Source organism: Pistacia vera, unplaced genomic scaffold (genome assembly GCF_008641045.1).
Source record: "Pistacia vera cultivar Batoury unplaced genomic scaffold, PisVer_v2 Contig840, whole genome shotgun sequence".
Classification (NCBI taxonomy): domain Eukaryota; kingdom Viridiplantae; phylum Streptophyta; class Magnoliopsida; order Sapindales; family Anacardiaceae; genus Pistacia; species Pistacia vera.
Genome location: NW_022196713.1, coordinates 495,956 through 568,044, shown reverse-complemented (window position 1 = coordinate 568,044; position 72,089 = coordinate 495,956). Strand labels below are relative to the sequence as shown.

General features: G+C 40.7%; 2 protein-coding genes across 2 annotated transcripts; one reads left to right on the top strand and one right to left on the bottom strand.

The window, feature by feature from the left end:
- Positions 1-42,820: 42,820 nt before the first annotated feature.
- Positions 42,821-47,843, bottom strand: LOC116118323. The gene is made up of 10 exons (XM_031404314.1): positions 47,684-47,843; positions 46,233-47,576; positions 45,965-46,164; positions 45,041-45,910; positions 44,598-44,948; positions 44,420-44,500; positions 44,213-44,264; positions 43,974-44,124; positions 43,790-43,877; positions 42,821-43,741 (listed from the first exon to the last, which is right to left on the bottom strand). The coding sequence occupies exons 1-10, from the start codon at positions 47,841-47,843 to the stop codon at positions 42,821-42,823; spliced, it is 4,218 nt and encodes a 1,405-aa protein (XP_031260174.1).
- A 10,757-nt stretch (positions 47,844-58,600) lies between these two features.
- LOC116118322 (receptor-like protein EIX2) lies at positions 58,601-61,368 on the top strand. Its single transcript, XM_031404313.1, has 3 exons — positions 58,601-58,872; positions 59,316-61,123; positions 61,304-61,368. Coding segments are annotated over exons 1-3 (2,082 nt in total). The 3' UTR covers positions 61,306-61,368.
- The last annotated feature ends 10,721 nt before the right edge of the window (positions 61,369-72,089 follow it).

Genomic DNA, 72,089 nt, shown 5'->3' with positions numbered 1-72,089 from the left:
CCCCTAACCCCTAAACCCTAAACCCTCAAACCCTAACCCCTAACCCCTAACCCTAAAACCCCTAACCTACCCCTAACCCTAAACCCCAACCCTAACCCCTAAACCTACCCTAAACCTAACCCTAACCCTAAGACCCTAAACCCTAGACCTAACCCTAACCTACCCTACTTTTTTTTTTTGGATAAGGTAAGTATGTATAAAGACAAAATATACAAATACGAGGGGCATACCCCAAGAGGATGACTGATAACTATCAGTCAAGAACACGTGGGAAACCCACAAAGTCATGAACAGCAAAGAGAGCACGCAGGCTCCCCACAAAGCAAGAAGATGCCATAAAAAAAGCCACAAACCCATAAAGAGCACGCAGGCTCACCAACACAAAGCCCAAACCGCAAAAAGAGCACGCAGGCTCACCACAAACACAAAAGTCACAAACCGACAAAAGAGCATGCAGGTCCCTTACAAAGCTAGTCAGGAAGATGCCATATCACACGGAGCTGAGGCGAGATCTCGTACTTAGGTGCTAGACCCAAATCTTGACCCCGAACTAGATCACAAATAGCTAGACAATATCTCTGCGGGAGCTACAATGCTGACGAAACACGCGATTATTCCGTTCAAACCAAAGGAAATAAACTGTGGCTGAAAGGCTAACCGGGAAAGAAGGTGGCTGAAGTCACCTTTTCGTCGAAGATGCAACTAGCCCACTAAGCAGAGGGGCCGAGAGAGTAGGCCATGTAGAAAGCGTCCTGGTAGTACCTCCTGCCAAACATAACTGGAAAAGTCACATCTGAAAAACAAATGGTCATGGGTCCTCTGTAGCTGATCTGCACAAAACACATCGGAGGACGTAATGACACCATGAGAGCTGAGCCGATCCATGGTGTGAAGCCGACCAAGAACGAGCCAGAGAATGAAAGAGTGACGTGGAATATGCCCGGGAAACCACAGGAGATGATGAATCGAGTTCACATCTCGTTTGTCTCGCAACACATTCCAGGCTGAATCAATAGAGAACCGTCCAGATGGATGGCCCTTCCACACATATGGTCCAGGATGACTCGCTGAAGGCTGCACTGTAATAGAGTCCCAGATATGCTGAAGGTCTGAACTGCCCGAAGGAAAGTCCCACAAACCATCCCGAATAATGTCTGAAACCCGAGCATCCCCACGCAACCCAGTGGAAGTCAAGGTTCTAAAAGGGAGCAAGTCACACAGAGGACCCCGGAAGCCAGTGATCTCGCCATAACATGGTGTCCCCTACCATCTCCAATACAAGTCACAATAGACCCCCGGCACCAAACCCTACTAAGTAAAATCTTCCTCCAAGCCCATGAAGCCCCAGAAGTAACTCGGATATGCCAAAAGGACCGACCACGAGGAGAACCGAATGGGCCCAAGAAGACCATATAGAAGATCTATCAGTAAGTAGCCTCCAACCATGTTTGGAATAGCGCCCTATTCCAATCTTGGATCCTCTTAATCCCCAGCCACCCTCCGTCATGGCCTAAAACCCCTAAAAACCCTAAACCCTAAACACCTAAACCCTAACCCCTAAACCCTAACCCTAAACCCTAACCCCCCAACCCCAAACCCTAAACCCCCCAACCCCAAACCCTAAAAACCCAAAACCCAAACCCAAAAACCCAAAACCCTAAAACCCCAAAACCCTAAACCCTAAACCTAAACCCAAACCCTAAACCCCAAAACCCCAAACCCTCAAACCCTAAACCCCAACCCCAAACCCAAACCCCCCAAACCCCAAACCTCACCCTAAACCCTAAACCCTAAAACCCTTAACCCAAAACCCAAAACCCTAAACCCTAAACCCTAAACCCTAAAACCCTAAACCCTAAACCCCAAAACCCTAAAACTTTTTTTGGATAAGTAAGTATGTATAAAAGACAAAAAATATACAAATAGAGGGCATACCCCAAGAGGATGACTATACATCAGTCAGAACACGTGGGAAAACCCACAAAGTCATGAACAGCAAAAGAGAGCACGCAGGCTCCCCACAAAGAAGAAGATCCATAAAAAGCCACAAACCGCATAAAAGCACCAGCTCACCAAAACACAAGCCACAAACCGCAAAAAGAGCACGCAGGCTCACCCAAACACAAGTCACAAACCGACACAAAAGAGCATGCAGGTCCCTTACAAAGCTAGTCAGGAAGATGCCATATCACAGGAGCTAGGCAGATCTCGTACTTAGGTGCTAGACCCAATCTTGACCCGAACTAGATCACAAATAGCTAAGACAATATCTCTGCGGGAGCTACAATGCTGACAAACACGCAATTATTCCGTTCAACCAAAGGAAATAAACTGTGGCTGAAAGGACTAACCGGGAAAGAAGGTGCTGATTCACCTTTCGTCAAAGATGCAAACTAGCCCCTGAAGCAGAGGGAGCCAGGAGAGAGTAGGCCATGTAGAACGGTCCTGGTAGTGACCTCCTGCCAAACATAATGGAAAAGTCACATCTGAAAACAAATGGTCATGGGTCTTGTAGCTGATCTGCACAAAACCATCGGGAGACGTATGACACCATGAGAGCTGAGCGATCCATGGTGTGAAGCCGACAAAGAGAAGCGAGCCAGAGAATGAAAGAGTGACGTGGAATATGCCCGGAAACCACAGGAGATATGAATCGAGTTCACATCTCGTTTGTCTCCAACACATTCCAGGCTGAATCAATAGAGAACCTCCAGATGGATGGCCCTTCCACACAATATGGTCAGGATGACTCGCTGAAGGCTGCACTGTAATAGAGTCAGATACTGAAGGTCTAACTGCCCGAAGAAATCCCACAACCATCCCGAATATGTCTGAAACCCGAGCATCCCACGCACACCCAGTGAAGTCAAGGTTCTAAAAGGAGCAAGTCACACAGAGGACCTGCGGAAGCCAGTGATCTCGCCATAACATGGTGTCCCTACCATCTCCATACAAGTCACAATACCCCCGGCACCAAACCCTACTAAGTAAAATCTTCCTCCAAGCCCATGAAGCCCCAGAAGTAACTCGTATGCCAAAGGACCGCCACGGAGGAGAACCGAATGGGCCCATAAGACCATATAGAAGATCTATCATAAGTACCTCAAACATGTTTGAGAATAGCCGCCCTATCCCATCTTGGATCCTCTTAATCCCAGGCCACCCTCCGTCAATGGATAGCAAACAGAAACCATGCAACCTTAGCACCAGAATGGGAAGAGAAGTACCCTTCCAAAGAAATGAGGCCAAAAACTCTCATCCGTCTAACTGAGCTGCCGGCAAAAGAAACATGAGGACCATAAACCTGTATGAGAAAAGTACCGACTTTATCAACTGTAGTCGGCCTGCATATCAAGTGCCGACGTCCATAGCCTAATCCGAGAGAGAATCGCTCCAACAGAGGCCTCCAATCAGAGTGTCGAAGGCGGGTAAGATTAGAGGAACCCCTAGATATCTTACCGGTAACTGGCCCACTGGAAACCCATGATAGACTGTAACCCAATCTGCTCCTCATCTGTAACTCCAGAAGAAACAACTGGCTCTTCTCTGCATTAGTCCCTAATCCAGAAACCTAGCAAAATAATCCAGGCCGATTTGATCAAGCTAACAGAGGAAGCATCTGCTCTACAAAACACCATCAAATCATCTGCAAACACAAATGAGTAATAGCTGCCTGCCTACTCTCCAATGAACTGAAACCAGGGCTGTGAGAGGTTTCCCGAAAATACCAGCTAACCCCTCCATAGCCACACAAAAAGGTAAGGAGAAAGAGGTCCCCCTGCCGCACACCCCGGAGGACCTAAAAAATCCGTGAACTCTCCGTTCAGGGCAACAGAGAATACGTGTAGAAATACATGTCATGATCCACCTCACCTATGCTCAGGAAACCCCACAGTAGCAATCCAAAAGGATGACCTCCCAACTCACAGTATCAAAAGCTTTCCGAATATCAACTTTAAGGGCACATCGAGGTGAAGTACCCCCAAGATGATAATTCCGCGCAGAAGCTCCTGAGTCAGCAGAATATTATCAGAAATCCTTCGATCCGGGCCAAAAGCTGACTGGGAAACCCCAATAATATCCGGAAGCACAACTTTAAACCGATTCACAATCACCTTAGAAATGCACTTGTAAAGTACATTACAACAAGATATCGGCCTAAAGTCTGTCATACGACTTGGGCTCTCCACCTTAGGAACCAAACCAATCCTGGTGGCATTAACACATCTTGGCATTTCATTAGTAGCAAAAAAATGTCTCAGTGCATCCCTAAAATCTGAACCAATAATATCCCATGCCCGCTTAAAAAACAAAGATGTGAATCCATCCAGGCCGGGGGATTTATCATCCCGGATAGAGAATAAAGCAATCTTAATCGCATCATCAGTGATAGGAGCAGTCAATGGAGAAATCATATCAGGAGAAATGCGACCAGAAAAATACCTAGAAGCCTCTGCAATCTGAGGTTGACTAGGGGCATTGAGAAGATCCTGAAAAAAAACCCACCGCCAAACACCCTAAACTCTGACTGTTAATAGCAACGACTGAAATACTGGTTGGCAAGGTTCCTCTCCTCAGAGATACACTCAGTAGAAAAGGGGTCCCGATCCAAATTTCCTTGGGCTGCTGCCCACTGAGCCCGAGCCTCAATTACCCTGTTGGAGATATGACTGGAAACCCTAATATGTAAACCTTTTAGCTTCCATTTCACTAACCCCAATTTCTGCGTAAGACAGAACATAGGATTGCCTACAATAGGCTCGTCCCAAACTGCCTGAACAATATCCCTAAAATTTGCCTGATCAGCCCAAAAATTTAGAAATTTAAAAGGGGATGGTACCTTGCCATGACGGGGACCAAATCGGACGATAATAGAGCTATGATCTGAAACATCTCAAGGTCGAAACTCTGAAACTGTGCTTGGTCGATCAAGGAACCAAGAAAGTGATGCAAAGACCCAATTGAGCTTCCATAAAATAATCCCATCGCCCTGTTGACCGTTATGCCAAGTATACCGAAGCCTAGTAAAAGGAACCCCAATCAACTCAGCATCATGGATACATTGGCCAAAATCATCCATATAGCCATACCACGCAGGATCACCACACACTCTGTCAGACACATGAGTAACCCTGCAAGTAATCTCCTGAAGAGAGCAATGAAGACTATGCGCAGAGTAAAGAGAAGAGTCCCAACATACCAGAACACGGCAAGCAATAGAATCTGTCGCATTCGATAAAAACTGCCACGAAGGACAAACAGAAGAGACCACTGACTGTAAATGAGACTACTCAACCTTAGTCTCCAACAAACCAATCAAACCCAAAGAAGAGTCAGAAATCCAATTTCGCACAGCGCGTTGTTTCGAGAAGCCGTTAAGGCCTCTAATATTCCAACTCCTTATCATTGGAATTGGGATAGAAACAAGCTAAGAAATCACTTGAGCCGAAGCCCCTGCTTTCCCCGACCTATCTCCTTTGCCAGGGGTGGCAAGGAAACTGATCCAAATAAGGTGGCATCTGGTGTATGGAGATCGTCACTATGCAAAACAAGCGAGGCAAACCTGTTGGAAGAGATAGATTGCATACTCCCAGAACTCATAAAGGACTGAGTGTTTTCTGTGCAGTTTGTAAATCCCATAATATGGTCTTGCTCATCCTCAATAGGAAAAGGGGAATCAGGTTCCGACCCCGATTCAGAGCCAGAAAATTCACCTCTGCTATCACGAACAGTCTGCTAATACGGGACCACAGCCAAAGAAGCATCCCCAACTCTAACTATACTCGGAACTGAAACTGTAGATGGCACTAAAACATCCCTCTCCATCCCCCGGTCTCTCTCCCTAATGGGATCAATAGTGGCTGGCTGATTCAAAGGCTCACAGTTCTCAGATTGCACTGCATTCCCTGGTGCCTTCTAGAAACTAGTAACTATCTTACTCTTACCCTGAGCTATGGCTGCAGTAGGTACCTCTGGCTGGTGACAAACATGACCAAAAACACAGCATTTAGGGCACATCTTAGGGGTCCACTCATATTCCACTGTAATCTGAATAGGTTCTGCAGATAACCGGCACTGAAATTCAATATGACGTCTCAGAGGCTTTGCAGCATCTAGCTCAACACATACCCGAGCATAATCCAAACGGGTCCACTCTGATGTTGTCTTATCATTAGACAACGGTCGACCTAACATAGAGGAAACCATGCAAAGTCCTTTGTGGGACCACAAAGGATAAGGCAAACCATGCAAACGAGCCCATACCGGAACTCTAGAGATGTAGCTTTTATCAAAAGTAAACTGAGCATGCCATTGTTGCAGAATAATACACTTACCCCCAAACATCCACGGCCCTCTCTCAAGGATTGAATGCACCGCATCCTCATCCCTAAATCTGAAAATGTAGAAGCCAGTACCTGTGGACATAACATCTTCCAACCCCGCAGCTTCCCATGCACGGAAAGCAATTGAGCGGACAGCATGAAAAGGCATAGAATATCCCGGGAAATAACCCACAATACAGCGAAGCCATTCAACATCATTGTCATCAATAACATCATCCGGTATATGTAAGATGTCATCCTTAATATCAAGGTCCACAGCTTCAAGGGTGAAATGGGACCCGACCTCTGTCACTCTAACCTTGTCCGCCCAAGTGGAGGACACTTTTGATGTGCTTTTTCCCATATTTTCCTGCTCTTTTGGCTTAGGGGCTGGCTTTTTTTCACGGGGCTCAGAAGATGCCCAATTGAGCTTGAAGACCTTTTTAGACTTCGGCATTTTCAAGCCATTAAACGATTGCAAAGATAAACCTGCAGTATCATTAGAATCAAACTCAAGAAAACCAAAGGAAGAGTTTTTGTGATGAAAAACCTTGGCTCCTTGAATCGCCACATTTGAGAAAACGGACAACAAATACTTGTCATCCATCCATGGCTCCAAATCCCTAATCCATAAAGATTTCCTCAAATTCCCGAAAGTTTGTGGCTGTTGGGAGCTGGTTGAGACAGTGTTTAATGTTTTGGCTTAGGTTGGGGGCAGCACGGTGTTATTTGGGTGTGAGGGGTTTGGTTCGGACATTTTGTCGAATGCTTGGTGGCAGGAAAAAATGGTGTGATTTTGGTGAGATTCAGAGTTTGTAAGCGCAGGGATTTGTGAATCAGTGGTTAGGGTGAAGAGGTTTTGGTGTTGGAAAGTGGAATGTGGTCGGGAGGGCTAAAAGGGAAGTGCTGGGCGTGCTGGTCACGCGCGCTGAGCGCTGGGCAGTTGGCCCCGCGCGCGCGCGGGAGCGCAAGGCTTGCTGCAGACTTTTGTCGAACACCTTGGGTGCACGATCAAAACTCGATTAGAATGTAACCAAAATTTCCACGAATCTGCAAAATCAAAACCCAGCAAGAAACCAAGAAGAAAAAACTGTAGAAAATCACAAAAAAATCACACCAAACCAGGTCCACGGAATGGCGTAAAAACCCAACCCAAACAACACATTCCCGCAAAAAAACAGTGGGTTTTTCCGACAACCAGAGGTCAACAAGGTGCAAAGAGATGCGGGGATTGTCGATCTTGCCCGGATGAGTCAGTATTGTCACTCCATTGCAATTCCCGATTGAAAAAACCCACTGCGAAGAAAATCCAAATGTGCAGTTTTCGTCAAATTTGATGGACAAATCCCGACAACCAGGACCTCCAAACTGGGCAGTGACGGAACGACTAGAAAGAGGGTTGAACAAGCTTTCCAAAGACGGTTGGATTGCCGAATTCAAATGCCGGACGCGCCAGGAATAAGCCGGCAAAGTACTAGCAGTGACCACGAGTTGAGAGAAAAACACTTGAAAAAAATTCCAATTTTTTTCTTCCCTCTAAACTCTAAACCCTTCAAACCCTAAACCCTAAACCCTAAACCCTAAAACCCTAAACCCTAAACCTTAAACCCTAGACCCTAGACCCTAAAAACCCTAAAAACCCTAAAACCCTAAACCTTAAACCCTAAACCGTAAACCCCAAACCCTAAACCTTAAACCCTAAACCCTAAACCCAGAACCCTGAACCCTGAACCCTAAACCCAGAACCCTGAAACCCTGAACCCTGAACCTTGAACGCTGAACCCTGAACCCTGAACACTGAACCCTGAACCCTGAACCCTGAAACCCTGAACCCTGAAACCCTGAACCCTGAAACCCTAAACCCTGAACCCTGAACCCCAAACCCTAAACCCCAAACCCCAAACCCCAAACCCTAAACCCTAAACCCCAGAACCCCAAGACCCCAAACCCCAAACCCTAAACCCTAAACCCCTAACCCTAAACCCCTAAACCCAAAGCCCTAAACCCTAAACACTAAACCTAAACCCTAAACCCCTAAACCCTAAACCCTAAACCCTTAAACCCTAAGCCCAAAACCCTAACCCCTAACCCCTAAAACCCTAACCCCTAATCCCTAACCCCTAAACCCCTAAACCCTAACCCTAAAACCCCAAAACCCTAAAACCCCAAAACCCCAAACGCCAAACCCTAAACCCTAAACCCCTAAACCCAAAACCCTAAACCCCTAAACCCTAAACCCAAAACCCTAAACCCAAAACCCTAACCCCGAACCCCTAAAACCCTAAACACCCTAAACCCTAAAACCCTAAAACCCTAAACCCCTAAAACCCTAAAACCCTAAACCCTAAAAACCCTAGACCTTAGACCCTAGACCCTAGACCCTATACCCTAAACCCTAGACCCTATACCCTAAACCCTAAACCCTAAACCCTAAACCCTAAACCCTAAAAACCCTAAAACCCTAAACGCTAAGCCCTAAACCCTAAACCCTAAATTTCTCCCTAAACCCTAAACCCTAAAAACCCTAAAACCCTAAACCCTAAACCCCCTAAACCCTAAAGAGAAGGAAAAGGAAAAAAATGAAGAACTTCCAAAGGTTGAATTGAAACCTTTAACTTCTCACCTCAAATATGTTTACCTTGGAGACTCAGAAACCTTCCCGGCGATCATTAGTTCAGATTTGAGTACATTAGAGGAAGAGCGGTTGATTAGGGTGTTGAGGGAACATAGACTAGCAATTGGATGGACAATCTCAGACATTAGAGGTATTTCGCCATCATTTTGCATGCATAAGATACTCATGGAGGATGATTTTAAGCCTAGGGTGCAACCACAACGAAGACTGAATCCTTCGATGAAGGAAGTGGTTAGGAAAGAGGTGGTGAAACTTTTAGATGCGGGGATTATTTATCCCATTTTCAATAGCCTATGGGTGAGCCCGATACAAGTGATTCCAAAGAAGAGAGGTATCACGGTGGTAAGGAATGAGAGTAACGAGTTGATACCAACGAGGATGGTGACGGGCTGGAGAGTATGCATTGATTATCGTAAATTGAATGAGGCGACAAGGAAGGATCATTTTCCATTACTGTTCATTGATCAAATGTTGGAGAGGTTGGCAGGCATGCCTATTATTGTTTCCTGGATGGGTATTCAGGATATAACCAAATTGCCATCGCTCCTGAAGATCAAGAGAAACGACCTTCACTTGCCCCTACGGCACCTTTGCGTACCGTAGGATGCCTTTTGGGTTGTGCAATGCACCAGCAACATTTCAAAGATGCAAGATGTCAATCTTTGGAGACACGGTGGAACAGTTTATAGAAGTCTTCATGGATGACTTCTCAGTTTTTGGTTCATCATTTGATAGCTGTCTAACTAATCTTTCTTTTGTTTTGCAGCGATGTAAGGAGACAAACTTGGTGCTGAATTGGGAGAAATGTCACTTCATGGTCCAAGAGGGGATAGTGCTCGGCAGGATCTCCAAGGACAGGATAGAAGTTGATCGAGCAAAGACAGAAGTGATTGAGAAGTTGCCACCACCATCAAATGTCAAGGTAGTCCGAAGTTTCTTGGGGCATGCGGGGTTTTACAGACGCTTCATCAGGATTTTTCTAAGATTTCTAAACCCCTTTGCAATTTGTTAAATAAAGATGTTGTTTTTGACTTTAATGATGATTGCATGTAGGCCTTTCTAACTCTGAAAAAATTATTAGTATCTGTGCCTATTATTGCAGTTCCCGATTGGGGACTACCTTTCGAATTGATGTGTGATGCTAGTGATTTTGCTTTAGAGGTAGTTTTAGGACAGGGGAAAAACAAAGTGTTGCATGTAATTCAGTATGCTAGCAAAACACTCGTTGATGCACAATTGAATTACACCACCACTGAAAAAGAAATGTTGGTTGTAGTTTTTGCTTTTGACAAGTTCTGTTCTTATTTGTTAGGTGCAAAGGTGATCGTCTACATGGACCATTCAGCAATCAGGCACCTGTTGGCAAAACAAGAAGCAAAACCTTGACTGATAATATGGATTTTACTACTTCAGGAGTTTGAGTTGGAAATTCGAGACAATAAGGGATTGGAAAATGTGGTGGCTGATCATTTTTCGAGAATTGAGAGACCAATCAAGGGAAATGAGGAGGAAATGCTAATTAGAGAAACATTTCTGGATGAGAAGTTGGTGAGAGTGGAAGAAGCACCATGGTATGTGAATTTTGCAAACTATTTGTCATCAAGGGTGCTCCCAAGTGGTATGGCATACCAACAAAAGAGAAAATTTTTCTCAGATTTGAAGTACCACTTTTGGGAAGAACCATTTCTGTACAGACATTGTACAGATCAAATGATACGGAGATATGTCCTAGAGGAGGAGATGGAAAGCATTCTTAGGAATTGTCACGAGAAGGAAGTAGGTGGCCATTTTGGAGGAGCTAAGACAGTAGCGAAGGTTTTACAATCGGGTTTTTATTGGCCAACCCTCTTTAAGGATTCCTTCCGGATGATTCAAGAGTGTGACCAATGTCAACGGATGGGCAATATTTCAAAAAGAGATGAGATGTCGTTGAACAATATCTAGGTGGTTGAGCTTTTTGATGTGTGGGGGATTGATTTCATGGGTCCTTTCCCAAATTATTTTGGAAACACATTTATCTTAGTTGCGGTGGATTACGTGTCAAAGTGGGTTAAGGCAGTTGCATTGCCAACTAATGATGCTAGGGTAGTGATTAAGTTTGTGAGAAAGAATATTTTCTCAAGGTTTGGGGTACCACAGGCAATCATTAGTAATGGAGGGTCACATTTTTGCAATAGGCAAATGGATGCATTGTTGAGTAAATATGGAGTGACACATAGAGTTGCAACACCATACCATCCACAAGCGAGCGGGCAAGTGGAACTGTCAAATAGAGAACTCAAAGGGATTTTGGAAAAGACAGTTAATGCATCTAGGAAAGATTGGTCACAGAAGCTGGATGATGCATTATGGGCTTATCGAACTGCCTTTAAGACTCCGATTGGTATGTCTCCATTCAGGATGGTATATGGGAAAGCATGTCACTTACCCGTTGAACTCGAGCATAAAGCGTATTGGGCAGTTAAGTAGTTAAACATGGACTTGAAAACTGTTGGAGAAGAAAGGATGCTGACTTTGAACGAACTCGATGAGTTTTGTCTCGAAGCATATGAAAATGCCCGGATCTATAAGGAGAAGACAAAAAGGTGGCATGACAAGCATATCCGGAGAAAGGAATTTGAAGAAGGACAGAAGGTGTTGTTGTTCAATTCTAGACTTCGGCTATTCCCCAGAAAACTTAAGTCTAGATGGTCCGGACCATTCACTATTACAAGGATTCACGCATCCAGAGCAGTGGAAGTTACACATGAAGAAAAGGGCACTTTCACGGTCAATGGACAGAGGTTGAAGCCATACATTGATAGGGTGATGAGTTGCAAATCCATCCCAATCTGGAATTTGTGCTAACATAAAGGACACCACCGTTTCAATTGTTTTGACAGATTATGGATGATGAAAAGTCCGAGACCGGGTGTTNTTTTGGCTTGGGTTGGGGGCGGCACGGTGTTATTTGGGTGTGAGGGGTTTGGTTCGGACATTTTGTCGAACACTTGGTGGGAGGAAAAAAAGTTATGATTTTGGTGAGTTTAAGAGCTTGTAAGTGCGGGGATTTGTGAATTAGTGGTTGGGGTGAAGAGGTTTTGGTGTTTGGGAAGTGGAATATGGTCGGGAGGGCTAAAATGCGAGGGCTAGGCGCTAGGCGCTGGGCGCGCGCGCTGCGTGCTAAGCAGCTGGCCGTGCGCGCGCGAGACAGCAAGACTTGCTGCAGCCTTTTGTCGAACACCTTACGTGCACGATCAAACTCGATCAGAATGCAACCAAAATTTCCAGAAATCTGCAAAATCAAACCCAGCAAGAAACCAAGAAGAAAACCTGCAAAAATCACAAGAAATCACACCAAAACAGGTCCACCAAATGGCATACAAACCCAACCTAATCCGCACATTTTCGCAAAAAAACAGTGGGTTTTTCCGGCAACCAAAGGTCAACAAGGTACAAAAGGATGTGGGGATTGTCGATCTTGCCCGGATGAGTCAGTATTGGCACTCCATTGCAATTCCCGAATGAAAAAACCCACCGCAAAGAAAATCCAGAAGTGCAGTTTTTGCCAGATTCAACGGATAAATCCCGACGACCTGGACCTCCAAACCGAGTAGTGACAAAACGAATGGAAAGAGGGCTGAACAAGCTTTCCACAGCAGGTTGAATCGACGGATTCTGATGCTGGATGCGTCGGGAAAAAGCCGGCAAAGTAGCGGCATCGACCACGAGTTGAGAGAAAAAATCTGGAAAAAAAATTCTAATTTTTCCTTTTATCCCTAAACCCTAAACCCTAAACCCCTAAACCCCTAAAACCCTAAAACCCTAAAACCCTAAACCCTAAAACCCTCAACCCTAAACCCTAAACCCTCAACCCTAAACCCTAAACCCTAAACCCTCAACCCTCAACCCTCAACCCTAAAACCATCAACCCTAAACCCTAAACCCTAAACCCTAAACCCTAAACCCTAAACCCCAAACCCTAAACCCTAAAACCCTAAACCCCAAACCCTAAACCCTAAACCCCAAACCCCAAACCCTAAACCCCAAACCCTAAACCCCAAACCCCAAACCTCAAACCCTAAACCCCAAACCTTAAACCCTAAACACCAAACCCCAAACCCCAAACCCTAAACCCCAAACCCCAAACCCCAAACCCTAAATCCTAAACCCTAAAACCCTAAACCCTAAAAAACCCTGAACCCTAAATCCTAGATCTTAAAAAACCCTAGACCCTAGACCCTAGACCCTAAACCCTAAACCCTAAACCCTAGACTTTTTTTTGGATAAGGTAAGTATGTATAAAAGACAAAAAATATACAAATACGAGGGGTACCCCAAGAGGATAACTGATAACTGTCAGTCAAGAACTCGTGGGAAAACCCACAAAGTCATGAACAGCAAAAGAGAGCACGCAGGCTCCCCACAAAGAGGAAAATGCCATAAATAATAAAGCCACAAACCGGCATAAAGAGCACGCAGGCCCACCATAAACACAAAGCCACAAACCTAAAAGAATCAGCATGCATGAAGAGTGGTGGAGATGGAGAATGAAAGCATGAAAGCATGGATTCTAAAAACCGGTTTTCAAACAAAGCTTGGAAAAGAGATTATACCTACTCCTTTGCTTTGGATTGATGAAGATCAGCCTCAAAGTAATGAGACCTCCACACTTTAACACCACCTTGAGAGGTTTAGAGAGTGGTCGTGGCTTTTAGAGAGAGTTTTGGTTTTGCTTTGAGTGAACAATGTGTGTTATGAACAAAAATGCAACCTTTTGCATTTATATATACTTGGGCAATTTTGCAATTATTTATTTTTCACTTCAAAGCCCAATAAAATCTTATTTTATAAAGGGACCCCATGAATTTATTATGCTACCCTTTGAATAATCAATATTATTCAAGGGCCCATGTAAACTAAACTAGTTTACAATGACAACCCATAAAGTTACCCTTTTACCCTTTAACTATTAAAAGGTTATTTTTGTTCATCTCATTTCAATCTAATCACGTTTAACGATCATTAATATCTAAAACCTTTAGATAGTATAATTAAATATGATTAATTATTGCTTGACCCCATTTTAATCCTTAAAATGTCACAAATAGTTTTTCTATGTACTATTACCATAGAAATCCTGTTATTATACCCTCGGAAGGTGCTAGCCCCTTTGGATAATCATTTCTCTCTCTCATCCTCTCTAACTTCTCAAGGCTATTGGTGTGACCATGTAGGTCTACCGGGATTAGCCGTGGGCCATGTTCTGGATGAATCCGGAAACCTTCTGGGAGGCCCAACGACTATGGTAAAACATCTAGCAATGTGTCCATAGTCCCTAAACCACGATGAAGAAATACTTCATCGAACCCATTTCAGATCATACGTCCCATGCAGGTAAGTCCCTCCATGATGAGATATCCAATCGAGTATGGATTCATGAACGCTCAAATCCTAAACTCGATCTTCTACACAAAATTGTCGCTATATGTCCGAAACTTGTCATCACAACTTACTGTTTTGTATGACTAATAATAGACTTCTGGCCAGGATTCATTTTCCGAAATTTAATCGATGTTCGTCTAGGACTCGAATCCGAATGGAGTCAGCGGTACTCTCGATCTCTATATCCGAGTCAATGGATCCCCTCTTGTCCATCGTTCTTTCCGCATATGACAACCGCATGACCAAATAGGCTTTATTGTACGAAAACTGATTAGTCTCGTACTTATACACCGTATGAACCATAACGCATCCATATCGGATCCGACTACAATGTCTCAGGTCAAAGGACTACATCGTCCACTGATTAACCAAACGATAAATCATTGACTACATGCTTTCCAAGTGATTTGTCGTTATTCGGTTCGTTCGAAAAACAGTTCACCAACCGTTAATCCATACCAATGCCCCAGTGACATACTATCATCGCTCATCCTACTTATATCAACTCATGATATCTTTCGAAGCATCCGTATGCCTACTGTGCAATATAGTTGCCCAATTTATATTGCTTCCGTAGGGAACCCTTTTGGATAATTCATTTACCTATTAATGAATCATCTGGACAATTCATATACACACTTTATCTTAAATGCATGACTGAATAAAGGAAGCAATTTACATATATGAATTAAGAACTCTTTCTCTATTATTTATGATATATAGATACAGACACAATGCTCTGAACCGACAACAAATGGTTTCTAGGGCATACACTAATATACACTAACAAAACCAGCATAAAAGAGCAGCAGCTCACCACAAACACAAAGCACAACCGAGCACAAAAGAGCATGCAGGTCCTTAAAAGCAGTCAGAAGATGCCATAATCACCGGAGCTGAGGCGAGCTCTCGTAGGTGCTAGACCCAAATCTTGACCCGAACTAGATCACAATAGCTAAGACAATATCTCTGCGGGAGCTACAATGCTGACGAAACACGCGATTATTCCGTTCAAACCAGAAATAAACTGTGGCTGAAAGGACTAACGGGAAAGAGGTGACTGAAGTCACCTTTTCTCGAAGATGCAACTAGCCCACTGGAGCAGAGGGAACCAAGAGAGTAGGCCATGTAGAAAGCGTCCTGGTAGTGACCTCCTGCCAAACATAACTGGAAAAGTCACACTGAAAAACAAATGGTCATGGGTCTCTAGCTGATCTGCACAAAACACATCGGGAGGACGTAATGACACCATGAGAGCTGAGCCGATCCATGGTGTGAAGCCGACCAGAGAGCAGCCAGAGAATGAAAGAGTGACGTGGAATATGCCCGGAAACACAAGAGATGATGAATCGAGTTCACATCTCGTTTGTCTCGCAACACATTCCAGGTGAATCAATAGAGAACTCCAGATGGATGGCCCTTCCACACAAATGGTCAGGAGACTCGCTGAAGGCTGCACTGTAATAGAGTCCCAGATATGCTGAAGGTCTGAACTCCGAAGGAAATCCCACAAACCATCCCGAATAATGTCTGAAACCCAGCATCCCACGGCAACCCAGTGGAAGTCAAGGTTCTAAAAGGGACAAGTCACACAGAGGACCCTGCGGAAAGCCAGTGATCTCGCCTAACATGGTGTCCCTACCATCTCCAATACAAGTCACAATAAGACCCCGCACCAAACCCCTAAGTAAAATCTTCCTCCAAGCCCATGAAGCCCCAGAAGTAACTCGGATATGCCAAAAGGACCGCCACGAGGAGAACGAATGGCCCGAAGACCATATAGAAGATCTATCAGTAAGTAGCCTCCAAACTGTGTTGAGAATAGCGCCCTATTCCAATCTTGGATCCTCTTAATCCCAGGCCACCCTCCGTCAATGGATAGCAAACAGAAGACCATGCACCTAGCACCAGAATGGGACAGAGAGTACCCTTCCAAGAAATAGGCCAAAATACTCTCAATCCGTCTAACTGTAGCTGCGGCGGAAAAGAAACATGGAGGACCAATAAACCTGTATGGAGAAAGTACCGACTTTATCAACTGTAGTCGGCCTGCAAGGTCAAGATGCGAAGTCCATAGCCTAATCCGAGAGAGAATTCGCTCCAACAGAGGCCTACAATCAGAGTGCGAAGGGGGTAGATTAGAGGAACCCCTAATATCTTCCGTAACTGGCCCAACTGGAAACCCATGATAGACTGTAACCCAATCTGCTCCTCATCTTAACTCGAAAGAAACAACTGGCTCTTCTCTGCATTAGTCACTAATCCAGAAATTAGCAAAATAATCAAGGCGATTTGATCAAGCTAACAGAGAAGCATCTCTCTACAAAACACCATCAATCATCTGCAAAACACAAATGAGTAATACTGTGCCTGCCTACCTCCAATGATACTAAAACACACAGGGCTGTGAGAGGTTTCCCGAAAAATACCAGCTAACCCCTCCATAGCCAACACAAAAAGGTAAGGAGAAAGAGGGTCCCCCTCGCCCACCGCGAGGACCTAAAAAATCCTGAAGCTCTCCTTCAGGGCAACAGAGAAATACGGTGAGAGATACATGTCATGATCCACCTCACCATCGCTCAGGAAACCCAAGTACGCAATCCCAAAAGGATGAACTCCCACTCACAGTATCAAAAGCTTTCCGAATATCACTTTAAGGGCACATCGAGTGAAGTCCCCCAAGATGATAATTCCGCAAAAGTCCTGAGTCAGCAGAATATTATCAAAAATCCTTCGACCCGGGACAAAAGCTGACTGGGAAACCCCAATAATATCCGGAAGACAACTTTAAACCGATTCACAATCACCTAGTATGCACTTGTAAAGTACATTACAACAAGATATCGGCCTAAAGTCTGTCATACGACTCGGGCTCTCCACCTTAGGAACCAAAGCAATCCTGGTGGCATTAACACATCTTGGCATTTCATTAGTAGCAAAAAAATGTCTCACTGCATCCCTGAAATCTGTACAATAATATCCCATGCCCGCTTAAAAAACAAAGATGAATCCATCGGGCCGGGGATTTATCATCCGGATAGAGAATAAAGCAATCCTATCTCATCATCAGTGATAGGAGCAGTCAATGGAGAAATCATATCAGGAGAAATGCGGCCAGAAAAAATACCTGGAAGCCTCGCAATCGGAGGTACTAGGGGCATAAGAAGATCCTGAAAAAAACCCACGCCAAAGCCCTAACCCTGACTGTCAGTAATATGTTACCATCCATCAGTCAAACCGGGATGCGGTTCCAACCTGCCTATGGATCAACGACTTATGAAAGAACTTAGTATCTGATCCCCTAAGTGCAACCACTGAACCGAGACCGCTGCTTAAAGAAAGCCTCTCATCCGACAAAACTGAAATACTGGTTGGAAGGTTCCTCCCTCAGAGATACACTCAGTAGAAAAGGTCCCGATCCAAATTTCCCGTGGCTGCCACACGAGCCCGAGCCTCAATACCCGCTGGAGATATGACTGGAAACCAATATGTAAAGCTTTTAGCTTCCGTTTCACTACCCCAATTTCTGCGTAAGACGGAACATAGGATTGCCTACAAAGGCTCGTCCCAAACTCTGCCTGAAACATATCCCTAAAATTGCATGATCAGCCCAAAAATTAGAAATTTAAAAGGGGATGGTACCTTGCCACGGCGGGGACCAAACCGGACGATAATAGAGCTATGATCTAAACATCTCGAGGTCGAACTCTGAAACTGTGCTTGGTCGATCAAGGAACCAAGAAAGTGATGCAAGACCCAATCGAGCTTCCGTAAAATAAACCCATCGCCCTGTTGACGTTATGCCAAGTATACCGAAGCCCAGTAAAAGGAACCCCAATCAACTCAGCATCATGGATACATGGCCAAAATCATCCATATAACCATACCACTCAGGATCACCACCACTCTGTCAGAGCTCCCAAGATGGCATTAAAATCACCCACACAAGCCACGGGAGCCCCTCTGAATCAAACACTCCGATGATCCCTAAGGAAATCCCAAGATTGCGGCGATTCCCAGGGTCATTAAACCATACACAAAAGTAATCCCAAATGAGAACCCCTCAGAAACATGAGTAACCCTGCAAGTAATCTCCTGAAGAGACAATGAGAGACTATGCACAGAGTAAAAGAGAGAGTCCCACATACCAGAACACGGCAAGCAATAGAATCTGTCGCATTCGATAAAAACTGCCACGAAGGACAAACAGACGAGACCACTGACGTAAATGAGACTGCTAACCTTAGTCTCCAACAAACCAATCAAACCCAAAGAAGAGTCAGAAATCCAATTCCACAAGCGCGTTGTTTCGAGAAGCCGTTAAGGCCTCTAATATTCCAATCCCTATCATTGGAATGGGATAGAAACAAGCTAAGAAATCACTTGAGCCGAAGCCCCCGCTTTCCCCGACCTATCCCTTTGCCAGGGGTGGCAAGGAAACTGATCAGATAAGGTGCATCTGGTGTCTGGAGATCGTCACTATGCAACAACAGAGGCAACCTGTTGGAAGAGGTAGATTGCCTACTCCAGAACTCATAAAGGACTGAGTGTTTTCTGTGCAATTTGTAAATCCCATATACGGTCTTGCTCTCCTCAATAGGAAAGGGGAATCAGGTTCTGACCCCGATTCAGAGCCAGAAAATTCACCTCTGCTAAGCACGAACAGTCTGCTGATACGGGACCAAAGCCAAAGAAACATCCCCAACTCTAACTGTACTCAACTGAAACTGTAGATGGCACTAAAACATCCCTCTCATCCCCGGTCTCTCTCCCTGATGGGATCAATAGTGGCTGGCTGATTCAAAGGCCACAGTTCCGGATTGCACTGCTTCCCTGGTGCCTTCTGGAAACTAGTAACTACTTATTCTTACCCTGAGCTGTGGCTAGTAGGTACCTCTGGCTGGTGACAAACATGACCAAAAAACACAGCATTTAGGGCACCTCTTAGGGGTCCACTCATATTCCACTGTAATCTGAATAGGCTCTGAGATAACCGCACGAAATTCAATATGACGTCTCAAGGCTTGTAGCATCTAGCTCAACACTACCCGAGCATAATCCAAACGGGTCCGCTCTGATGTTGTCTATCACTAGACACGGTCGACCTAACATAGAGGAAACATGCAGAGTCCTTTGTGGGACCACAAAGGATAGGCAAACCATGCAAACGAGCCCATACCGGAACTCTAGAGATGCGGCTTTTATCAAAAGTAAACTGAGCATGCCATTGTTGCGAGAATACACTTACCCCCAAACATCCACGGCCCTCTCTCAAGGATTGAATGCACCGCATCCTCATCCCTAAATCTGAAAATGTAGAAGCCAGTACCTGTGGACATAACATCTTCCAACCCCGCAGCTTCCATGCACGGAAAGCAATTGAGCGACAGCATAAAGGCATAGAATACCCCGGAAAAACCCACAATACAGCGACCATTCAACACCATTGTCCGTCAATAACATCATCCGGTATATGTAAGATGTCATCCTTAATATCAAGGTCCACAGCTTCAAGGGTGAAATGGGACCCGACTTCTGTCACTCTAACCTTGTCCGCCCAAGTGGAGGACACTTTTGATGTGCTTTTTCCCATACTTTCCTGCTCTTTTTGCTTAGGGACTGGCTTTTTTTCATGGGGCTCAAAAGATGCCAAATTGAGCTTGAAGACCTTTTTAGACTTCGGCATTTTTAAGCCATTAAATGATTGCAAAGACAAACCTACAGTATCATTAGAATCAAAGTCAAGAAAACCAAAGGAAGAGTTTTTGTGATGAAAAACCTTGGCTCCTTGAATCGCCACATTTGAGAAAACGAATAACAAGTACTTGTCATCCATCCATGGCTCCAAATCCCCAATCCATAAAGATTTTCTCGAATTTTCGGAAGGCTGGGAGCTGTTTGAGGTAGTGTTTAATGTTTTGGCATGGGTTGGGGGCGGCACGGTGTTATTTGGGTGTGAGGGGTTTGGTTCGGACATTTTGTCGAACACTTGGTGGGAGGAAAAAAAGGTGTGATTTTGGTGAGTTTAAGAGTTTGTAAGAGCTGATTTGTGAATTAGTGTTTGGGGTGAAGAGGTTTTGGTGTTGGAAAGTGGAAAGTGGTCGGGAGGGCTAAATGGAAGGGCTAGGCACTTGGCGCGCTAGGGCGCTGGCGCTGGGCACCGATCGCGCGCGCGTGACTGCAGGCTTGCTGCAGACTTTTGTCGAACACCTTGCATGCACGATCAAAACTCAATCAGAATGCAACCAAATTTTCCAGGAATCTGCAAAATCAAAACCCAGCAAGAAACCAAGAAGAAAAAACTGTAGAAAATCACAAAAAAATCACACCAAAACAGGTCCACGGAATGGCATAAAAACCCAACCCAAACCGCACATTCCTGCGAAAAAATAGTGAGTTTTTCCGGCAACCAGAGGCCAACAAGGTGCAAAAAGATGTGGAGATTGTCGATCTTGCCCGGATGAGTCAGTATTGGCACTTCATTGCAATTCCCGATTGAAAAAACCCACTGCAAAGAAAATCCAGATGTGCAGTTTTTGCCAAATTCGACAGACAAATCCCGACAACCAGGACCTCGAAACTGGGCAGTGATGGAACCAATAGAAAGAGGGTTGAACAAGCTTTCCAAAGATGGCTGGATTACCGGATTCCGATGCCGGATGCATCAACAATAAGACAGCAAAGTACCGACAGCGACCACGAGTTGAGAGAAAAAACTTGAAAAAAAATTCCTATTTTTTTTCCTCATAAACCCTAAACCCTAAACCCTAAAACCTTAAATCCTAAACCCTAAACTTTTTTTGGATAAGGTAAGTATGTATAAAAGACAAAAATTTACAAATACGAGGGGCATACCCCAAGAGGATGACTGATAACTCTCAGTCAAGAACCCGTGGGAAAACCTACAAAGTCATGAACAGTAAAAAAAGAGCACGCAGGCTCCCCACAAAGCAAGAAAATGCCGTAAATAATAAAGCCACAAACCGGCATAAAAGAGCACGCAGGCTCACCACAAACACAAAGCCACAAATCGGCATAAAAGAGCACGCAGGCTCACCACAAACAGGCACAAAAGAGCATGTAGGTTCCTTACAAAGCTAGTCAGGAAGATGCCATATCACACGGAGCTGAGTCGAGATCTTGTACTTAGGTGCTAGACCCAAAATCTTGGCCTGAACTAGATCACAAATAGCTAAGACAATATCTCTGTGAGAGCTACAATGCTGACGAAACACGTGATTATTCCGTTCAAACCATAGGAAATAAACTGTGGCTAAAAGGACCAATCAGGAAAGAAGGTGGCTGAAGTCACCTTTTCGTCGAAGATGCAAGCTAGCCCACTGGAGCAGAGGGAGCCAGGAGGGAGTAGGCCATGTAGAAAGCGTCCTGGTAGTGACCTCCTGCCAAACATAACTGGAAAAGTCATAGCTGAAAAACAAATGGTCATGGGTCTATGTAGATGATCTGCACAAAACACATCGGGAGGACGTAATGACACCATGAGAGCTGAGCCGATCCATGGTGTGAAGCCGACCAAGAGAAGCGAGCCAGAGAATGAAAGAGTGACGTGGAATATGCCTGGGAAACCATAAGAGATGATGAATCGAGTTCACATCTCGTTTGTCTCGCAACACATTCCAGGCTGAATCAATAGAGAACCGTCCAGATGGATGGCCCTTCCACACAATATGGTCAGGATGACTCGCTGAAGGCTGCACTGTAATAGAGTCCCAGATATGCTGAAGGTCTGAACTGCCCGAAGGAAAGTCCCACAAACCATCCCGAATAATGTCTGAAACCCGAGCATCCCACGGCAACCCAGTGGAAGTCAAGGTTCTAAAAGGGAGCAAGTCACACAGAGGACCCTGCGGAAGCCAGTGATCTCGCCATAACATGGTGTCCCTACCATCTCCAATACAAGTCACAATAAGACCCCGGCACCAAACCCTACTAAGTAAAATCTTCCTCCAAGCCCATGAAGCCCCAGAAGTAACTCGGATATGCCAAAAGGACCGACCACGGAGGAGAACCGAATGGGCCCATGAAGACCATATAGAAGATCTATCAGTAAGTAGCCTCCAAACATGTTTGAGAATAGCGGCCCTATTCCAATCTTGGATCCTCTTAATCCCCAGGCCACCCTCCGTCAATGGATAGCAAACAGAAGACCATGCAACCTTAGCACCAGAATGGGACAGAGAAGTACCCTTCCAAAGAAATGAGGCCAAAATACTCTCAATCCGTCTAACTGTAGCTGCCGGCAAAAGAAACATGGAGGACCAATAAACCTGTATGGAGAAAAGTACCGACTTTATCAACTGTAGTCGGCCTGCATAGGTCAAAGATGCCGACGTCCATAGCCTAATCCGAGAGAGAATTCGCTCCAACAGAGGCCTACAATCAGAGTGTCGAAGGCGGGTAGAGATTAGAGGAACCCCTAGATATCTTACCGGTAACTGGCCCAACTGGAAACCCATGATAGACTGTAACCCAATCTGCTCCTCATCTGTAACTCCAGAAAGAAACAACTGGCTCTTCTCTGCATTAGTCACTAATCCAGAAACCTTAGCAAAATAATCCAAGGCCGATTTGATCAAGCTAACAGAGGAAGCATCTGCTCTACAAAACACCATCAAATCATCTGCAAAACACAAATGAGTAATAGCTGCCTGCCTACATCTCCAATGATACTGAAAACCAGGGCTGTGAGAGGTTTCCCGAAAAATACCAGCTAACCCCTCCATAGCCAACACAAAAAGGTAAGGAGAAAGAGGGTCCCCCTGCCGCACACCCCGGGAGGACCTAAAAAATCCGTGAAGCTCTCCGTTCAGGGCAACAGAGAAATACGGTGTAGAGATACATGTCATGATCCACCTCACCATACGCTCAGGAAACCCCACAGTACGCAATCCCAAAAGGATGAACTCCCAACTCACAGTATCAAAAGCTTTCCGAATATCAACTTTAAGGGCACATCGAGGTGAAGTACCCCCAAGATGATAATTCCGCAAAAGCTCCTGAGTCAGCAGAATATTATCAGAAATCCTTCGACCCGGGACAAAAGCTGACTGGGAAACCCCAATAATATCCGGAAGCACAACTTTAAACCGATTCACAATCACCTTAGTAATGCACTTGTAAAGTACATTACAACAAGATATCGGCCTAAAGTCTGTCATACGACTCGGGCTCTCCACCTTAGGAACCAAAGCAATCCTGGTGGCATTAACACATCTTGGCATTTCATTAGTAGCAAAAAAATGTCTCACTGCATCCCTGAAATCTGTACCAATAATATCCCATGCCCGCTTAAAAAACAAAGATGTGAATCCATCCGGGCCGGGGGATTTATCATCCGGGATAGAGAATAAAGCAATCCTAATCTCATCATCAGTGATAGGAGCAGTCAATGGAGAAATCATATCAGGAGAAATGCGGCCAGAAAAATACCTGGAAGCCTCGGCAATCTGAGGGCGACTAGGGGCAGTAAGAAGATCCTGAAAAAAACCCACCGCCAAACGCCCTAATCCCTGACTGTCAGTAATATGTGTACCATGCCCATCAGTCAAACCGTGGATGCGGTTCCGAACCTGCCTATGGATCAACGACTTATGAAAGAACTTAGTATTCTGATCCCCTAAGTTCAACCACTGAACACGAGACCGCTGCTTAAAGAAAGCCTCCTCATCTCGACAAAGACTGAAATACTGGTTGGCAAGGTTCCTCTCCTCAGAGATACACTCTGTAGAAAAGGGGTCCCGATCCAAATTTCCCTGGGCTGCTGCCCACCGAGCCCGAGCCTCAATTACCCTGCTGGAGATATGACTGGAAACCCTAATATGTAAAGCTTTTAGCTTCCGTTTCACTAACCCCAATTTCTGCGTAAGACGGAACATAGGATTGCCTACAATAGGCTCCTTCCAAACTGCCTGAACAATATCTCTAAAATTTGCATGATCAGCCCAAAAATTTAGAAATTTAAAAGGGAATGGTACCTTGCCACGGCGAGGACCAAATCAGACGACAATAGAGCTATGATCTGAAACATCTCGAAGTCAGAACTCTGAAACTGTGCTTGGTCGATCAAGGAACCAAGAAAGTGATGCACAGACCCAATCGAGCATCCGTAAAATAATCCCATCGCTCTATTGACCGTTATGCCAAGTATACCAAAGCCCAATAAAAGAAACCCCAATCAACTCAGTATCATGGATACATTGGCCAAAATCATCCATATAACCATACCACGTAGGATCACCACCCACTCTGTCAAAGGCTCCCAAGATGGCATTAAAATCACCCAACACAAGCCACGGGAGCCCCTCTGAATCAAACACTACCGACTGATCCCTAAGAAAATCCCACAGATTGCGGCGATTCCGAGGGTCATTAGAACCATACACAAAAGTAATCCCAAATGAGAACCCCTCAGAAACATGAGCAACCCTACAAGTAATCTCCTGAAGAGAGCAATGAAGACTATGCATAGAGTAAAGAGAAGAGTCCCAACATACCAGAACACGACAAGCAATAGAATCTATCGCATTCGATAAAAACTGCCACGAAGGACAAACAGACGAGACCACTGACTATAAATGAGACTGCTCAACCTTAGTCTCCAACAAACCAATCAAACCCAAAGAAGAGTCAGAAATCCAATTCCGCACAGCGTGTTGTTTCAAGAAGCCGTTAAGGCCTCTAATATTCCAACTCCTTATCATTGGAATTGGGATAGAAACAAGCTGAGAAATCACTTGAGCCGAAGCCCCCGCTTTCCCCAACCTATCCCCTTTGCCAGGGGTGGCAAGGAAACTGATCCAGATAAGGTGGCATCTGGTGTCTGGAGATCGTCACTATGCAAAACAAGCGAGGCAAACCTATTGGAAGTGGTAGATTGCCTACTCCCAGAACTCATAAAAGACTAAGTGTTTTCTGTGCAATTTGTAAATCCCATAATATGGTCTTGCTCATCCTCAATACGAAAAGGGGAATCAGGTTTGGACCCCGATTCAAAGCCAGAAAATTCACCTCTGCTAGCACGAACAGTCTGCTGATATGGGGCTAGAGCCAAAAAAAGCATCCCCAACTCTAACTGTACTCGAAACTGAAACTGTAGATGGCACTAAAACATCCCCCTCCGTGCCCCGCTCCCTCTCCCTATTGGGATTAGTAGTGGCTGGCTGCCTCAAAGGCTCGCAGTTCTCAGATTGTACTGCTTTCCCTGGTGCCTTCTGGAAACTAGTAACTATCTTATTCTTACCCTAAGCTATAGATGCAGTAGGTACCTCTGGCTGGTGACAAACATGACCAAAAACACAGCATTTAGGGCACCTCTTGGGGGTCCACTCATATTCCACTGTAATCTGAATGGGTTTCGTAGATAACCGGCACTGAAATTCAAAATGACGTCTCAGAGGCTTTGCTGCATCTAGCTCGACACATACCTGAGCATAATCCAAACGGGTCTGCTCTGATGTTGTCTTATCACTAGACAACGGTCGACCGAACATAGAGGAAACCATGCAGAGTCCTTACCACAAAGGATAAGGCAAATCATGCAAACGAGCCCATACCGGAACCTTAGAGACACGGCTTTTATAAAAAATAAACTGAGCATGCCATTGTTGCAGAATAATACACTTACCCCCAAACATCCACGGCCCTTTCTCAAGGATTGAATGCACCACATCCCCATCCCTAAATCTGAAAATGTAAAAACCAGTGCCTGTGGACATAACATCTTCGAACCCCGCAGCTTCCCATGCATGGAAAGCAATTGAGCGGACAACATGAAATGGCATAGAATACCCCGGGAAATAACCCACAATATAGCGAAGCCATTCAACATCATTGTCATCAATAACATCATCTGGTCTATGTAAGATGTCATCCTTAATATCAAGGTCCACAGCTTCAAGGGTGAAACAGGACCCGACCTTTGTCACTCTAACCTTGTCCGCCCAAGAGGAGGACACTTTTGATGTGCTCTTTCCCATACTTTTCTGCTCTTTTGGCTTAGGGACTGGCTTTTCTTCACGGGCCTCAGAAGACGCCCAATTGAGCTTGAAAACCTTCTTAGACTTCGGCATTTTTAAGCCATTAAACGATTGCAAAGACAAACCTGCAATATCATTAGAATCAAACTCAAGAAAACCAAAGAAAGAGTTTTTGTGATGAAAAACCTTGGCTCCTTGAATCGCCACATTTGAGAAAACGGATAACAAATACTTGTCATCCATCCATGGCTCCAAATCCCCAATCCATAAAGATTTCCCCGAATTCCTGAAAGTTTGTGGTTGCTGGGAGCTGGTTGAGGTAGTGTTTAATGTTTTGGCTTGGGTTAGGGGTGGCACGTTGTTATTTGGGTGTGAGGGGTTTGGTTCGGACATTTTGTCGAACACTTGGTGGCAGGAAAAACAGGCATGATTTTGGTGAGTTTCAGAGTTTGTAAGAGCGGGGATTTGTGAAACAGTGGTTGGGGTGAAGAGGTTTTGGTGTTGGAAAGTGGAATGTGGTTGGGAGGGCTAAAGAGGGAAGGTTGGGCACTGGAAGCACGCGCGGGCGCGCAAGGCTGCACATAAGGCCTGCAGACTTTTGTCGAACACCTTGTGTGCACGATCAAAACTTGACCAAAATGCAACCAACGTTTCCACGAATCTGCAAAATCAAAACCCCGCAAGAAACCAAGAAGAAAAAACTACAGAAAATCACACGAAAACAAGTCCATGAAATGGCATAAAAACCCAACCCAAACCACACATTCCCGTGAAAAAACAGTGGCTTTTTTGGGCAACCAGAGGTCAACAAGGTGCAAAGAGATGTGGGGATTGTCGATCTTGCCCGGATGAGTTAGTATTGGCACTCCATTGCAATTCCCGATTGAAAAAACCCACTGCGAAAAAAATCCAGATGTGCAGTTTCTGTCAAATTCGATGGAAAAATCCCGACGACCAGAACCTCTAAATCAGGCAGTGCCGGAACGACTAGAAAGAAGGTTGAACAAGCTTTCCAAAGATGGTTTGATCGCCATATTCCGATGCCAGACGCACCAGGAATAAGTCGGAAAAGTATCAGCAGTGACCACGAGTTAAGAGAAAAAACACTTGAAAAAAATACCTATTTTTTTTCCTCCTAAACCCCAAATACTAAACCCTAAACCCTAGACCCCAAACCCCAAAGCCCCAAAACCCTAACCCCAAAACCCTAAACCCTAAACCCTAACCCTTAAACCGTAAACCGTAAACCCTAACCCCTAAACCCCTAAAACCCTAAACCCTAACCCCTAAAACCCCAAACCCCAAAACCCTAACCCTAAAACCCTAAACCCTAAACCCTAAACCCCTAAAACCCTAAACCCTAAACCCTAAACCCCTAAACCCTAAACCCCAAACCCCAAATCGTGAACCCTAAACCGTGAACCTTAAACCCCGAACCCCGAACCCTGAAACCTGAATGCTGAACCTCGAACCCGAAACCTCAAACCCCGAACCCCGAACCCTAAATCCTAAACTTTTTTTTGGATAAGGTCAATATGTATAAAAGACCAAAAATGTACAAATACGAGGGGCATACCCCAAGAGAATGACTGATAACTCTCAGTCAAGAGCCTGTGGGAAAACCCACAAAGTCACGAACAGCATAAAGATAGCAAGCAGGCTCCCCACAAAGCAAGAAGATGCCATAAATAACAAAGCCACAAACCGGCATAAAAGAGCACGCAGGCTCACCATAAACACAAAGCCATAAACCAACACAAAAGAGCACGCAGGTTCCTTACAAAGCTAATCCAGAAGATGAACCCCGAAACCTCGAACCCAAAACCCTGAACCTCGAAACCTAGAAACCCGAACCCTAAACCCTAAACTTTTTTTTGGATAAGGTCAGTATGTATAAAAGACCAAAAATGTACAAATACGAGGGGCATACCCCAAGAGAATGACTGATAACTCTCAGTCAAGAACCCATGAGAAAACCCACAAAGTCACGAACAGCATAAAGAGAGCACGCAAGGTCCCCATAAAGCAAGAAGATGCCATAAATAACAAAGCCACAAACCAGCATAAAAGAGCACATAGGCTCACCACAAACACAAAGCCACAAACCGACACAAAAGAGCACACAGGTTCCTTAGAATGCTAATCCAAAAGATGCCATATCACACGGAGCTGAGTTGAGATCTCGTACTTAGGTGCTAGACCCAAAATCTTGGCTCGAACTAGATCACAAATAGCTAAGACAATATCTCTGCGAGACCTATAATGCTGACAAAACACGCGACTATTCCGTTCAAACCATAGGAAATAAACTGTGGCTAAAAGGACCAACCGGGAAAGAAGGTAGCTGTAGTCACCTTTTTGTCAAAGATGCAAGCTAGCCCACTGGAGCAGAAGGAGCCAGGGGAGAGCAGGCCATGTAGAAAGCGTCCTGGTAGTGACCTCTTGCCAAACATAACTAGAAAAGTCACAGCTGAAAAACAAATGGTCATGGGTGTTTGTAGCTGATCTGCACAAAACACACCGGGACGACGTAATGACACCATGAGAGCTGAGCCGGTCCATGGTGTGAAGTCGACCAAGAGAAGCGAGCCAGAGAATTAAAGAGTGACGTGGAATATGCCCGAGAAACCACAAGAGATGATGAATCGAGTTCACATCCCGTTTGTCTCGCAACACATTCTAGGCTGAATCAATAGGGAAACGTCCAGATGGATGGCCTTTCCACACAAGATGGTCAGGATGACTCGCTGAAGGCTACACTGTAATAGAGTCCCAGATATGCTGAAGGTATGCGTAGCCCGAGGGAAAGTCCCACAAACCATCCCGAATAATGTCTAAAAGCCGAGCATCCCACGGCAAACCAGTGGAAGTCAAGGTTCTAAAAGGGAGCAAGTCACACAGAGGACTCTGCGGAAGCCAATGATCTCGCCATAACATGGTGTCCTTACCATCTCTAATACAAGTCACAATAAGACCCCAGCACCAAACCCTGCTAAGTAAAATCTTCCTCCAAGCCCATGAAGCCCTAGAAGTAACTCGGATATTCCAATAGGACCGACCACGGAGGAGAACCGAACGAGCCCAAGAAGACCATATAGAAGATTTATCAGTAAGTAACCTCCAAACGTGTTTAAGAATAGCCGCCCTATTCCTATCTTGGATCCTCTTAATCCCCAGGCCACCCTCCGTCAATGGATAGCAAAACGAAGACCATGCAACCTTAGCACCAGAAGGGGACAAAGAAGTACCCTTCCAAAGAAACGAGGCCAAAATACTCTCAATCCATCTAACTGTAGCTGTCGGTAAAAGAAACATGGAGGACTAATAAACTATATGGAGAAAAGTATCGACTTTATCAACTGTAGTCAACCTGCATAGGTCAAAAATGCCGACGTCCATAGCCTAATCTAAGAGAGAATTCGCTCCAACAGAGGCCTATAATCAAAATGTCGAAGGCGGGTAGAGATTAGAGGAACCCCTAGATATCTTACTAGTAACTGGCCCAATTGGAAACCCATGATAGACTGTAACCCAATCTGCTCCTCATCTGTAACTCCAGAAAGAAACAACTGGCTCTTCTCTGCATTAGTCACTAATCCAGAAACCTTAGCAAAATAATCCAAGGCTGATTTGATCAAGCTAACAGAGGAAACAACTGCTCTACAAAACACCATCAAATCATCTGCAAAACACAAATGAGTAATAGCTGCCTGCCTACATCTCCAATGATAATGAAATCCAGGGCTGTGAGAGGTTTCCCAAAAAAATACCAGCTAACTCCCCCATAGCCAACACAAAAAGGTAAGGAGAAAGAGGGTCCCCTTGCCGCACACCCCAGGAGGACTTAAAAAAGCCGTGAAGCTCTCCATTCTGGGTAACAGAGAAATATGGTGTAGAGATACATGTCATGATCCACCTCATCGTACGCTCAGGAAAACCCACAGTACGCAATCTCAAAAGGATGAAATCCCAACTCACAATATCGAAAGCTTTCTGAATATCAACTTTAAGGGCACATCGAGGTGAAGTACCCCGAAGATGATAATTCCACAAAAGCTCCTGAGTCAGTAGAATATTATCAGAAATTCTTCGGCCCGAGACAAAAGCTAACTGGGAAACCCCAATAATATCTGGAAGCACTACTTTAAACCGATTCACAGTCACCTTAGAAATGCACTTGTAAAGTACATTACAACAAGATATCGGCCTAAAGTCCGTCATACGACTCGAGCTCTCCACCTTAGGAACCAAAGCAATCATGGTGGCATTAACACATCTTGGCATTTCATTAGTAGCAAAAAAATGTCACACTGCATTTCTAAAATTTGTACCAATAATATCCCATGCCCGCTTAAAAAACAAAGATGTGAATCCAGCCGGGCCTGGGGCTTTATCATCCGAGATAGAGAATAAAGCAATCCTAATCTCATCATCAGTGATAGAAGCAGTCAATGGAGAAATCATATCAAGAGAAATGCGGCCAGAAAAATACCTAGAAGCCTCTGCAATCTGAGGTTGACTAGGGGCAGTAAGAAGATCCTTAAAAAAACCCACCGCCAAACACCCTAAACCCTGACTGTCAGTAATATGAGTACCATTTCCATCAGTCAAACCGTGGATGTGGTTCCGAACCTGCCTATGGATCAGCGACTTATGAAAGAACTTAGTATTCTGATCCCCTAAGTGCAGCCATTGAACACGAGACTGCTGCTTAAAGAAAGCCTCCTCTTCTCGACAAAGACTAAAATACTTGTTGGCAAGGTTCCTCTCCTCAGAGATACACTCAGCAGAAAAGGGGTCCCGATCCAAATTTCCTTGGGTTGTTGCCCACCGAGCCCGAGCCTCAATTACCCTGTTGGAGATATGACTGGAAACCCTAATATGTAAAGCTTTTAGCTTCCGTTTCACTAACCACAATTTCTGCGTAAGATGGAACATAGGATTGCCTACAATAGGCTCATCCCAAACTACCTGAACAATATCCCTAAAATTTGCATGATTAGCCCAAAAATTTAGAAATTTAGAAGGGGATGGTACCTTGCCACAGTGGGGACCAAACCAGACGACAATAGAACTATGATTTGAAACATCCCGGGGGGTCGAAACTCTGAAACTGTGCTCGGTCGATCAAGGATTCAAGAAAGTGATGCAAAGACCCAATCGAGCTTCCGTAAAATAATCCCATCACCCTGTTGACCATTATGCCGAGTATACCGAAGCCCAGTAAAAAGAACCCTAATCAACTCAGCATCATGGATACATTGGCCAAAATCATCCATATAACCATACCATGCAGGATCACCACCCACTCTGTCAAAGGCTCCCAAGATGGCATTAAAATCACCCAACACAAGCCACGGGAGCCCCTCTGAACCAAACACTGTCCACGGATCCCTAAGGAAATCCCATGGATTGCAATCCCAAATGAGAACCCCTCAGAAACATGAGTAACCCTGCAAGTAATCTCTTGAAAAGAGCAATGAAGACTATGCATAGAGTAAAGAGAATAGTCCCAACATACCAGAACACGGCAAGCAATAGAATCTGTCGTATTCAACAAAAACTGCCACAAAGGACAAACAGACGAGATCACTGACTGTAAATGAGACTGCTCAACCTTAGCCTCTAACAAACCAATCAAACCCAAAGAAGAGTCAGAAATCCAATTCTGCACAGCGCGTTGTTTCGAGAAGCAGTTAAGGCCTCTAATATTCCAACTCCCTATCATTGGAATTGGGATAGAACCAAGCTAAGAAATCACTTGAGCCGAAGCCCCCGCTTTCCTTGACCTATCCCCTTTACCAGGGGTGGCAAGGAAACTGATCCAGATAAGGTGGCATCTGTTGTCTGGAGATCATCACTATGCAGAACGAGTGAGGCAAACCTGTTAGAAGAGGTAGATTGCCTACTCCCAGAACTCATAAAGGACTGAGTATTTTTTATGCAATTTGTAAATCTCATAATATGGTCCCGCTCATCCTCAATAGGAAAAGGGGAATCAAGTTCTGACCCCGATTCAAAGCCAAAAAATTCACCTCTGCTAGCACGAATAGTCTGTTGATATGGGACCAAAGCCAAAGAAGCATCCCCAACGCTAACTGTACTCGGAACTGAAACTATAGGTGGCACTAAAACATCCCTCTCCATCCCCCGCTCCCGCTCCCTCTCCCTCTCCCTCTCCCTAATGGGATCAATAATGGCTGGTTGCCTCAAAGGCTCGCAGTTCTCAGATTGCACTACTTTCCCTGGTGCCTTCTGGAAACTAGTAACTATCTTATTCTTACCCTGAGCTATAGCCGTAGTAGGTAGCTCTGGTTGGTGACAAACATGACCAAAAACACAGCACTTAGGGCACCTCTTGGGGGTCCACTCATATTCCACAGTAATCTGAATGGGCTCTGCAGATAACCGGCACTGAAATTCAAAATGACGTCTCAGAGGCTTTGTTGCATCTAGTTCAACACATACCTGAGCATAATCCAAACAAGTACACTCTGATGTTGTCTTATCATTAGACAACGGTCAACCTAACATAGAGGAAACCATGCAGAGTCCTTTGTGGGATCACAAAGGATAAGGCAACCCATGCAAACAAGCCCATATCAGAAACTTAGAGATGCGGCTTTTATCAAAAATAAACTGAGCATGCCATTGTTGCAAAATAATAGACTTACCCCCAAACATCCACGACCTTCTCTAAAGGATCGAATGCACCACATCCTCATCCTTAAATCAGAACATGTAGAAACTAGTGCCTGTAGACATAACATCTTCCAACCCCGCAGCCTCCCATGCACGGAAAGCAATTGAGCGGATAGCATGAAAAGGCATAGAGTACCCCGGGAAATAACCCACAATGCAGCGAAGCCATTCAACATCATTGTCATCAATAACATCATTCGGTATAAGTAAGATGTCATCCTTAATATCAAGGTCCACAGCTTCAAGGGTGAAATAGGACCCGACCTCTGTCACTCTAACCTTATCCGCCCAAGAGGAGGACACTCCTAAGGTGCTCTTACCCATACTTTTCTTCTCTACAATTGGCTTAGGGACTGGCTTTTGTTCACGGGGCCCAGAAGACGTCCAATTAGGCTTGAAAAGCTTCGTGGACTTCGGCATTTTTAAGCCATGAAAAGATTACAATGTCGAACCTGCAATATCATTAGATTCAAACTCAAGAAAACCAAAGGAAGAGTTTTTGTGATGAAAAACCTTGGCTCCCTGAATCACCACCGAAGAGTAGTCTTTTGACCTGAGACATTGTAGTCGGATCCGATATGGATGCGTATGGTTCATACAGTGTATAAGTACGAGACTAATCATGTTTCATACAATAAAGCCTATTTGGTCATACGTTGTTCATATGCGGAAACGAACGATGGTCAAGAGGGGATCCATAGACTCCAAAATATAGGATTAGGAGTACCGCTGACTCCATCCGGATTTGAGTTCCTAGACGAACATCGATAAATGTCAGAAAACTGAATCTCTGGCCAGAGTCTATTATTAGTCATACAAAAGTAAGTTTGTGATGACAAGTTCCGGACATATTGATCGACAATTCGGTAGAAGATCGAGTTTAGGATTTTGACGTTCCATGAATCCATACTCGATTAGGATATCTCAATGGAGGGACTTTACCTGCATGGTACGTATGATCTGAAATGGGTTCGATGAAGTATTTCTTCATCGTGGTTTAGGGACTATGGCACATTGCTAGATGTTTACCATAGTCGTTGGGCCTCCGGACAGGTTTCCGGATTCATCCAGAACCGGCTCACGGCTAATCCACGGTGGACCTACATGGTCACACCAATAGCCTTGAGAAGTTAGAGAAGGATGAGAGAGAGAAATGATTATCCGAAGAGGGCTAGCACCTTCCGAGGGTAATAACGGGATTTCTATGGTAATAGTTACATAGAAAACAATTTGTGACATTTTAAGGGTTAAAATGGTCAAGCAATAATTAATTATATTTAATTATTATATCTTAAAGTGTTAAGATTAATGAGATGAACAAAAATAACCTTTTAATAGTTAAAGGGTAAAAAGGGTAAATTTATGGGTTGTTAATGTAAACTAGTTTAGTTTACATGGGCCCTTGAATAATATTGATTATTCAAAGGGTAGCATATTAAATTCGTGGGGTCCCTTTATAAAATAAGATTTTATTGGGCTTGGAAGTGAAAAATAAATAATTGCAAAATAGCCCAAGTATATATAAGTGCAAAAGGTTGCATTTTTGTTCATTATTCACTTGTTCACTCAAACACAAACTAAAAGCTCTCTCTCCCTAGCCAAGGCCACTCTCTAATCCTCTCAAGGTGGTGTTAAAGTGTGGAGGTTTCATCCTTTTGAAGCTAATCTTCATCAATCCAAAGCAAAGGAGTAGGTATAATCTCATATCCAAGCTTTGCATGTAAACCGTTTTTTTAATCCATGCTTTCATGCTTTCATTCTCCATCTCCACCACTCTTCATGCATGCTGAATCTTTCAACTGGTATCAGAGCTAAAAGCTCCTTGCATGTCAAATTTATAAGCAAAATTACATTTTCACGTGTTCTTGTGTAATCAGTATGAAAAGTGACATGCAGTTCTTGTTTTGGCCTAGTAATATGATAATGAATGTTTATTATTTTTCATTGGAATCAGATGGCCATACATAAAATGTATAAAGATTTTAATTTTTAATTTGAAGCATGCAGAAATTATTGTTTAATTATAAATATATATATTTTATGGTGACCAAAGTGTTATGCAGCCTTGATAAGTGCATAGATATTTCTTGCTAGATTCGGCCCTGCATGTTGTTTTGTCATTTGATTCTTGTTTTAATAAAAAGTTTGTAATGTGTTTTGGAAGTTGTTCCATAAAGGGTCAAATGTATGCTTGGATGATGGTTGTTGCATGATGATTTATTTAGAAAAATGTTCATGCATGTTCATTTCCATGATTTGATTAAATGATGTAATGATTTATGCTTTGACATGCTAAAAGTGTTATCCTTTAATTTGATAAAGTAATTTTGCATGAAGTGTATGCAAATGTTGCAAGTGTGTTGTGGAATTTGATGTTAGCATAAGTTATGGATTCATTCAATGAGAATTATGAATTATATTGATGGTGGGTAATTTTAATGTAGGATATTTAATTTGAGTAAATATCTTATAATGCATCATTGCATGACATAATTATATATTTTTTGAAATGTAATATTGATTGCGTGATGGTTTCAAAAATTGATGATGCAAGATGACATGATTGTCTTTGAGAAGACAAATGTGTTAAAAAGTATTACTTTAGTTAAAGTAACTGTGTCATAGAATGATTACTCTTGGGTAATATATCCATTTATCTATGTCATGCATGACTTTTGTGAAAAGTATTGAAATGATGATAATAGTTAAAAATATATATCTTTGGGTGGAATATGACAAAAGTGTTTGTGTAATGATTCCTATGAAATGTGCAATGTTGCATGGCCAAAGTTATAATTAATTACCACATGAATATATAATATATATATTATATATATATTATATATATATATATATATATATATATATATAATATAATAAAATATTATAATAATGAGATATTTATTATTTATATTCATGCCTTTAATATGTTTATTATATTTGGTATGAATTAATATTTATTTATGATAAATGAATATTAGATTAGAGGGTTGATCATGGGTGCCATTTGGTTTTCAAAATATTCAAAAGTGTTTGTAATATTCTTTTATTAAATGACTTGTAAATTAAATTTTATTATTTATTTTAATCGGGCCTAGTGCCTAAGATCCAATATGTATGGAATCGGCTAGACGGGACTGAAGAGCATCCGGATGAGATCCAATCGAAGATTAGTATTAGGGTAAATAGTTGCCTTTAGGATGTATTTTTCGAAAAGCCCCATGGTCAACCCACATGCTTTATTTATGCATATATGTGATATGTATGAATTGTTAATTAAACATGGCATGCTAAAATAAATTACCTAAAAGTTAAACCTAAATCTCCCCAATTTAAAATTATTACCAAGTCTCCCATTGTGGGATAACTAAATTCTTTGATATAAATTTTAATATCCCAAGTTTCTATTATGTGACAGATATAATCTTTATATCAAGAATTAAGTTGATCTTGTTCTTGGATGGATATTTCACCTTAACCAAGAATTCTATTATGTGAGGACATGATGAAAATGCCATCCTAAGAAAGCACAATGGTTCAGATTTAACTAGCCTAGGGTACCAAGAATTCATTATGTGAGGTATGCAAAGCTAGGACAAGGAATATGAATCAAACCTTATTAGTGATATAAAGGAAAGAGTCTACTAATTAGACTTAATTAACCAAGAATTCTATTATGTGAGGTTAATGAATTGATAAGAATTGATTCCCACAAGAAATTTAATCTAACGAAAATTTTCGGATTATTAAGGGAGTGTAGGACTCGAAATAGTGGGAGCTAATTTGATTATGCATAGAAGGTTTAAAAGATTACAAGATACTAATAAAATTACATTTCTTTGCAGTTTCATCTTTGTGATAATAATCAAAAAAAAAATAACATGTTCCCTAAGGATAATGGAAAAACATGTTAACCGGACCCAACCTAAAAGATTGGCTAAGAATCTTAGAATTGTTCTAGATTTTGAAAGAATTGCCTATGTCCTGGAAGCACCTCTTCCACTTGATATTGGACCGGATGCTCCACAAGCTGAACTGATGCTCTTGAAAATGGAGAGAGGATAGCAGGAGGGCTAAAAATTACATGTTAACCTCCAGAATAGAGAACTTCAAAACTAAGCATGAAGAGGTTTCAAATGCTATGATATCCTATAGCTCTACAAGAGTTGTATAGCGAAAATCCAAGAGTGGTTGAGTATGAATTGGTGTGCATCCCTCTTAGCATGAAGTTAAGGGAAGGGGAACCTCCAATGATCATACTCTTAAAATGATCAATGGATTAGATCGACTGGATGGATATGGGGTGGTCATGCCAGACCGCAAAGTGAATTTGATTTACAATCCCTTCCTCCAAGTTAAAACCGTTATAACTAAATACAATTCATAGGATTGAGAGAAAAACTCTCTGAATGCTAAGTGAGCTTAAAGAATTTCACAGACAGAATGTGAAAGGGAAGGACATGAGGATATCTTTGCCGCTCCATAGCAGGGCCAATAAAAAGCCCAAAGTGCTACCAAAGAGAGGTCCAAAGTTGGACCCAAGAATAAGAGCTTCAAGAAGCCAGCGGCAAAGGCAGAGAAGGCGATGCAAAGGGAAAATGTTTCCTATGGAAAAGATAGACACTGGAAGAGGACTGTCCTCAATACTGAACAGTCTGAAGAAAGGCAAAGGAAAATAGGTACGAACCAATGTCTTATGATTGAATATGAATAGTGTTAATTCAGATAGTCATTCCTGGATATTAGATTCAGTAGCAAATCTCATGTTTGTATGTCTTTGCAGGTACTTCAGAATAGTTCTGAGGTAAAAGGGCGAGATCATTTTGAGGATGGCAAGGGGCACGAGTTGAGCCGAGGCCATGGGACTTGCTCACTAAGACTACCTCAGGACTGTTATGAAATTTGGCAGATGGATGTCAAAACAGCTTTCCTCAATGGGTTTTTCAGGAAAACATCTATAGGAACAACCGATAGGTTTTGTATCCCTGCTGAAAGACATAAGGTAGCAAATGCATCGATCCATTATGGATGAGAGCAAGCTTCAGAAGAGTGGAACATTCGATTTGACGACATAATCAAATCGTTTGGTTTGTGCAGATCCGGATGAGCCCTGTGTATACCAATGGGTTAAAGATATGCCAACATTTCTCATATTATATGTAGATGACATACTTTTGATGGGAAATGATATAGGCATGATGACAGAGGTTAAGGTTTGGTTGTCCAAATCTTCCGATGAAAGACTTAGGAGAAGCAACATTGTGCTTGGCATTCGTGTGTCTAGAGATAGAACAAAAGGGTAATTGGATATCCCAAAAATGTACATAGAGAAATGCTAAAAGATTAGCAGGAGAACTCTAAGAGAGGTCTTTTGCCTTTCACTCACGGTCTTATCTTTCTAAGGAGATGGGTCCAAAGACCGATGAAGAGCGGCAGCGGATGCGTAATGTGCCTTATGCGTCTGCCGTAGGTAGCTTAATGTACGCAATGCTATGTACAAGACCTGATATAGCTTATGCTGTAAGTATTACGAGTAGATATCGTCAAACCTAGGGGAGACATTGGTCGGTTGTAAAATCGATCCTTAAGTACTTGAGAAGAACTAAGGATCTAGTTCTGAGTTATGGATGTTCCGAGTTAACATTCAAGGATACTCAGATTCTGATTTCCAATCAGTATTGATGATAGAAAGTCTACGTCAGGGTACATTTTATAGTAATGGAGGTGCTGTTAGTTGGAAAAGTTCCAAACAGACAACCACAGCTGACTCCAATCAGAAGCTGATACATTGCTGCTCGGAAGCAGCGAAGGAGGCTGTTTTGGGCGAAAGTTTGTAATTGAACTTGGTGTGGTTGAACATGGCTTACCGATAAGCATGATCTGTGACAATACTGGAGCTAGCACCAGGCACAAGGAAACCAAGGGCACACCAAAATCCAAACACATTCAGCGTAAGTATCACATTTGAGAGAATTCGTTGGAGCTGGAGAGATTTGATCTTGAAGACTCCTCAGCAGAAAATGTAGCTGATCCACTGAATAAGGTGAGATACGAAGCAATTGGACCATCATCTTGAGAAGATGGGTATGAGATAACACATCGAATGGCTTTAGTGCAAGTGGGAGTTGTTAGTGTATATAGTGTATGCCCTAGAAAACCATTCATGTTGTCGGTTTCAGAGCATTTTGTCTTGTATCTATATATATCATAAATATAGAGAAAGAGTTCTTCAATTCATATATGTAAATTGCTTCCTTTATTCAGTCATGCATTTAAAATAAAGTATGTATATGAATTGTCCAGATGATTCATTTAATAGGTAAATGAATTTCAAAAAGGGTTCCTATGGAAGCAATATAAATTGGGCAACTATATTGCACAGTAGGCATATCGGATGCTTCGAAAGATATCATGAGTTGATATAAGTATGGATGACGATGATAGTCATGTCACTGGGGCATTGGTATGGATTAACGGTTGGTGAACTGTTTTTCGAATGTGAAGAATAACGTAAGTCACTTGGAAAAGCATGTAGTAATGATTTATCGTTTGGTATATCAGTGCACGATGTAGTCGTTTGACCTGAGACATTGTAGTCGGATCGATATGGATCCGTATGGTTCATCGGTGTTAGTAGGAGAATATCATGTTTTACAATAGCCTATTTGGTCATGCGTTGTTCATATGCGGAAACGAACGATGGTCAAGAGGGGATCCATAGACTCGGAATATAGGATTAGGAGTACCGCTGACTCATCCGGATTCAAGTTCTAGCAGAACATCGATAAATGTTGAACTGAATCTCTGGCAGAGTCTATTATTAGTCCTAACAAAGTAAGTTTGTGATGACAAGTTCCGGACATATTGATCGAAAATTCGGTAAAAGATCGAGTTTAGGATTTTGACGTTCCATGAAACCATACTCATTAGGATCTCAATGGAGGGACTTTACCTGCATGGTACCTATGATCTGAAATGGGTTGATGAAGTATTTCTTCATCGTGGTTTAGGGACTATGGCAAATTGCGGATGTTTACCATAGTGTGGGCCTTCCGAACAGGTTTTCAGATTCATCCAGAACCGGCTCACGGCTAATCCACGGTGGGACCTACATGGTCACACCAATAGCCTTGAGAAGTTAGAGAAGGATGAGAGAGAGAAAAGATTATCCGAAGAGGCTAGACCTTCGAGGGTAATAACGGGATTTCTATAGTAATAGTTACATAGAAATCATTTGTGACATTTTAAGGGTTAAAATGGTACGCAATAATAATTATATTTAATTATATCTTAAAGTGTTAAGATTAATGAGATGAATAAAATAACCTTAAAGTTAAAGGGGAAAAAGGGGTAAATTTTTGGGTTGTAATGTAAACTAGTTTAGTTTACATGGGCCCTTGAATAAATGATTATTCAAAGGGTAGCATATAAATTCGTGGGGTCCCTTTATAAAATAAGATTTTATTGGGTTGGAAGTGAAAAACAAATAATTTTGCAATATGAAGTTATATATAAGTGCAAAAGGTTGCATTTTTGTTCATTCTTGACTAGTTCACAAAAACACAAACCAAAACTCTCTCTCAAACCCAAGGCCACTCTCTAATCTCTCAAGGTGGTGTTAAAGTGTGGAGGTTTCATCCTTTTGAAGCTAATCTTCATCAATCCAAAGCAAAGGAGTAGGTATAATCTCTTTTCCAAGCTTTGTTTGAAAACCGGTTTTAGAATCCATGCTTTCATGCTTTCATTCTCCATCTCCACCACTCTTCATGCATGCTGATTCTTTCACTGGAAAGAGGAATGTGGTCGGGAGGGCCAAAGAGGGGAAGGCTGGGTGCTGGGCGGGCAAGGCTTGCAGTGGACTTTTATCGAACAGTTTCGTGCACAATAAAAGCATCCAAAACCCCAGCAATGCAACCACGTTTTCCAGGGATTTGCAACAATCCAAACACAGTAAGAAACCACAAAAAATTGTAGAAAATCAATCCAAAAACACATAAAAATAGGTCCACAAAAATTCCAGATCTGTAGATTCTATGAACTTTCAAGGAAAATTCCCAGTGATAGAAGAAACAAACAGAGGCAGTGACGAAACATCCGATAGCCTGTTCAATAATCTTTCCAACGGTTGGTGGATTGTTCAATTTCGACACCGGACACGCTCAGAACAAGCCGCCGAAGTTCCGACAGCAAGAACAAGTAGATATACAGATTCTATGAAATTTCACGACCAAATCCCAGAGAAATACACAGCAAACGCCAGCAGTGATGGAACGACCAGAAACCTAATTAAAAAACTTTGCAATAGTGGGTGGATCGTCTGATTCCGACACTGGACGCACCCATACCAAGCCGCCGAAGTTCCAATCGCGAGAAAGAGCAGTTCTATAGATTTCGTGAAATTTCACAGCCAAATTCTGGCAAAATACCCAGTGACCACCGACAGTGATGAAACTACCAGAAAGATAATTCAAAACCCTTTCCAACGGTGGGTGGATAGCTCGATTCCGACACCGGACGCACCCGAAATAAGCCGCCGAAGTTCGGCTGTGAGAACGAGCAGATCTGCAGATTCCGTGAAATTTCAAGGCCAAACCCATCGAAATACACAGCGAACGCCGGTAGTGATGAAACAACCAAAAAGCTCATTCCAAACTTTTTCCAACGGTCCCTAAACCCTAAACCCTAAACCCTAAAACCCAAAACCCAAAACCCTTAACCCTAAAACCCAAAACCCAAAACCCTAAACCCTAAAACCCTAAACCTAAACCTAAACCTAAACCTAAACCCTAAAACCAAACCTAACCTTAAACCCTTAAAACCCCAAAACCCTAAAACCCTAAACCCTAAACCCATATCACATGGAACTGAGCCGAGATCTCGTACTTAGGTGCTAGACCCAAAATCTTGGCCCGAACTAGATCAAAAATAGCTAAGACAATATCTTTGCGAGAGCTAATGCTGACAAAACACGCGATTATTCCGTTCAAACCATAGGAAATAAACTATGGCTGAAAGGACCAACCGGGAAAGAAGGTGGCTGAAATCACCTTTTCGTCGAAGATGCAAGCTAGCCCACTGGAGTAGAGGGAGCCAGGAGAGAGTAGGCCATGTAGAAAGTGTCCTGGTAGTGACCTCCCACCAAACATCACTAGAAAAATCATAACTGAAAAACAAATGTCATGGGTCTTTGTAGCTGATCTGCATAAAACACACCTCCTAAACCCTAAACCCTGAACCCTGAACTTTTTTTTGGATAAGGTAAGTACGTATAAAAGACTAAAAAAGTATAAATACGAGGGGCACACCCCAAGAGGATGACTGATAACTCTCAGTCAAGAACCCGTGGGAAAACCCACAAAGTCACGAACAGCATAAAGAGAGCACGCAGGCTCCCCACAAAGCAATAAGATTCCATAAATAACAAAGCCACAAACCAGCATAAAAGAGCACGTAGGGTCACCACAAACCAGCACAAAAGAGTAAGCAGTGTCCTTACCAAGCTAATCAAGATGATGCCATATCACATGGAGCTGAGTTGAGATCTCATAATTAGGTGCTAGACCCAAAATCTTGGCCCAAACTAGATCAAAAATAGCTAAGACAATATCTCTACGAGAGCTATAATGCTGACGAAACACGCGATTATTCCATTCAAACCATAGGAAATAAACTATGGATGAAAGGACCAACCGGGAAAGAAGGTGGCTGAAATCACCTTTTCGTCGAAGATGCAAGCTAGCTCACTGGAGTAGAGGGAGCCAGGAGAGAGTAGGCCATGTAGAAAGCATCCTGGTAGTGACCTCCCGCCAAACATCACTAGAAAAATCATAACTGAAAAACAAATGGTCATGGGTCTCTGTAGCTGATCTGCATAAATCACACCGAGAGGACGTAATGACACCATGAGAGTTGAGTCGGTCCATGGTGTGAAGCTGACCAAGAGAAGCGACCCAGAGAATGAAAGAGGGATGTGGAATATGCTCGGGAAACCACAAGAGATGATGAATCGAGTTCACATCCTGTTTGTCTCGTAACACATTCCAAGCTGAATCAATAAAGAAACGTCCAGATGGATGGCCCTTCCATACAAGACGGGGAGGATAACTCGCTGAAGGCTGCACTGTAATAGAATCCCAGATGTGTTGAAGGTTTGCACTGCCCGAGGGAAAGTCCCACAAACAATCCCGAATAATGTCTGAAACCCGAGCATCCCACAACAAACCAGTGGAGGTTAAGGTTCTAAAAGGGAGTAAGTCACATAGAAGACTATGCGGAAGCCAGTGATCTCGCCATAACATGGTGTCCCTACCATCTCTAATACAAGTCACAATAAGACCCTGACACCAAACCCTGCTAAGTAAAATCTTCCTCCAAGCCCATGAAGCCCCAGAGGTAACTCGGATATGCCAAAAGGACCAACCATGGAGGAGAACCAAACGGGCCCAAGAAGACCATATAGAAGATCTATCAATAAGTAGCCTCCAAACGTGTTTAAGAATAGCCGCCCTATTCCAATCTTGGATCCTCTTAATCCCCAGGCCACCCTCCATCAATGGATAGCAAATAGAAGACCACGCAACCTTAGCACCAGAAGGGGACAAAGAAGTACCCTTCCAAAGAAATGAGGCCAAAATACTCTCAATCCGTCTAACTGTAGCTGCCTGCAAAAGAAACATGGAGGACCAATAAACCTGTATGAAGAGAAGTACCGACTTTATCAACTGTAGTTGGCCTATATAGGTCAAAGATGCCGACGTCCATAGCCTAATCCGAGAAAGAATTCGCTCCAACAGAGGCCTACAATCAGAATGTCCAAGGGGGGTAGAGATTAGAGGAACCCCTAGATATCTTACCTGTAACTAGCCCAACTAGAAACCCATGATGGACTGTAACCCAATCTGCTCCTCATCTGTAACTCCAAAAAGAAACAACTGGCTCTTTTCTGTATTAGTCACTAACCCAAAAACCTTCGCAAAATAATCCAAGACCGATTTGATCAAGCTAATAGAGGAAGCATCTGCTCTACAAAACACCATCAACTCATCTGCAAAACACAAATGAGTAATAGCTGCTCACCTACATCTCCAATGATAATGAAATCTAGGGCTATGAGAGGTTTCCCGAAAAAATACCAGCTAACTCCTCCATAGCCAACACAAAAAGGTAAGGAGAAAAAGGGTCCCCCTACCGCACACCCCAGGAGGACCTAAAAAAACCGTGAAGCTCTCCGTTCAGGGCAACAAAGAAATATGGTGTAGAGATACATGTCATGATCCACCTCACCTATGCTCAGGAAAACCCACAATACGCAATCTCTAAAGGATGAAATCCTAACTCACAGTATCAAAAGCTTTCCAAATATTAACTTTAAGGGCACATCGAGGTGAAGTACCCCCAAGATGATAGTTTCGCAAAAGCTCCTGAGTCAGCAGAATATTATCAGAAATCCTTCAACCTGGGACAAAAGCTGACTGGGAAACCCCAATAATATCTGGAAGCACTACACTTGTAAAGTACATTACAACAAGATATCGGCCTAAAGCCCGTCATACGACTCGGGCTCTCCACCTTAGGAACCAAAGCAATCCTAGTGGCATTAACACATCTTAGCATTTCATTAGTAGCAAAAAAATGTTTCACTGCATCTCTAAAATCTGTACCAATAATATCCCATGCCCACTTAAAAAACAAAGATGTGAATCCATCCGGGCCCAAGGCTTTATCATCAGGGATAGAGAATAAAGCAATCCTAACCTCATCATTAGTGATAGGAGCAGTCAATGGAGAAATCATATTCGAAGAAATGCAGCCAGAAAAAGGCCTGGAAGCCTCTGCAATCTGAGGTTGACTAGAGGCAGTAAGAAGATCCTAAAAAAACCCACCGCCAAACGCACTAAACCCTGATTATCAGTAATATAAGTACCATTCCCATCAGTCAAACCATGGATGCGGTTCCAAACCTGCCTATAGATCAGCGACTTATGAAAGAACCTAGTGTTCCAATCCCTTAAGTGTAGCCACTGAACATGAGACCGCTGCTGAAAGAAAGCCTCCTCATCTCGACAAAGACTAAAATACTGGTTGGCAAGGTTCCTCTCCTCAGAGATACACTCAATAGAAAAGGGGTCTTGATCCAAATTTCCTTGGGCTGTTGCCCACCAAACTCGAGCCTCAATTACCCTACTAGAGATATGACTAGAAACCCTAATATGTAAAGCTTTTAGCTTCCGTTTGGCTAACCCCAATTTCTGCGTAAGACGGAATATAGGATTGCCTACAATAGGCTCGTCCCAAACTACCGGAACAATATCCCTAAAATTTACATTATCAGCCCAAAAATTTAAAAATTTAAAAAGGGATGGTACCTTGCCACAGCGGGGACCAAACCAAACGACAATAGAGCTATGATCTAAAACATCTCGAGGTGAAAACTCTGAAACTGTGCTTGATCGATCAAGGAACCAAGAAAGTGATGCAAAGACCCAATCGCGCTTTAGTAAAATAATCCCATCGCCCTGTTGACCGTTATGCCAAGTATACCGAAGCCAACTAAAAGGAACCCCAATCAACTCAGCATCATGGATACATTGGCCAAAATCATCCATATAACCATACCACGTAGGATCACCACCCACTCTGTCAGAGGCTCCCAAGATGGCATTAAAATCACCCAACACAAGCCACGGGAGCCCCTCTAAACCAAACACTACCGACTGATCCCTAAGGAAATCCCACAAATCATGGCAATTCCCAGGGTCATTAGAACCATACACAAAAGTAATCCCAAATGAGAACCCCTCAGAAACATGAGTAACCGTGTAAGTAATCTCCTGAAGAGAGCAATGAAGACTATGCACAGAGTAAAGAGAAGAGTCCCAACATACCAGAACACGGCAAGCAATAGAATCTATCACATTCGATAAAAACTGCCACGAAGGACAAACAGATGAGACCACTAATTGTAAATGAGACCGCTCAACCTTAGTCTCCAACAAACCAATCAATCCCAAAGATGTGTCAGAAATCCAATTCCGCACAGCGCGTTGTTTCGAGAAGCTGTTAAGGCCTTTAATATTCCAACTCCCTATCATTGGAATTGGGATAGAAACAAGCTAAGAAATCACTTGAGCTGAAGCCCCCGCTTTCCCTAACCTATCCCCTTTGCCAGGCGTGGCAAGGAAACTGATCCAGATAAGGTGGCATCTAGTGTCTGGAGATCGTCACTATACAGAACAAGCGAGGCAAACCTGTTGGAAGAGGTAGATTGCCTACTCCCAGAACTCATAAAGGATTGAGTGTTTTCTATGCAATTTTTAAATCCTATAATACGATCTTGCTCATCCTTAATAGGAAAAGGGGAATCAGGTTCCGACCCCGATTCAAAGCCGAAAAATTCACCTCTGCTAGCACGAACAGTCTGCTGATACGGGACTAAAGCCAAAGAAGCATCCCCAACTCTAACTGTACTTGGAACTGAAATTGTAGATGGCACTAAAACATCCCTCTCCATCCCCCGCTCCCTCTCCCTAATGGGATCAATAGTGGCTGGCTGCCTCAAAGGCTCGTAGTTTTTAGATTGCACTGCTTTCCCTGGTGCCTTCTGGAAACTAGTGACTATCTTATTCTTACCTTGAGCTATAGCTGCAGTAGGTACCTCTGGTTGGTGACAAACATGACCAAAAACATAGCACTTAGGGCACCTCTTGGGGGTCCACTCATATTCCACTATAATCTGAATAGCCTCCACAGATATCCGGCACTGAAATTCAATATGACATCTTAGAGGCTTTGCTGCATCTAGCTCAACACATACCCGACCATAATCCAAACGGGTCCGCTCTGATGTTGTCTTATCACTAGATAACAGTCGACCTAACATAGAGGAAACTATGCAGAGTCCTTTGTGGGACCACAAAGGATAAGGCAAACCATTCAAACGAGCCCATACCAGAACCTTAGAGATGCGGCCTTTATCAAAAGTAAACTGAGCATGCCATTGTTGCAGAATAATAGACTTACCCCTAAACATCCATGACCCTCTCTCAAGGATTGAATGCACCGCATCCTTGTCCCTAAATCTGAAAATGTAGAAACCAGTACCTGTGGACATAACATCTTCCAACCCCGTAGCTTCCCATGCATGGAAAGCAATTGAACGGACAGCATGAAATGGCATAGAATACCCCAGGAAACAACCCACAATACAGCGAAGCCATTCAACATCATTGTCATCAATAACATCATCTAGTATATGTAAGATGTCATCCTTAATATCAAGGTCAACAGCTGCAAGGGTGAAATGGGACCCGACCTTTGTCACTCTAACCTTGTCCGCCCAAGAGGAGGACACTTTTGATGTGTTCTTTCCCATACTTTTCTGCTCTACTGGCTTAGGGACTGGCTTTTTTTCACGGGGCTTAGAAGATGCCCAATTGAGCTTAAAAAGCTTCTTAGACTTTGGCATTTTTAAGCCATTAAACGATTGCAAAGACAAACCTGCAATATCATTAGATTCAAACTCAAGAAAACCAAAGGAAGCGTTTTTGTGATGAAAAATCTTGGCTCCTTGAATCGCCACATTTGAGAAAACGGATAACAAATACTTGTCACCATCCATGGCTCCAAATCCCCAATCCATAAAGATTTCGCCGAATTCTCAGAAGTTTGTGGCTGTTGGGAGCTGTGTGAGGTAGTGTTTAATGTTTTGGCTTGGGTTGGGGCCGGCACGGTGTTATTTGGGAGTGAGGGGTTTTGTTCAGACATTTTTTCAAACACTTGGTGGCAGGAAAAAAAGGTGTGATTTTGGTGAGTTTCAAAGTTTGAAAGAGTGGGTATTTGTGAAACAGTGGTTGGAGTGAAGAGGTTTTGGTGTTGGAAAGTGAAATGTGGTCGGGAGGGCTAAAGGGGGAAGGCTGGGCGCTGCGCGTTGGGGCGCTGGGAGCGCTAGGCGCAGGGCACTGGGAGCGATGGGCGTTGCGCACTGGGGCGCTAGCCCCGCGCATGCGCGCACAAGGCTGCACGCAAGGCCTGCAGACTTTTGCCAAACACCTTGCGTGCATGATCAAAACTCGACCAAAATGCAACAAACTTTTCCACGAATATGCAAAATCAAAACCCAACAAGAAACCAAAAGGAAAAAATTGCAGAAAATTAGAAAAAATCACACCAAAACAGGTCCACGAAATGGCATAAAAACCCAACTCAAACCGCACATTCCGGTGAAAAAACAGTGGGTTTTTCTGGGAACCAGAGGTCAACAAGGTGCAAAGAGATGTGGGGATTGTCGATCTTGCCTAGATGAGTCAGTATTGGCACTCCATTGCAATTCCCGATTGAAAAAACCCACTGCGAAAGAAAATCCAGATGTGCAGTTTTCATCAAATTCGACAAAAAAACCCCGACGACCAGAACCCCTGAATGAGGCAGTGACAAAACGACTAGAAAGGGGGTTGAACAAGCTTTCTAAAGACAGTTGGATCGCCGGATTCTGATGTTAGATGTGGCAGGAATTACATGGCAAAGTAAAGGCAGCGGCCACGAGTTGAGAGCAAAAAACACTTGAAAAAAATTCTTGTTTTTTTCCCCTCCCTCTGAAAGATTCAACATGCATGAAGAGTGGTGGAGATGGAGAATGAAAGCATGAAAGCATGGATTAAAAAAAAGGGTTTACATGCAAAGCTTGGATATGAGATTATACCTACTCCTTTGCTTTGGATTGATGAAAATTAGCTTCAAAAGGATGAAACCTCCACACTTTAACACCACCTTGAAAGGATTAGAGAGTGGCCTTGGCTAGGGAGAGAGNTATGATGTTATTCAGGAAAAGTATGTCTTTAAACAGGTTTCGCAGTTTTTCTACATGGCACGTCTCGGGTATCCGAGTCTTGTGGGAGCCCCCGGATCCTACGGGATGAGGAATTTCGGGACGGGTTGTGTCAGGGATCATAAATTCTTTATAGATACCGATTCTTTCTTCATGGAGCACCATATATCTGAGACTATAAAGAAAACCTAGAATATATGGTTAGACAAGAAGGAACCAATTCTTGTTGGAGTTGGGTCTAACTCCTCACCCAAAAGGCCTTATTGAGTGGGAGGATTATCTACTTTTATAAACTCATTGGCTTAAGTGTGCCTAGTCGATATGGGATCTCCAACACCAATGGCCACTTTAGGTATCAGGATTTAAATCGTTAGTTTAAAGTCTTTGGGGGATAAACACACTCAGAGTTTCTATCGAGTGAAACAATAAGATAAAATTGCAAAGCGGCTCCTTCAAAAGGCCTTTACTGTATATAATATGTAACTTGCTAAAAGGCCTTATGCTGCTTCTCCTCTAATATAACCTGATTCTAGTTATTTCACGGAGCTTAATTAATAAATATAATGAATCTATTCAATTTATCTCCCTTTTCAAGAGTAGATTTTCCGATCTGAATAGAACCACGATTCATTTGTTAATCGATTCTTTATTATTCAAGTCACAGTCCTTGCGTTTTTCCCAGTGGGAATGAGAGAAAGAATTTAATGAATGAAGATTCTCATCCTTCGATCAAATAAGTTTAACAATCTTTTCCCGAGGGAACTTCGCCGTCTCGAATCTTAGATCTTGCTGATAATTTCACTGAGATGTGAAACAGAACCATTGATTCATTTGGAACAATACCAAGATGAATAAATAATTTCACTGAGATGATGAAGATGCTATCTTCTGGACTAGAACTAAAATATGGATCTGATTCAAATTTTTATTCAGGTTATATGGAGCGTGCATTACTTGTGAATAAAGGTGAAATGGCTAAATGCAGTACAATTTTGAAACTTGTGAGAATTTTTAGACCTTTCAAAAAATAATTACTCGGAGGAGATTCCTACTGAAGTGAGTGACAAATCTTGGAGCACTGTATTCACTAAATCTATCACACAATTCTTTTTATTGGGAGAATCCCAGAAAACATTGGTGCTATAGGATCACTATAATCTGTTGATTTATCTGAAAATCAACTCTGTGATGAAATCTTATCAAGCATTTCGAAGTTCAAGCTTTTGAGTCACTTGAATTTATCCAACATAAATGCTGATTATCAGGTCTTTGAGGATCTGATTTACCCTTGATTCATTTAATGATTTAGTTTAACTTGGCCATGGCACATATTTCATTCAAATGAAATAAGACTCCAATAGTGGAAGACTTAAAGAAAATTAAAACATAATTGACTTTTAAGTCTTCTCTGTAAGTGGGAGAGTTAAAAGAAACTATAACATCATTGACTTAAGTCTACTCTGTTAGTGGGAGACTTAAAGAAACTATATAACACAATTGAAAGTGGAAGGACAGTCCAGGATAGTGGAGACTTAAAAGTCTTCTCTTGACCCCAGAGTCCATTATTCTTAAATTAAAGCCATTTCTATGCAATTATCAGAGCTTAATTAAGTAACCACTGATTAGTACTTCAGTTCAATACAAGATATTTATGGATCCTATAATTTATCTAAGGCCATGTTTACTTGTTGGAATTTTATATTGAAATGGAAAGGAAAATGGAATGAATACATATTCGGATAATTAATCAAGAATGAAATGCATTATGATTTCATTGTATACTATAAGATGAAATATTGAGCGATGAAATCAAATGGGCCCCAAACAGAGTAGATAACTAAAGTAATTAGAATTGGACACTAGGAATATTTCTCAACAAACTAAGCAAATACTACACAGCTTTATAAAATATGAAAGGCAAGCTATAGAAAATTTATAGAAGGCATGACTGTCTTAGGTTAAATTTTTGATAGACAATATGTCGTCAAGCTTTATACATGAATAAATGGTAAACATTATATGCTAACTCGCTCAAAGAATGTTTTGGACTTGGAGAAGAGATTTTTTGTTAGGTGTGAGTTGTAATGTGGTGTGATTTGTGAGAAAAGAGCAAAGCCTTCGTTGTGGTCAATAACTTAATACATAATTAATTCCATGCTAATTAATCACCAGTTTAATGGAACTTTTTACTTTTGATTTTTTTTTTTTTTTAGTCAAAATTTAATACTTTGGCTTTAATTTTTCAAACTTTGTGTGCTACGTAAAACATGTGGAATGGATATCAGATATAACATTTATATGGTTAGACAAGATGAAATACTTGTTCAAGGGAAGAAATGGTGCTTCAAAAGATAAGAGTATAATCACAATCTAAATTATGTGATCTCCGTTTTGGACAGAGCTTGAAACGGAGTAATTTCCTAAGAGATCACCATTCTCATATGTGCTTGTTATATGTTATCCTTTTTAATTAACTTGGATTCCTTGCCAATTATTAAACAAACGTCCATTAAATATAAAACATATTACAATAATTTACATAAAAATCAGCACATTGTGTGAAAAGAAGAAGACGTAACAGAGAGGTTAAGTAAGCAAGTATTGCGAGCATTTCTCCATCATTCTTTCACTTCAATGATATATTAAACTTGAAGGAGGGGTTAGAAAATTCAATTAAAACTTTTATAGTTTTCTACTGTAATCTTATTGACTAAATTATAGATATGTGAGGAAAGAACAAAGCCTCAATTGCAGTCAAGAACTTAATGCATTCACATGCATAATTAAATTTAAGTCCTCACTAATTAATCACCAAGTTTATGGTACTTTTCACTTTAACCTTTTTTTTTTTTTTTTTTTTTTTTAGTTATCAAGTTTAATACTTGGCTTTAATCTTTCGAACTTTGTGTGCCATGTAAACATGTGGAATTGATATCAGATATAATGTCATGCATATTTGCATACTTGTAGAACAAAAGTATATGGAACCCACATTGAAATCAAATCAATACAACTTGTGAATATCACTTGAGTCCATTGATTTCTCCACAAAAAATTTACATATAAAATGTAATAAACAAAAGAAAGAGAAAAATTGAAAAGAAAGAACTGTCCATGAATCTATCATACTGCAGTGATCACTTGATTTCAGATTTGCCAAATTAGTTTGAAACCGTAGGAAATGAAAACTGTTATCTTTTTTTTTTGTCATATTTATTATTATTATTATTATTTATTTATTTATTTATTTTTGTGCACGGCTTCTGATGAGGTGAATTCATTCTGGTATATTAGTGGAAGACTTAAAGAATTTAAAATATAATTGACGTGAAGTCCACTCTGTTAGTGGGAGACAGAGAGAAATAGAAGTCTACAAAGTCTTCTGCTATTTGCTACCTTTCCAAATTGTATTATATGGATTGATTATTTGCAATTGATTCTAATTGAGGTCCAGTCTGTTAGTGGGAGACTTATAGAAATTAAAAGTCGCAAAAGTCTTTTTTAATGGAAATGGATATATATTAGATCAATGAATCAATACTGGAATGCATTATGGTTCCTTTGTTTACATATAAGATGAAATATTGATGGAGAGGAATCAAATGGGTGGTATGTGGACAAAAATACCCTCACCAATAAAATAGCCAATATAAATTAAAAACTGTTATTTTACTTTTAAATAAAAACATAATTATGTAAATAATAATAAATAAATCTAATATTATATTATTAAATTCATTGGATTCCTTACAAAATTTTGAGGAATCCTTTCCTAATATTTTTAAGGAATGGATTATGCATGAGATTCCAATTCCATACTCAATTCCATTACGTGAACAACGGAATTAGGATTCCATTATCAATTCTTAGAAGTAAACATGGCCTAAGGAAATAAAAGTTATCAAACAACTTCATTTTCCATCCTTATTCATTTGTCGATTTGTGAAATTTTCCAGCTTTTCCTTTTCAGAGTAGATTTTTTGTTAATTGGTTATTTTTGACTCATCGTGGAAGTTACAGTCCTTACGGTTTTAGCTCTAATTTTTTAAACTTAGCGACCTTTTGTTTCTATTAAAATTATAATTCAACAGAAACTTATTTTTCCTTTTATGCAATTATCAAAACTTAATTAACTACTCAATAACCAGCTCAATTAAATATAGGATTATCCTTGGAATCTTGCTGCATAAAATAAAGAACAAGGTAATTTCCTGCAATTTTCCAGAGTCAAAATCTTGACCAACTAGTTTGGTGTTCACAACTTACAAATGGATCCCAAGTTGAGAAAATCAGCTAAGGTTTGTTTAGCGTATTATATGTCAACAAAAAAACACTATAAATAACATGCCATAGATAATACTCTCTTGCACATTTCCTTTTTGTTGCAAATGAAAACCAGGAGAATTGTCGCCTTTTTTTTCTTTCCTATAATAAATGTGGGAACTCTAGTTCGTGTGTGTGCGCGATTGAGGTGTAATTTGAAGTATAATTTTGCACACACGTAAAATAATGGATCAACAAAATGATGTTGTCTTCAAACAGAAGATATACTCGTAGTCTTGTGACCTGAGGTTGTTATGTGTCTCTCTAGTTAGGAACTAACACCCTTGATTTCCGCCATTGATCAACCTTTGCTTGATTTTGGTTAACACCCGAGATTTCGGCCATTGATAAAGCTTTTGTTGATTTGGGCTAACAGTGTGATAAGAAGAAGACGTAACAGAGAGGTTAAGTAAGCAAGTATTGCCAACATTTCTCCATCATTCTTTTACTGCAATGATAAATTAAACTTGAAGGAGGGGTTAGAAAATTCAATTAAAACTTTGACAGTTTTCTATTGTAATCTTTATTGACTAATTAAATATACACTGTGAGGCCCTACTTTTCAGACTTCTGTTCCAGATGAGCTGGATAGGATATGACTTGGAGTCTACATACTTTATTAATGTGAACCATTGAAGTTAATTGGATGGATGAAAACTTGTAGCCAGGATACTTTTTATTTACTCTATAGAGAACTTCTAGCTCCAAACATTACAGATAGTATTGGCATATTGAAAAGATCATTCTTAATTTCTTGATGATTTAATGGTGATGAACAAACTTTCTCTTTAATTTCTAATTTGAACTTGAAACAGGGCCCCGAAATAGAGTGAATAAGTAAAGTAATTAGAATCGTGGACACTAGTAATATTTCTCAACAATTTTTCTGGAACCATATCGATATGTATCAATAACTTCAGTGACATGATGACAATGAGCTCTAATGACCATGAAATGGATATAAACTACGGATCTAGTGCTGATTTTTATACAGGTTACATGGAGGATTCATTTCTTGCGAAGAAATGTCAACTTGTTGAATATAACACAATTCTGAAGTTTGTGAGAGTCATATACCTTTCAAAATCTAACAACATTGCAGTCACTGAATTTGTCACACAATTCTTTTGCCGGTAGAATTCGTGGGAATATAGATGCTATGATATCAGTAATGGTTTGAACGTTTGAGATCATGAAATTATAATATATAAGTTTTTTTCTTGAATTCATTGAACCCTGAATTCTTCTAATTATTTTGTTCTTTTCTTGGCCGTGACACATTGACACCTTTAATTCATTCTATTGAAACAATACTGTATTAGTTGAAGACTTCCAGAAATCATTGAAATGTTAATTCTATATCTTTTCTTTCTCCTAAATGTTGTGTGAAATGTTGAAATGGACAGCTAGAAAAATCAAAGTTTCATATTTTGCCCTCGTTAATTAACTTGATGTCTACGCTGTTAATTGGACCTACTAAAATTACCTTTAAGTACTATTTCGGGTCAATTGACTATGAGGCCATGGGGGTCCCTTATCTTTGAAACAGGGGATCTTGGAGCCACGTGGCCCACTGACATCTTTAAAATCTTGATGTTATCAGTAAAGATCAAAGAAATTTCCTGCAAGTTTTAAAATTGATTTCTGGACAAACTAGTTGAGTGGTTCAGTGAACGGAAACTCTATAAATAGCAGGCCACTAATAATAATATTCTCATGCACAATTCCTTTTCCATAAACTTTTCCTATGCAAATGAAAACCATGAGCATTTTTCTTGCCTTTCTTTTCATTTCCACAACCCTCAACATTAGCTTCTGCGGAGGAAGCTCTTACCGGGGTTGCATTGAAAGTGAGAGACAAGCTCTTTTAAGGTTCAAGAAAGATCTGATAGATCATTCCAACCGGCTTGCCTCTTGGACTTCTGGTCATGCAGATTGCTGTACATGGTCTAGCATTTTCTGTGACAACCAGACGGGCCATGTCCTTGAGCTCAACCTTAGTACTCCTCAGCAGGGGCGGACCCAGGCCCCTTGAGAGTAGGCCCAGGCCTGCCCTCAGATTTTAAAAAAAAATTGCAAAGTTTTTTTTTATTTTTTTTGGAAGATTAAAAAAATAAATAAAAGGTTAAAAACTGAAAAGTTAGCTTTCGTCTTTTCTCATTCAGCTTTTTCTTTCCCAGTTCCCAAACGCCCTTTTTACATCTCAACCTAGAAATTAAAAAAACCCCCCTTTTCAACTTCTCTCATCTGCGTGACTGGTCTCCTGAAGCGCCTGAACTCTGAAGGTTAGTAATTAATATTTCCTTATTTAATGATATACTACCCACTTTTTTAGAATCTTATCAATGCCTTTAGAGTATTGGTTTTGACGTTTGGGTGAAAAATTTAGTAGTGGTGGTCCTGGTGGACCCAGTTTTAGTGAGGCAAATAATAAACTACTGCTTTTGAAGAATTTTATTGATGCCTTAAAGTTTGGGTCTGGCGTTTGGACGAAATATTTTAGCAGTGGTAGACCCAGTTTTAGTGAGACAAATAATAAACTACTCTTTGAAAAAATCTTATTGATGCCTTTAGAGTATTGGGTTTGGCGTTTGGGTGAAAATTTTAGCAGTGGCGGACCCAGTTTTAGACTTTTAGTGAGACAAAAATAAGTTAAAGAATTTTTTTCAATTATCTTTGACTTTGTTTCCTTGACTCTTGTTTCAAACATGTCTTATGTATTAAATATTTGAATGTATTATATTGGTGACATATTGACAATTTTGACATGGTGTGTACTGTGTTAAATAGATGTGTTAAATTAAAATATGTCTTATGTATCATGTATCATGAATTTAAATATATCATGGTTTGTTCATGTATCTATTCAAGAGAAAATTAGTTGCTAAATTAATTAGTTTTTTTTTTTTAATAGGAATCTCTTTGTCTCTATTTTTGGGATCCCACTTGGTATAATTCAAACCCGATTATGGTGACCAAGCAGGTGGTGAAGTTTTTGTGAATAGGGATATAATAACGGAAAGTAAAGCAAAAGTGAAAAAACATGTGGGATCATTCTGTACTCATAACCAATGTCATGCCAATGTGTTGATTTATGAACCAAAGGCAACACACTCGATGTAATCTTGGTTGCGGCGAAAGGGCAATTGGATTATCGTATTCCTTGATGCATCAATTGATTGCTTAGATTTCTTTTACATCAAGGATTAGCATTTCGTGGCATGACAGTCAGTTGAATCTGAAAATCAAGGTAACTTTATGGAACTATTGAAGTTTCTATCCAATCACAATGACCATAAGAAAGTTGTGCTGGGAAATGCTCCGAAAAACCATCAAATGACGGCCCCCAAAATCCAGAGGCAACTAACTAGTGTTTGTGCTCATTTGACAACCAAGAAATTATTGCAGAATTGTGAGAGATAAACAACCATTTTCTTTACTGGTTGATGAATCTCGTGATGTGGCAGTGAAAGAACAAATGCTATTGTTTTCGCTATGTGGACAAAATGGGTTGTGTTATCGAACGTTTTATTGGGATTGTGCATGTTAAGAATACTTCTGCAAGTCTTTGAAACTGCAATAGATGCCTTTTTTTAAAGTATGGATTGAGTTTGACAAGTTTACGGGGCCAAGGTTACGATGGAGCAAGCAATATGAGGGGTGAGTTCAATGGTTTGAAGACTTTAATATTGAGAGAAAATAATTTGCTTTCTACATTCATTGTTTCTCTCATCAACTCCAATTGGCGCTAGTCAAAGTTGTAAGTAAACATTCAGCATTGGGTGAATTTTTTCAAACTCTTTCTGTTATCAAACACTGTGGCAGCATCTTGCAAGCGCAGAGATCTTCTACGTGACTCAGTTGAATATGTGATATCTTTGATTTCTAATGGTGATATTCAGACGGGACGCGGTTTGAATCAAGAATGACTATTAAACGACCAGGAGATACACGTTGGGGTTCACACATAGGGACAATTCATAGTGTCATAAACTTATTTTCTTCTGTTGTTGGTGTGCTCAGAGTGATTGAGATTGAAGGAGATGATTGGCAAAACAAAAGTCAAGCAAGGAGTTTATTACGAATCATGGAGAATTTTGAATTCGTCTTTTGTTATTCTTGATGAAGAAAGTATTGGGAATCACATATGAACTGTCACAAGCATTACAAAGAAAAGATCAAGATCTCCTTAATGCCATGCAGTTTGTACAAATTTCGAAGCGTCGGTTGCTAAATTGAGAAAGAAGACACTTGCTTCGACATATGTTGAAAGAAGCTTATGATCTATGTAAAGTAATGACATACCAATCCCGGAGAACATGGAGATAATTGGGGAGGACAAAACGAGGGATTGCGCCAATTACGAATAAATATCATTTTAAGGTGGAATTGATGTACACAGTTTAGATAACATTCAAGAAGAACTCAATAATCGTTTTGATGAAGTAAACATGGGGTTGCTCAGTGTATGGCATCTCTGATCCAAGTAACTCTTTGCTGCTTAATAAAGACAGATTACTTGAGTTTGCAAAGTCTATCCTGCCATTTTCCTCAACACGATATTTGGTTGCTCGATAATCAACTTGAAAATTATTATGAGGATGTTAGCACCAATGCCAATTTCACTCATGTTGATGGGTTGCCGATCTTGCAAAAAAATGGTTGAGTTTAAGAAGGATGTTGCTTATGACAAGTTTTCTTGCTTATTAAATTAGCACTGGTTTTCCTGTGGCTACTGCAACAGTTGAAAGTGTGTTTTCTCTGCAATGAATCTTGTTAAGAATACTTTGCGTAATCGAATGGGAGACGAGTGGATGAACAATTGCTTAGTAGTTTACATTGAAAAGGAAGTTTTTGCTACAATTCAAAATGAAGATATCATTGAACATTTTCAGAACATAATGAAGCGAAAAATCGTGTTAAATTGAAGATCTTCAGGTATACTATTCTAACTTGCTTTCATCTTTAAATAATAAATATTCATATTATTTAGATCTTTAGGTATACCATTCTAACTTGATTTTTGGGTCAATATGCAGAGGATGTGTGGATCTTTAATATAGACGGTTGAGTTAGAATGTTAACGTCTAGATCTGGATTTAGAGTGATCGTAATCCATCTCTTTGTAAACCTTTGTGTATCTTACTTTTGTTAGAGTTGTAATTGAGCTCTAAATTTGTGTAGAATATTTTTGGTTGATTTGTAGTTATTGTAAACTCTTTTGATTATATTGGATTTAAGTGGGTCGTTAGATTCCTGTGGTTTTTTATCTCCTCATATTGAAGAGGTTTTTCCACGTAAAAATTTTCTTGTGTTTCCCTGTAAATTATTTTCTTATGTTTTCACTACTTGATTGGCAAATACTGACGGAGTGATGGGGCCCCCCCTGGGTAAAAATCCTGGGTCCGCCACTGCTCCTCAGTATAGGTCAATGCTGGGCGGTAAGGTAAATCCCTCTTTGCTTGATTTAAAGCATTTGCGCTTGTTGGACTTGAGCGATAACAATTTTGATGGTCAGATTCCTAAATTTCTTTGTTATATGCACAATTTAAGACACCTTGATCTTTCTCTAAATTCTTTCCAAGGTATAATTCCTCACCAGCTTGGGAACGTCTCTAATCTGCAATATCTTGCCCTCCGTGGCAGGTTAGATGTTGACAATTTGGGGTGGTTATCTAGTCTTTCTTTGTTGAAACGCCTTGACTTGTGGGGTGTGGATCTCAGCCAATCCTCTGATTGGCTGCATGTGATCAATACACTCCCTTCTCTAGTAGTGTTAAATTTGAGAAATTGTGATATCCATCATTTTCCTCAACTACCCATTCTAAATTTTTCGTTTCTTGAGACCCTTGATCTGGGTGCGAATCTTTTTCAAGGTCCAATTCCTTATGGACTTCAAAACTTGACTTCCCTTAGAAATCTTGATTTATCTTACAATAATTTCAATTCTTCAATACCCAATTGGTTTTACAAACTTAGCCGTCTCCAGGGACTTCGTCTTGATGGTAATTGGTTGACAGGCACGTTAGGGATTCTAGGAAATCTGACATCTGTAGAAGAGCTTGATCTCTCATCAAATGGATTTGAAGGTGGAATCCCAAAATCAATGGGACGACTTTGCAACTTAAGGTCAATCACTCTCTCACTCTCTCATTTGTCAATTTAAGCCAACCAATATCTGATGTCCTTGACATTTTTTCTAGATGTGTTTCAGACATACTAGAGAGTTTGGGTTTGGATGAAAGTCAAGTTTTTGGTCAATTTACTAATAGACTTGGACGATTTAAGAAGTTAGTTTATCTTGGTCTGTATAACAATTCTATTTTAGGTTCTATTCCATCCTCTTTAGGAGAACTATCGTCGTTAGAAATTGTTTATATTGGCTATAACAAATTGAATGGAACTGTTTTTGAGATGCATTTTTCCAATCTGACAAGATTAGTTGAATTTTTTGCATCTGGAAATTCATTAGTATTCCAAGTCAGTCCTCATTGGGTTCCTCCTTTTAAACTTGAAACTCTAGGATTGAGATCTTGTCATTTAGGGCCTCAATTTCAACTGTGGCTTCGTTCACAAAAGCATTTAGGATATCTTGACATATCTGATTCAAGAATTAAAGATGCTATTCCAACATTTTTATTCAAAAATCCTTTCTTGCTTGTAAATCTCTCTCACAACCAACTCTATGGGCAGATTCCAAATTTAACGGAGTCCACTCAACTTGAAGTGCTTGACTTGAATTCAAATCGTTTATCAGGTGCATTGCCTCTTTTACCCTTCAAGTTGTATCTACTTGATCTTTCCAACAACGCTTTGTCAGGATCAATTTTCCATTTCTTGTGTCATAAGATGAACGAGTCAACGCGCATGATGCAAATTCTCATCCTTAATAACAACTTTTTGTCAGAAGTTATACCTAATTGTTGGATGAATTTGAAAGGCTTAAAAGTCCTGAATTTAGGTAACAATAGATTCACGAGTAAGCTTCCAGCTTCTATTGGGACTTTAAGTTCTCCTGAATGGTTAAACCTTCGCAAAAACCACTTTTCTGGAACAATTCTTGTGTCACTCAAAAATTGTACGCAGATGGTGTCGCTTGATTTGGGTGAAAATGAGTTTGTTGGAAATCTCAAGGTGTGGGTTAGAGAGAGATTTTCAAGAATGAAGATTCTCAACCTTAGATCAAATAAGTTTTCTAGCCATTTACCAAAAGAACTTTGTAATCTTCGTTCTCTGCAAATCTTAGACCTTGCAGATAACAACTTCTTTGGAACCATACCAAGATGCATCAATAACTTCAGTGCCATGATGAAAATTAGCTCTAATGAGGAAAGCGATATGAATTATCAATCTTCTAGAGATGTTTTTTCAACATATTTGGAGAGTGAACTACTTGTGAAGAAAGGTCACATGGTTGAATACAACACAATTTTGAAGTTCGTGAGAGGTATAGACCTTTCAAAAAATAATTTCTTCAGACAGATTCCTATGGAAGTGACAAATCTTTCAGAATTGCAATCATTAAACCTATCACACAATGGTTTTACTGGAAGAATTCCGGAGAACATTGGTGCTATGAGATCTCTAGAGTCTATCGATTTCTCCAGAAATCAACTTTCAGGTGAAATCCCACAAAGCATTTCAAGTTTGACGTTTTTGAGTGACTTGAACTTGTCCAACAACAACTTAATAGGAAGAATTCCTTCAAGCACTCAATTAAGTGGCTTTGAGGCATCCTGTTTTACAGGAAACCAACTTTGTGGACCTCCACTTCCTAATAATTGTACTGTGCCTACTCCAACAATCAACAGTCAGAGCAGAGGAAAGAAAGATGGTAATGAAGATGAAGTGAACTGGTTCTTTGTGAGCATGGCACTTGGATTTATTGTGGGATTCTGGAGTTTTATAGGTTCTCTACTTGTCAGCCGAAGATGGAGATACTTGTATTGCGAATTCTTGAATAGCCTCCAAGACAAACTGGGCAGTGTTGTAAGAAAATGTTACTAGAGTTTTTTATTTTTTTTTTCTTTTGTTTCGTCTTTTGTCGTTTGGAGCTTACTTTGTATGTACCAAAAAGGAAGTGAGTAATTGTTTGAACGTTTGTCATGAAATGATATCTGCTATCTTTTTTACAAATAAAAAAAATTATGTTAATGCATTCATTGCTTTAACACACTGATCAGTGACTGCAATTGTTGTAGAATGATCAAATTTTTCGTTTTAATGGGGCCTGCAAAAATTGAATAGATGATATAAATGTGAATAAATAAAATATTAATGGCAAAATGTCATGATCAACCTCAACACCACTTCTAGTACTCACAAATCCATAAATAGACTTCAATTTTTGATCTTCAAGACCAATTCTAGACTTTCTATCTCCCTTGCTCACGAAGAAACCCACATATCCATTTCAAGAGACGGTTTTTTAAACATCATTTGTGAGTTCCAACAATGGAGTAAGTGGTACAACTTGGCGTTGAAGTGAGACAAGAGTTGATGGTTGTTAGAATCATAAAAATGACTCCATTAAAGTGATTTAATACCCTTTGTTATGATTTAATTGAATATATATTGAGACAATTTGTGAATTTATGAATTTATTGATGAAAAATCAAATTTTAATGTTTTCTTACTAATTTTTCATGTTTGGAATGATTTTGGAAATAGTGTGAGTTGATATTAGATTGTCGTTAATGGATTAGGGTTGATTCTGTCTCATTTATGTTTTATTAGGGGGTAATATGTTTTCAAGGGATCTATTTTGTCACTTTTTAAATGTACAGGGACTAACAATATATTTTCTATGAAAGGAAGTGAACCGTGGTAAAAAAAGCAGCCGCCCAACACCCAAACCCTTGCTCATCTTAACTAGATTTCGACCATCTCCGGCGACCCTTCTTCCAAAACTCTGATCGGCCATCGCCTCCATCATCTCCGTCATCTCCTTGAAGATCCGCCGCGGTTGCGATTCATCACCATTTTCGCCGCCACAATTCTTCGCCGTTCCGGCGACGTTTTGTCTTCTTCGACGTCGTTTCAGCTTCCCCAATCGTCGAATTCTTCTTCCCATTGCCGAGAGCTATCGGTCGACGTCTCACATCACCGTTTTGCGCTGTCGCGGCGTTCCACCTTCCAGCCGCGATTCTTTGTTTTTACGGCGTTGTTTCGTCTTCTCCGACGTCGATTCAGCTTCCCCAGCTGCCGGCCATCCTTTCCTCAGCGTTCCCTAGCATTTCCGTCGCCTTACACCATCCGCCGCTGTGAACCACAGCCGGAATCCATGGCTGCCGACGCGTCTCTTCGTCTTCAGCCAACCGTTCAACTTCCCAGCTCACCTTGGTTCTCCCTCATCCACAAAACAACCACTCCAGCTACCGGGGACTTGTTTTCCATCATGGGCAGCAACCGTTCACCTTCCCCAGCCTCCGTCGACACTATTATGAGCGGCTGAGCACCGGTTGCCTGTTAGGCAGAGGCGAGACCGGGATTCAGGCTATAGTTTTCTTTACTTAAACTTGGACTAATTGGATTATTAATTAGACATTGAACATATGATTTGATTGTTGTGTTTTCTGATTTTAGGATTGTTTTGTTTCGATGCGATTACAATACAATGCATGATTTGAATTATGAAATGCTTTGTTGGATTTGTGTTCGTTGTGAAACCAAATTGATTGCATGTTGAATGTTGGGTTTGAAAGTCCCGAATGATTGATTGTGGTTTTTGTTTCAATATTGATTACAATCTTACTATATATTGTCATTCAGTAATGTTTCTGCTATGATTTCATTCAAGTGTGATAAATTTATAATTGTATTACAGGGATTATGGATTGTATATATTCTCTTTGTACCAATTAGTGGTTTTAATTGTTCTTTAACCAATCAACATGTAACTAAGACGACATAGAGATAGGATAGGTTATACCTATGTTGTGGAGAGACTTCTTTATGTGATTTGCCTAGCCTTGTAGGTTTGAGAAATCTAGGAGATGTAACAAGCCAATACTCAGAGTGGTGGAAACATTCGATCTCATGTCTGCAGGGTGCTACTGAGTGTAGCTTCACTGGTACTAAAAAGATCATGGAGATGGCAAAAGGAAAGAAGGAAGCTGATACTTGATCAAGGTTTAAGACAAAGCCAAAGATATTGGGAGGAAAAAATGCAAAGAACTTTATCAAAAGGTTCAAAATGACACCAAGAAGGTTTGATGGAATGAATAAAATTGATGGTACCTTTACTCATTCTAGTTCCATGCTGAAGAGTTTGAGGGAAGAGAGTGATTCCTTGGTTCCTCCGGGTTTTCCTTCCAAAATCTCTTGTGGCTGAAACAAAAGATTTAGAAGAAAAATGTGATATGACTATTGCAGATTTTATGAAATCTAGTATAAAGCATGATGATGGGAATAATAGACAGGTTCCAGATGTTAAACATACATCAAGTCAATCTCAAAAAATTTCCTCTTTAGCCATAGGTGATGAGGCTTTTAACACAATTGATCCACAGACAAAATTGGCAGAAAACATGATGTAGGATGAACTTGAGATTGTGGAAGTTGTACCAGAGGCACTTAGTGAACTTGCAGCTGATAGTAAAGCAAGTGATCAGGATCATGATGCGGTGAGGATGCAGGATGGTGAAAGAGATGGCTGTAAAAATGCAATGGAGATATTGGAATTGCAATTTGAAGAATGGGTTGGTAAGCTTGAGAGGACCTTGGCACAGTTGAAAGCTGCAAGATTTGCTCCTAAATGAGCTGTTTTTATCCATTGACATTGGAATGAATTCGAAGATTAACATAATATGTTATAGTCTAGCATTTAGCAACATCTATCAGGTTCACTTTGTATCACTTTTGTTATTGATTCACGCTGATCTTAGGTAAACAACATTTTACTTGAGCCCTTTGCATCACAAAAATCTGATAAGCTTCTCCTTTTTATTATTCTGACATTCCAATCATGGTGAAGTGAAGATGGTTTAATTTCTGAATGCGAGAAACAGATGTTATGTTATGTTTGTAGTTGCATATAGTGAAGCTTGTCTTTCCTTATTCCATGTAGCACTGATGTTCACAATTGTCAATGGATATACTCTACGGATAAAAGTTCTTGACGCTTATACATGCCTTCTCTTCTTCCTTGAAATCTTGATTCTGGTCTATCATAATTTTACTCTTAAATCCACTGTTAGGTCAGTAGATGAGCTGGGGTAATTATATGCTACAGGGATCATTGGGTTCTAACGATGGCAATAAAATAGATCTATATATATCAGCCTACTGACAACGCCATGATGCTCATTTTGATTCACAGACTCTTATTGATTACTAAAGTTGTGTTGAAAATTGCAACATATATTATACTGTATGTGGTCTGGCATTGTTTGTGACAACTTGACAGGCCATGTCCTAGAGCTCAGCCTTAAACCTCCTCGTTTGAAAGATGATACATTCTATCCTTACAATGAAGCTGATTGGAGGATAGAGTTGGGTGGTAAGATAAATCCTTCTTTACTTGATTTTAAGCATTTGTGCTACTTGGACTTGAGCAATAATGATTTTCATGGAATTCAGGCTCCTTTATTTCTTAGTTTTATGCAGAATTTAAGATACCTTAATCTCTCTTATGCTCCTTTTTGGGGGGTAAATCCACACCAACTTGGAAACTTCTCTAATTTCCAATATCTTGATCTCGGTGGCATATTCTTAGAAGGTATCTTGTGTTTCTTTGCTGAAATTATTTAGTAATAGTATACTAACATAAATTAACAATAAAAAATTTACCAATATATGTAAATAATAAAATTCAGAATCTAGGATTAGAAATTTTCCACGGCATGCAATCGATCACAGACAAATATAAGTCCCATTACAGTCGTATATCTTTGAAAGTTTAATGCTAGTTAATCATTATTTCCCTCCAAAACCAGTTGTGGGTCAGTGATATTAGTTGTGTTATATTGACTGCCATGAAAATAAAAAAAAATTATAAATAGCAGTCTACTGATAACAGTCCGATTCTCGTTTCCCTTCTACATAATTTCTATTTGCAGGTGTTTGCCAATCAGAAGTTACCATGAGTGTCATCAAATTTCTGTTGTTTGGGTTGCTAGCCACAGCAACCAGCAAAATTAGCTTCTGCAATGGAAGCTCTTGTGTACGCAACAAGTCTACTGGCCATTTCCTCAAGCTCCACCTTGGAAACCCTCTTGCCAATCACAAACCATCATATGCTGACTTTAAATCTTATCAGAGGTCAAAGCTTGGTGGTAAGATAAATTCCTCCTTGCTTGATTTTAAACATTTGAATTACTTGGACATATGTGGTAACAATTTATAACGAAGTCAAATTCCCAGATTGCTTGGTTCTATGAAAAACCTAAGATACCTGAATCTCTCTAATACTGGATTTGGAGGAATGATTCCACACCATCATGGAAATCTCTCTAATCTGCAATATCTTGACCTCAGTCAAAATGTCTGGTATATGCTGAGAATATTAGTTGGTTATCTGGTCTTTCTTCGCTGAAGCACCTTGATTTGAGTGACGTGGACCTTAGGAAAGTCTCTGACTGGCTGTTGGTGATGAACACACTTCCTCCCTTATGAACTTACTATCCTCAGCTTTCCCGTGCTAATTTTTCATCCCTTTCTACACTTGGGCTAAGTGAATTATTTTCGAGGTCCAATTCCAGATGGACTTCAAAACTTAACATCTATGAGGCATCTTGATTTATCATTCAATCAGTTTGGTTCAACAATACCAAAGTGGTTGTTCAAATTTAGTCATCTCGAAGACCTTTCTCTTAATGTCAATAATTTCCTTGATACAATTTCCAGTATTCTGGGGAACTTAACTTCTCTCAAAACACTTGATCTGTCAAATAATAATTTTGAAGGGAGACTTCCAAAATCTTTGGGAAGATTTTTCAAATTGAGATCACTTTCTATCTCAAGTATCAAACTGAACCAACAGATTTCTTTAGTCCTGGATATTCTCTGAGAACGTGTTTCAGACAGAATAGAGTTTTTGGATTTGAGTGAGAACCAACTTTTCGGTTAGTCAAGAGAACAACTTGTACAATTTAAGAATTTGATGTTTATGAGTCTAAGTTATAACTCTGTTTCTGGTCCTATCCCATCAACAAACTATATGGAAATTTTATGAAGTCCATCTTGCAAATCTCAAAAGATTCTATTTTTGATGTATCTGGAAATCTTTTTAGTTTGAAAGTCAATCCTCAGGGGATCCCTCCTTTTAAACTCCAACTATTAGGACTGAGATCTTGTCATTTAAGGCCTCAATTTCCATTATCGCTCCATTCATAGAGGGATTTAGTTTATATAGATATATCACATTCAGGAATTTCAGATACTCTTCCAATTTACTTATTTGAATTTCCTTTCCAATATATCTATATAAATCTATCTCACAACCAACTCTATGGGAACATTCTGAATTTAACCTAGTTAACCCAACTTAATTTACTAGATTCGAGCTCAGACAATTTGTCAAGTCCATTGCCTCTTATACCTTCCAGTCTGTATACACTCAATCTTTCCAGTAATGCTTTGTCAGAATCAATCTTCCATTTCTTGTGTTATGGAATGAATGAGTGAAAGAACTTGATCTAAAAGTTAGTCCTTAGAGAAAACATTTTGGATGGAGAATTACCGGATTGCTGGATGAATAGGAAACACTTGACAAGCTTGAATTTCAACAACAATAAATTTTCTGGTAACCTTTCAACCTCAACTGGAACTTTAAGTTCTCTTAGATCGCTACCCTTCGTGAAAACAACCTTTTTGGAGCAATACCAATGCGTCTTAAAAATTGTACAGAGTTACTAGAAGTTGATATTGGTGAAACAAAAGTTTGCTGGAGACACTCCAGCTTGGGCTGGAGAAAGTTTCTCCAGATTATTGATTCTCAACCTTCGTTCAAATAAGTTTGATGGTGTTTTACCAGCAGAAATTTGTCATCTAGATTCTCTACAAATCTTAGATCTTGCCTGCAACAATTCCTCGGAGCGTTCAATTTCAAGGCTTCGATTCATTCTGTTTCAGTGGCAATGAACTTTGTGGACCTCCACTGCCCAAAAATTGTATTGTGACTTCTGATGCTGGAGTCAATTAACATGAAATGGGCTGGCTGTCCACGACCATGATTATTGGATTTATGATGACTTTCTGGATTGTAATTAGTCCTTAACTTGTAATCAGAGGATTTAGATTTGTGCAGCATCATTTCTTAGGCAGCTTTTGAAATGAATATGGGTGCGCTGTAAGAAAAAATTTCTTGACACACTTAAAACATATATTTAAAATTTTTGTCATAAAACTTGAGACCTGGTCTATAAATAAATTTATATACAAGGGCAATTCAAACAAAACTCTTTCAAAGATCCCTCCATCACACTCTTCTGAAGATTTATGAGTAATCCAGAATGGTTTTTTTATACGTTCTCCTTCCTTTTAGAGTCTCAAAAGTAAATCAATCAGACATCGTGTGCTGCCAGAAACAATGAATAAAAACAAATTCACTATAACCTTAATATTATCGACATCTCAAAACAATCTTGTTTTCAAGCACTCGCTTTCACTTAAATACAGTCGTTTTATTGCCCTTATATGTCCTACCACAAAATTCTTTGGGCGCTATACCCGTAGCCACTGAGACACTCGGTCATTTACTAGAAGAGAAGGTACGGGTAACTTCACCTTTTCAATGAACCATCATGGTAACATTACTGGAACATGAGGCAACATTGCGAACTGCACCATCAATGTATCATTACTGTTGCAATGTACCATCACGGTAATGTTACCATTGCAACATCACGGTAACACTACTGTTGCAATGCACCATCACAGTAATGTTACCGTTATGCTGCACCATCACTATAACGTTACTGCCACTTCATGGTAACATTACTGTTGCAATGTGCCGTCACAGTAATGTTACCATTATGTTGCACCATCCCTGTAACATTACTGTTTCAATGTGCCATCATGGTAACGTTACAGGTACTTCACAGTAACGTTACTATTGCAATGAATCATCATAGTAACGTTACTAGAACCTGAGGCACCAGTGACGTTACCATTATGCTGCACTATCACTGTATGGTTAGTGTACCTCTAGGTACTTGTAACATTTACTGTTGCAATGTACCATCTTGGTAACGTTACCGGTGCCTCAGGTTCAGGTAACATTACCGTTGCAGTGAACATCACAATGACATCATTGGAAGCTGAGGCACGGTAGTCATGCTGTAGCATTGCAGTAACCTTACCGGAACATGAGGTAGCACCGTAGCAGTAGCAATTACCGAGACAGGAGGAGCAGGTGACGTTGCAGGTGGAAAGCATGGTGCTCGATAGCATTTATGCAAAAAATTTGGGAAGTGTAGAAAAGTAGACCGGTAAATGAGTGGTGCGAGAAATTCAGAAAAAGTAAAAATTAGCTGGTGGAAAGATATTCCGGTACTCATTTTCACAAAATTTGCATTAACCAGGAGCAGTACAGATAAGTTCAGTTACGTTACCAATGGACAATGAATAAGGATTAAAAGTAGAGAATCAACGACACCAATAGAAGACATCACAGATTTGAAAGATAAATATTTTCTCAGGAGAAAAAGGTGGTACCGAAGATGAAGTGAACTGGTTCTATGTAAGCATGGCACTTGGATTTGTGGTGGGATTCTGGTGTGTAATAGGTCCTCTACTTGTTAACAAGAGATGGAGGTACCTTTTTTATCAGTTTCTGAATCACCTCCGGAACAAACTTGGCAGTCTTATTTTGAATATACTGAGAAGGGTGTGGGAGGCTGATAGAAATTATAAAAGAGTACAAAGTTTCTGCTAATTAAATTTTTTGTTACTTCTTCTTATTGGATTCTGAGACGTATTGTTCATCACGTGCAATCCGTTTCTCATTGGCATTTTCTGTCACAGGGATCATTGTATAAATAGTAATTTCCACTCCTGATGATTTTAACTTTCATGTAAATGTATTTGATCCAAAACACATTCACTTAATTGAGGAATAAAAACTCATAAACTAAATAGGTTGTCAACGTAAAAATCAAATGATGCTGAATCAAAGTAAGCTGCCATGGAAGGATACTAGTATCAGTTTCAGAAACTGTTCCAGTAACGCCAAAAACTTTTATTATACTGAATCAATTGGTTCTCACAAGTGGAATCATAATTGCTTCATAGATACCGATTCTTTTGGAGCACCATATATCTGAAATTATAAAGAAAACCTTAAGAAAATGTGTTTGCACAACTCACCAACTCGCCAATGTGAGACAAATACAACCTACCAACTCATCGATGTGAGACAAATACAACTTCTAACAATTGGAAAGGTAATAAATATAAGATCATGGAATAATTTAACCAATCAATATGTGCAACTCCTTATATTTTAATTAACAAATTCATTTGACGATTAAGATGAGTTTGGATTTTCATTATGTTCACAAAAGTAAAACAAAGACAAAGATACCGGAAAAGAAACCTGGAGGGACCGCTAATAAGTCTTCAGTAATTGATTTATCATAATTAAGTCATAAGTCATAGCAGGTTATAATTATAAACAGTGAGATGTAAAACAAGTCACAGAATGAAGAAATTTTCAACCAGTCCACCTTCAGATTTTGTGAAAAGTTAAGACGAGCAAAATAACAATATCAATCCTTTGATCTCTGTTTCGAACAGAGCTTGAAACAGGGGACTACGTGAAGCAAAGAAATCAAAAGGTAACTTTCCGCATTAATCTATGATGAGTTTTCCAAATTTGTCTTCTTTAATTCACTTGGAGTCTACATTCTACAGAAGTCAATGAAGACTGAAAACCATATCCAACCTCTTCAAATTGGACTGTGAAATGCCATTACCGGTCTCTTGCAATTGATGATATTCTCATTCACATTTTCTATTGCAGGGGTGGTTGAGTAGATTACTGTATAATCCCTGCACTTCTGCATGTAACAGAGCAAATGGTAACATTAATTTCCAGGTAAATACTGTGAGGTCCTACTTTTCAGACTCCTGTTCCAGAAGAGCTGGATAAACGGAGCAATTGGTCATTCATAAGAAGCTCCATGGATGATGGATGCTATAAAGAACATCAATCTTCTTTCTTTCTTTATTTATTTATTTATTTATTTTTTTTTTTTTTGAGGTAAAAGTCAAATGTTAGTTTCTCTCAGGGGAATTTGACAGTAAATTGTCTGCATTATGGTTTCATTCTAAAAGGTCTTTATTTTTTAGATATATGATATATCAAAACTGCTCTCTCATATTTTACTTAGTTATATGGAGTTGATCTGGCATAACCATAGTTTTTCTTTATTCTTTAACACCATATATAGTTTCTCTTTAACAGAGCTCGGAATAGGGGATCCCAAAACGTAGTAATTTCCTAGGAGGTCATAGTGACGACCAAATTTTCTCTTTAGTTCCTAACTTGAATAGGAATTGAAACAAGGATCCGAAACAGATGAATAAAACTTAGAATTAGGACACTATTTCTCTACAACTAAGCAAAAATTACACAACTTTAAATAATTATGAATGGCAAGTTATAGAAAGTTTATACTATGGATGACTTGTCGTTCATTAAATTTTTAATAGATGATATGTTGTCCAACATTACAGATGAGTTGATTAAATTTTTAACAAGTGTTAGAAATGAATAGATGATGAACATCATCAATATTCTCTTTTCTTTTAGGGGTCTCAAGGGACATTAATAAGCTATTTTTGTTTTGGTAACTCGCAAATAGATTGTTAGAGCATTGTTGTCATTAAATTTGTTACACAATGCTCTTGTGGGAAGAATTCCTAAGAATATTGGGGTTATGGGATCATTAATCTCAATTGATTTCTCTGCAAACCAGTTTTACGGTGAAATGCCAGAGTATTTCAAGTTTGTAATGTTGAATCATTTGCACTTATCTTATAACAACTTGAGTGGGAGAATTCCTTTAAGCACTCAACTTCAAAGCTTTTGATGCATCCTACTGTATTGGCAACAAACTTTTGGACCTCCACTTCCAAATTGTACTGACGATACTATTTCAGTACCTATACCTGACCACAAAAATGGAGATCAAATTGACTATTATGAAGATGAAGTGGATTGGTTCTATGTAAGCATGGAGCTTGGATTTGTGGTTGGCTTCTGGAGTTTTATAAGTCCTTTATTAATCATCAGAAGATGTTAGAAGATGGAGGTTTATATATTGTGATTTCTTGGACTCCCTTGGTTACATGTTTTACAGTGTTGTAAAAAAGTGTTAGTAAAAATTTTGTATGAATCTGTGTCAGTTTATGTACTTATATTATCAAATGAAAAGTTATAATAAATGTGGGAACTCTAGTTCGTGTGTGTGTGCAATTGAAGGTTTAATTTGAAGTATAATTTTGCAAACACATAAAAGAATGGATCAACAAAATGATGTTGTCTTGAAACAGAAGATAGACTGTTAGTCTTGTGACCTGAGGTTGTTTTGTGTCTCTCTAGTTCGGAATTAACACACTTGATTTCCGCCATCGATCAACCTTTGCTTGATTTTGGTTAACACTCGTGATTTCATCCATTGATAAAGCTTTTGTTGATTTGGGCTAACAGTGTGATAAGAAGAAGACGTAACAGAGAGGTTAAGTAAGCAAGTACTGCCAGCATTTCTCCATCATTCTTTCACTTCAATGATACATTAAATTTGAAGGAGGGGTTAGAAAATTCAAATAAAACTTTGATACTTTTCTATTGCAACCATTATTGACTAATTAAATCAAAGTTTCATATTTTGTCCTCTTTAATTGACTTGAAGTCTACT

Bases quoted from the DNA above. Each gene is read 5' to 3' on its own strand.
- LOC116118322 (XM_031404313.1), top strand. From the start codon at position 58,601: ATGGGGCCCCCCCTGGGTAAAAATCCTGGGTCCGCCACTGCTCCTCAG. The intron at 58,873-59,315 runs GTTAGATGTTGA...ATGGATTTGAAG, and splicing joins TATCTTGCCCTCCGTGGCAG to GTGGAATCCCAAAATCAATG.
- LOC116118323 (XM_031404314.1), bottom strand. From the start codon at position 47,843: ATGTCTGAACAAAACCCCTCACTCCCAAATAACACCGTGCCGGCCCCA. The intron at 47,577-47,683 runs GTATTTGTTATC...ATGATATTGCAG, and splicing joins GGAGCCATGGATGGTGACAA to GTTTGTCTTTGCAATCGTTT. The intron at 46,165-46,232 runs GTTAGGGAAAGC...TTCCAATGATAG, and splicing joins ACGCCTGGCAAAGGGGATAG to GGAGTTGGAATATTAAAGGC.